Source organism: Macaca fascicularis, chromosome 2, assembly GCF_037993035.2.
Source record: "Macaca fascicularis isolate 582-1 chromosome 2, T2T-MFA8v1.1".
In the NCBI taxonomy this organism is placed as follows: domain Eukaryota; kingdom Metazoa; phylum Chordata; class Mammalia; order Primates; family Cercopithecidae; genus Macaca; species Macaca fascicularis.
In genome coordinates this window covers 24,364,775-24,417,500 of record NC_088376.1, presented here as the reverse complement: position 1 = coordinate 24,417,500, position 52,726 = coordinate 24,364,775, and the positions used below count along the sequence as shown (strand labels likewise).

At 41.8% G+C, this 52,726-nt stretch overlaps 1 protein-coding gene across 3 annotated transcripts; it reads left to right on the top strand.

The window, feature by feature from the left end:
- The first annotated feature begins 14,974 nt into the window (after positions 1–14,974).
- NR1D2 (nuclear receptor subfamily 1 group D member 2) lies at positions 14,975–51,292 on the top strand. Of its 3 annotated transcripts, XM_045387032.3 has the most exons (9): positions 14,975–15,280; positions 21,627–21,869; positions 24,438–24,704; positions 25,905–25,993; positions 29,551–29,695; positions 32,725–33,353; positions 35,709–35,894; positions 38,532–38,742; positions 47,891–51,292. In XM_045387032.3, exons 3-9 carry the CDS (start codon positions 24,647–24,649, stop codon positions 48,085–48,087), a joined length of 1,515 nt encoding a protein of 504 aa, XP_045242967.1. In that variant the 5' UTR covers positions 14,975–15,280; positions 21,627–21,869; positions 24,438–24,646; the 3' UTR covers positions 48,088–51,292. The 3 variants fall into 3 exon arrangements, with proteins under 3 accessions (XP_045242967.1, XP_005545699.1, XP_073886996.1); XM_005545642.4 differs by lacking the exon at positions 21,627–21,869; XM_074030895.1 differs by lacking the exons at positions 21,627–21,869; positions 25,905–25,993.
- Positions 51,293–52,726: the final 1,434 nt, after the last annotated feature.

The window sequence follows — 52,726 nt, the reverse complement described above, 5'->3', positions numbered from 1 at the left end:
CATTTCTCAGTAAAATATTCCTGGATTCTTTAAATTTTAAAATTCCTCGTCCTCGCTCTTGGCACTTCCTTGTCTCTCTTCCCTGCTTTATTTGTCACCTTAGCATCACCATCTGACATGCTCTTGTGTTTTCTTACTGTTTATCTAGCCACCTTCCCACCCCCAGAGGTTTTAAGTTTAATGCATCCCTTTTCTTGTTTGTTTTGTCCACCAATACGCTCAATAGGTATTAGTGGAAGGGAGGAAAAAGAAATGGAAAGGAAGGAGAGAGAGAGAGAGAGAGAGAGAGAAAGAGAGAGAGAGAGAGAGAGAGAAAAGAAAGATGGAGAAGAAGGGCAGGTTTCAGGAAGTAGCAAAGGGTCATGAGACCCAAATTTGGTTTCTTGCCTTCAACCACCCAGTGACTTCAGAAACTTGGCATTGGTTGTCGGCTCCTTGCCCCAAGGGCTGTCCCCTTTCTATGGGCACTGGGCAGAGACAGGGTGTTCTATCGAGTCTCTGTCTGGAGCAATGATGCTTATTATTAGTCAGCAGGGCCTGCTGCTGGTTTTTAAAATGGAGAGGTTAATTTTGAGGGGAGAGATGGGGAAGAACTGTAAGCTATACTACCCCAAAGCCAACTGACTACCGGTGATTAGAAAGGAGTGTGACTTGAAGTGTTTGATTCTCTTTCCAATGAGATGTATGTAATTATGGAACTGAAAACTCACAACTAAATGGAAGTCAGAAGTGATTATAGATGTGACAGAGTTTGCCAGGGGTGTTTAGAGTTAGTCCCAGGAAGCAACCTTTAAACGTCTGTTATTGCGAGATTGCCTAGAAAACAGGGCTCAATCAAAGGAGACTCAACAAAGAAAGAAATCACATAATGAAATTCTAGTGATTTGCATAAATTGCTATACTAAATGATATGCAGAGGTCCCTTACTTAACCTGTGGTGTAATGACCTGAAGTGTACCTCTGTAACAAATTAATCTTGCATAACGACTATTTACTATTGTTTGCTACAAAATAACTTCTAGGCTGGGCTCTGTGGCTCAGGCCTGTAATCCCAGCACTTTGGGAGGCTGACACAGGCAGGTCACCTGAGGTCAGGAGTTCAAGACCAGCCTGACCAACATGGAGAAACCCCGTCTCTAATAAAAATACAAAATTAGCCGGGTGTGGTGGTGCATGCCTGTAATCCCAGCTACTAGAGAGGCTGAGGCAGAAGAATCACTTGAACCCAGGAGGCGGAGGTTGCGGTGAGCTGAGATGGCACCATTGCACTCCAGCCTGGGCAACAAGAGCGAAATTCCGTCTCAAAACAAAAACAAAAACAAAAAATTAACTTCTATAGTTTCAGAAAGAAAACTGGCAGAGATCGCTGGTGCCTCTCATAGGAAAGAGCAGAAACTAGCAGTGTGTTCCACTTTTACTTCTTCCTCTTCCTCCAAAATCTGGGTGATTTCTCTATGCTGGGAGTCAACAATGTTAACATTAATAGAATCACTCCATATGTATTTGTGGGATGCAGAATAATGGCCCTTCCGATGATGTCCACTCCTAATACTGGAAATCTGTCAATATGTTACATTATAAAACAAAGAAGAATTAAGGTTGCAAATCAGCTGACTTTGAGATGGGGAGACTTCAGGCCTAATGTAATCACAAGGCTCCTTGAGTATGGAAGAGGGAGGCAGAAGAACATGAGAGCCAGAGAGAGATGACTTTACTGACATTACTTTCAAGATGAGAGGCAAATACAAGCCAAGAAATGTGGGCAGCCTCTAGATGCTCCAAAGAGTATGAAAACAGCTTCTCCCCTAGAGCCTCAAGGAAGAAATGTAGCCCTGCTCGTACCTTGATTTTAGTTTGTTAGACTCTGACCTACGGGAACTGTTAAGATCATACTCTGTATTGTGTTAAGTGCCAAGTTTGTGGTAATTTGTTAGAGCAGTAATAGAAAACAAATACAATATTGTTTTGCTGTCTGCATTTGTCATTTAATCTCACACACAGAAGTTATTTTCTCTTCTGCCTCCTGCCTCCAGAATTCTTCCTCACTGTTGCTGGTTTCCTGTAAATTACTCTATCCTATCCCAGTGGTTCTCAATGGTGTAGGGGAACAATTTTGTCCCCTAGGGACATTTGATAATGTCCAGAGACATTTTTGGTTGTCACAACTGGGAAGTAGGTGGTATTGCTACTGGCATCCAGTGGATAGAGGCCAGGATGCTGCTAAACATCCTACAATGCACAGGACAGCAAAGAATTGTCCAGCCCCCAATGTCAATAGCACCACTGTTGAGAAAACCCTGTTGTACCCATATATCAGCTTATATAACACATGGAGTTTGGGGATAAGTGTCTACATGAAAAGAATTTCTGTGCCTATCTCCCCAACTCCCACTCCTCCACTTTTTTTTTTTTTTTTTGGTCCTGCTTTTTTATACATGCATTCTCAAGGGGGTAACATCACCCCTCAGGGGGTAAAAATTGGTTTTTGAGGGATGTCTTCGTCACTTTGTGCTGCAATAACAAATTACTGTAGACCAGGTGGCTTAAAGAACATTTATTTAGGCCGGGCGCGGAGGCTCACGGCTGTAATCCCAGCACTTTGGGAGGCTGAGGCGGGCGGATCACGAGGTCAGGAGATCGAAACCACCCTGGCTAACACGGTGAAACCCCGTCTCTACTGAAAATACAAAAAATTAGCCGGGCGTGGTGGCAGGCACCTGTTGTCCCAGCTACTCGGCAGGCCGAGGCAGGAAAGTGGTGTGAACCTGGGAGGTGGAGCTTGCACTGAGCCGAGATCACACCAATGCACTCCAGCCTGGGCGACAGAGTGAGACTCCGCCTCTAAATAAATAAATAAATAAAATTTTAAAAATAACATTTATTTATCACACTTTTGGAGCTGGACAGTTCAAGACACCAGCAAGTTGGGTGTCTGGTGAGGGGCCCGGTCTCTGCTTCCAATATGGCGCCTTGATCACTGCATTCTCACGTGGCAGAAGAGCAAAAAGCGCCTGGACACTTCAACATCTTTTACAAATATATCATTCATGACTTAATCAACTCCTAACGACCCACCTCTTAATACTATCACATAGTGATTAACTTTCAACATATTAATTTGGAGGAACACATTCAAATCATAGCAAGAGGTTTCTAAATTTAACTCAAAGAATGGCAAAGTAATGAACTGAACTTTACATTAGTTCAAAAGAAATAGGGGAAGGTTTCTCTGTATGTGTTTATCATTCATCCCTCCCTTCCTTTGTTCCTTCACATGTATGTGGAAACTTTTTTTTCCATAAAGAAAAACTAAACGTCATCTCACCTTTCCTCACCCCCAGACAAACCACTCCAATAAACCAAAACCAAAAGCCAAAAATAATTGTATCCTTATGCTTTGCCATGGGTATAAAGTAAGAAAGCACACATTTTAGGCAGCTGTGGGCCATGCTGTCATAATGATATGTCTCTTGTGATATTGGGAATTTGAATGATTAAACTGATTATTCAGTTATTTGAATGATGTCATTCTGTTGCAGTTCCTCTGGCTATTTTGCTTTCATACTGCAAATGTGTTAAAAATTTAAGTCCCAGCTTGAACTTTTCTTTATGCTGAGATCAGCCTTGTGGATTGTCTCATTATACAGTGCCTGCCGGGGTGGCACTTCTGGGCGTGCTGGCAGCACTCTCGGGTCAGCAGGAACTATTTCAACTCAATTAATAAAGCAAAAGAAAGGGATCTGGTTGACCTACAAGGTCCAACTCTGCAAGAATTAACTCTAACTACAATGGTGATTATTCACAACTTGCCCATCTTCTGAGAAAGTAAAGCCTTTTTCAGAGGTATTTTTCCCTCCTTTAAATGAAAGCATCCATTCTTGCTCTCTTGAAAAAAAAAACTTTCAGAGAATATCAGAAGACTTATTATCTCTGAGTTTTTTTTTTAATCTATAGAAGATTGCCTAAGAGATCCATGCAATAAATGATTTCTAAATCCCGAAAGAATGGCAAAATAAGGCTGTGACGTTTGCTCAGCAGGACCTGCTCCAATCCAATCCACCCTCTCTTTCCCTTTTTACCTTGAAGGTGATCTTAATGCTTTTTCAGTTTTTATTTTTATTTTTGAGACAGGACCTTGCTATGCTGCCCAGGCTGGTCTCAAACTCCTGGGCTCAATGGATCCTCCCGCTTCATGAATTGGATAAAAAAGCAGCAGAAACCATCAGGCTTTAAAAGAATATCAAATTCATAATGAATATTATTGTTAAAAAACCCCTGACAATGGCTAAAACTAAACATGGTAAGATTTATTGCCAACTCAAAAATAATAAATTAAATCTTAGCACAAGGGAAAATCTGCAAAATTTGATAAGGCAGATGGAAGAAATTAGTTCATGAAAGAAAGGTGTTAATGGCTGAGGCTCTGACTGGCAAAAAAAAAAAAAAAAAAAAAAGAAATCAATGAATCAACTCTTTTTTCTTTTTCTTTTTTTGTTGAGATGGGGTCTTGTTCTGTCTCCCAGGCCAGAGTGCAGTGGTGTGATCAGGGCTCACTGGAGCCTCTACCACTAACACCTAGGCTCAAGTAATCCTCCAACCTCAGCCTCCCAAGTACCTGGCACTATAGGGACGTGTCACCATGTCCAGCTAATTTTTTAAACATTATTTGCAGAGATGAGGTCTCGCTAATGTTACCCAGATTGGTCTGGAACTTCTGGGCTGCAGTGATCCTCTCCCACCTTGGCTTCCCAAAGTGCTGGGATTACAGGTGTGAGCCATCACACCTAGGAAGTAAATTTGTTTTCTAGAATGTACATAAATACATCTATAGATAGATAATTAGTAAAGGCTCACGGTCAGGCACAATGGCTCACGCCTGTAATCCCAGCACTTTGGGAGGCCAAGGCAAGAGGATCGCTTGAGCTCGGGAGTTCAAGACGAGCCCAGGCAACACAGTGAAACCTCCTCTTTACAAATAATTTTTAAAAAATTAGCCTGGTATGGTGGTGTACACCTGTAGTTCTAGCTTTTGGAGAGGTTCAAGTGGGAGAATTGCTTGAGCCCAGGAATTTGAGGCCGCAGTGAGCTATAATCACACCACTGCACTCTAGCCTGGGCGACAGAGAGACCCTGTATAAAAGAAAAAAAAAAAAAAAAAACCTGTGGGGTTGGGGAGCGTAATAGGAGTATTTATTATGAGACTAGCAGGTTTGTCCTAGAGTCTATAGGCAGAAATCCATCCAGGCCTGGAAGAAGATCTGAAATCACAAACCCAAGCAATGTGCTCTTTGCATTCAAAATTCTATCCTGTCATATTACGGGACAGAAATACCGGTTGCTTGAATGTGTGGCGCAGAAATTCTGAAGGGAGGCAGCCACTAATCTTATATACTTAGTCACATTGGCCTGTAAGCCCTGGAATACAGGGCTGATCAATTTTCTGGGTACTGGCTTTCTAAGCTGGTGGTCTCCCAAGCTTGAGCGTGCCTCAGAATCACCTGGAGGGCTTGTTAAATACCAGTTGCTGGCCTCGCCCTTAGAGTTTCTGACGCATTAAATCTGAGGTAGAGCTCGAAAAATTGCTTTTTTTTTTTTTTTTTTTTTTTTTTTTTGAGACGGAGTATCACTCTGTCGCCCAGGCTGGAGTGCAGCGGCACGATATTGGCTCACTGCAACCTCTGCCTCCCGGGTTCAAGCGATTCTCCTGCCTCAGCCTCCTGAGTAGCTGGGACCACAGGTACGTGCCACCACACCCAGCTAATTTTCTGTATTTTTAGTAGAGACGGGGTTTCACCGTGTTAGCCAGGATGGTCTGGATCGCCTGACCTTGTGATCTGCCCCCCTTGGCCTCCCAAAGTGCTGGGATTACAGGGATGAGCCACTGCACCTGGCTGAAAAATTGCATTTCTAACAAGTTTTCAGGTGATGCTAATGGTGCTGATCCAGTGACCACACTTGGAGAATTTTTGGTCTAGGTGACTTTCCCAGTGAGGGAAGAATGCACTGCACTTGGAGAATTCACCAGTGGAGGAGAGTTGCTGATAAACTGAAGTTGAGTGAAGAGCTGATGGTTGAAAAGGGAACCACCTGGGTCTCTAAGTCTCCTCTGAGTATGGGTGACAAGGTAGGATAGAAAATTTAGGAGACGCCTGGGGCGGTGTAATCCCAGCACTTTGGGAGGCTGAGGTGGACAGATCACTTGAGGCTAGAGTTTGAGACCAGCCTGGCCAACGTGGCGAAAACCTGTCTCTACAAAAAATACAAAAATTTGCCAGGCGTGTGCCTGTAGTCCCAGCTACTCAGGAGACTGAGGCACGACAGTCGCATGAACTCGGGAGTAGGAGGTTGCAGTGAATGGAGGGCCATAGACTCTGTCTGGAAAAAAAAGAAAAAGAAAAAAAGAAAAGAAAAATAAATAAAAGAAAACTTAGGAGAATGGTCAGTTAATGAACTCATACTAGGAGAGATTGCACAGCTGAGAGGAATTCTCATTGAAGTGGGTTTTCAACAGAATAAACAGGAAGATTGAATGGGAAAATCTGTGAGTCAGCAATATATATTGTTCCTTTAGATAGCATGCCCTGTTGTTAGGGAAAGTTTTGTGTTTGATGGTTTTTTTTTTTTCCCTCACCCCAGTGAAAAAGTAGGATTTCTTTTTTAACTGTGACCAATAGAGTACTGAAAATAATCAGGCATTTCATATAGCATTTTTTATTTATTGAACTGTCATGCAACTTTTCTTTATTTTCTTTCTTTTTAAAAAAATATCTGTTTAGTATGTTATTAAATCAATGCAGCACTTAAAAAAATTCAACTGGGGTTTCCAGATGGCATTATTTTTTCCACTCTATTCAATGAAGCATCTTGGCCAGATGGTTTCTGTTGTTGATTGTTTTGGATTTTTATATATACATTATTGTGTAGACTGTACTCATTACATTTAGACATAACCCTTTTTCCTACTAGATTCTTCTCCAAACGAATGAAAAGATACTAGATAGTATTAAGATTAGACAATAAGAGACTCAGAATAGGCAAGAGATTGGGTCTATATCTGAAATATAAGTTTGCTGACCTTCAGCTCCACAGAGAATAAGCTCCTCAAAAATAGAGTGGAACCATTATGTGGAGTGAGGCCTTTTCTGTACCTACTTCTTATCTCACTTTCATTCCTTTCTCTGGAGCATCCATTCTCCTTATCCTAACACTTAGAAAAATACTTCCAGGTACCTCTCATTGAGAAGTACAGTATTTTTTTTTTTTTTTTTTTTGAGACAGGGTCTCATATTGTTGCCCAGGATGGAGTACAGCAGTACAATCACCAATCACTGTAGCCTCTAACTCCCAGGCTCAAAGGATCCTCCCATCTCAGTTGCCTGGGTAGCTGGTACCTCAGGCGAGAGCCACCACACTCAACAATTTTTTTAAGTTTTTATAGAGACGGAGGTCTCACTATGTTCCCCAGCCTGGTCTTGAACTCTTGGGCTTAAGCCATTCTCCAGCCTCAGCCTCTCAAAGTGCTATGATTACAGGTGTCAGCCACCGTGCCCAGCCATCTTAAAATTTTAACAAAGTAATGTGGTCCTCAAGTCAGGGTGCACTGTATATGTGTGTGATTCTTTAAAACTGTTCCCTTTTGAAAATGATAGTTGCAAGAATATATTCCATCTCTCATGCTATTCAAGATATGACCTTGATGCTCCTGTTATAAAGAGATGAGGTCGGCCGGGCTCGGTGGCTCAAGCCTGTAATCCCAGCACTTTGGGAGGCCGAGGCGGGTGGATCACGAGGTCAGGAGATCGAGACTATCCTGGCTAACATGGTGAAACCCCGTCTCTACTAAAAATACAAAAAACTAGCCGGGCGTGGTGGCGGGCGCCTGTAGTCTCAGCTACTTGGGAGGCTGAGGCGGGAGAATGGCGTGAACCCGGGAGGCGGAGCTTGCAGTGAGCCGAGATCACGCCACTGCACTCCAGCCTGGGAGACACAGCGAGACTCCGTCTCAAAAAAAAAAAAAAGAGATGAGGTCCATGTCCCCTACCCTTGGATCTGGGTGTGCTTGTGACTACCTTTTAACCAATAATGCAGCAAAATTCATGCTACATGACTTCTGAGGCATGATCAGAAAACGTGATGCAACTTCTCCTTTATCCCATGAAACACTTGCATTGGAGCCCTAAGCAGCTCTGTAAGCAGTCTGACTGCCCTGAGGCTGCCATGTTGTGAGGAAGTCCAAAGTAGCCCACATGTAGAGAGCCTGTGGCCAAGCCCTGTAACTACCTAAAGAGGGAAATGCCCAGCTAGCCCCTAGCAGCTCCATCCCCCTGCTGTTCCAGCTCCACCCACTGTCTGATGGCCAAGAGACCCTGAGCCAGAAATGCCCAGCCAAGAGCTTCCTAGCTTCCTGACCAACAGATGTCATCAGAGATAACAAAATAATGCTGTTATCATATGCCACTAAGTTATGAGGTGATTTGTTATACTGCAGTAGTTGACTGGAATGTTCCCTAAACCGGGTGAGAATGATTCAAAACAATTATTATCAGTGAGGTTTCCTTAGTTACACACAGAAGAAACTGACTCTGTCTAATTGAACAAATGTATACGATAAATGTCCAAATCAAGAAATGAGAAAAATAAGATGAAAATAAAATGGAAGGGCCGGGCGCGGTGGCTCAAGCCTGTAATCCCAGCACTTTGGGAGGCCGAGACGGGTGGATCACGAGGTCAGGAGATCGAGACCATCCTGGCTAACACGGTGAAACCCCGTCTCTACTAAAAAGTACAAAAAACTAGCCGGGCGAGGTGGCGAGCGCCTGTAGTCCCAGCTACTCGGGAGGCTGAGCCAAGAGAATGGCGTAAACCCGGGAGGCGGAGCTTGCAGTGAGCAGAGATCCGGCCACCGCACTCCAGCCTGGGTGACAGAGCGAGACTCCATCTCAAAAAAAAAAAAAAAAAAAAAAAAAAAAAGGAAGGATAGAGATCAAGATAAAGAGCAGAAATCAATGAAACAAAACAAATTTAGTCAATCAATAGAGCAAAACATTGGGCCACTGAAAAAGTTAATAAAGTAGATAAAAGTTTAGTAGGACTGATCAAGAAAGAAAAAGCACAAATAAATAAAACTAAGAATGGGAAACTAGACCGGGCACAGTGGCTCATGACTTGTAATCCCAGCACTTTGGGAGGCCAAGGTGGGTAGATCATGAGGCCAGGAGTTCAAGACCAGCCTGACCAACATGGTAGAACCCCGTCTCTATTAAAATACAAAAATTAGCTGGGCATGGTGGCTTGTGCCTGTAATCCCAGCTACTCAGGAGCCTGAGGCAGGAGAATGGCTTGAACCGGAGGGAGGTGGAGGTTGCAGTGAGCCGAGATCGTGCCACTGCACTCCAGCCTGGGCGACAGAGCGAGTCTCCGTCTCAAAAAAAAAAAAAAAAAAAAAAGGAAACTACAGAGTTGATATCAATCAAAGACATAAGAGGATATATACAACTTTATTCCATTAAATGTGAAAGTTCATACAACATGGACAAAATCCTAGAATAATAATTTAGCAAACTGATTCAGGAAGACAAAGAAAGCCTCTAAAATCTTTAATGACGAATTTGGTTGCCACTAGTCACATGTGGCTATTGACACTTGAAATGTGACTACAGCAACTAAGGAATTAAATTTTGAATTTGATTTCATTTTAACTAATTTAAATTTAAATTTAAAAACCGACAGGGTGCGTAGGCTCACACCTGTAATCCTGGCACTTTGGGAGGCTGAGGTGGGAGGACTGCTTGAGGCCATGAATTCAAGACTAGCCTGGGCAACATAGGGAGACTCCCATCTCTACAAAAAAAAAAAAAATTGCTGGGGTGTGGTGGCAAACACCTGTGGTCCTAGCTAATTGAGAGGCTGAGGTGGGAGCATCTCTTGAGCCCATGAGTTTGAAGCTGTAATGAGTTATATGATTACGCCACTGTACTGCAACAGCTTGGGCGACAAAGCCAGACCTGTTTCTAAAAAAAAAAAAAAAAAAACTGCAACAGCGTGCAATTGTTTTTTTCATTAAACACCACTTGACAGTTTTGGTTGGGCTGTATTGAACTTTAAGCACTGCATCTTATAACCTATTATTACTGCATTGTAGTGTGTGTGCTGGAGTTGTGCACTGTTTTCACTATTACCCATAAACACATCACTGGTCTTGTTGGTGTCAATGGATTGATTCAGTTTGAATGAGTTTTTTCTATGCACAGATGAAATAGTGGAGTATGTTTATTTGAATATTTTATGAAGACATCAAATAAAACATAATTTACATAGTGATACATAAATCATAAATAGAAATTTGTATTATTTCGTTATAACAAAATCACTTTTCTAGTTAAAAATTAAGTATAGACAAAGTTTTAAATTTAAAATAAGACATATTATGCAGCATTGTGGAGCAATATAGAAACTAATACCATGAATGGAAAGGTAAAGAAAAAAATAGCCTGGAAGAAGGTATGCACAAATGTCATGATGAATGGCAACTGCAATTTGCTGTGGCAGAGCAAACTGCCAGAGCTATTTGTTGCTATGTGATGACGTCACTGTTCTGACACAAACATGCTTGGAAATTTTTGTATTTTAAATGTCTCTGTTTTCATTTCTAATAAGTAGATCTTGATATAGTCCACAAAAAAAGCACTTTGTGGTCTTCAATAATTTTAAGAGTGGAGAGGAGTTCTGAGATCAAAAGTTCGAGAACTGCTGCTCTAGGGCACAGAAAAGGCAGTTTAAGCGGCATGATGTTTCGGTATTAGCAACTAGCAGGACTCACTGGAACACTTTAAAATGAGGAATGACCTTAAATGTTTTTAATTGGCCTTATCTTTAATAGACTCCGTCTTTCTCTCTTTTTCCTAATGCCCCTCCTTCATCTAGGTCCTCATACTCCAGTGCGCCACTTGGCCTATCTTAATTGAGTTTGGGATAAGAAGACTCTAATATTTAGGCTCTTCTTCCTTTTGTTCACATCTAGATGGACCTATCTTGTGTTGTTTTGCAGGCTCTGTTAATCGTATGTAAGGGCTAATGAGGTAGCTTTCCCAGGAAGTAATTTGCATTTTTAACAGATAATTTTTGAAGACACAGTCACTTCATTCAACGTTATTTTGGTCAGAATGAGGAAGGTGGAGTAGGCAGAAATCTACTATGAATATTCTGAGAATCCCAACAGACTGAGCCATAGACACCACAGGATTAATAAATGAGGCTCCTTGGAATGACAGCAACACAATGCAATTTCCACTGCAGCTACAGCACGCTGGGTACAGCCCAACCAGAGGATGCTGCTGAGCATCCTCCTCTGTCACTAGGGGGCCCAGCGAATTTCCAGTGGCCAGTGGTGTGGCTGGTGACTGACTTGGGTTATAGCTCTATAGCCTCTGCTAGTTACTTGCAAAGTCTCATAGGAAGAAGACAGCCTCTAAAAAACGCTCATAGACACTGATATTATTTTACAGGCATTATCATCGAAGAGAGGGTCTTGTATCCTTTGCAATGGCTGTTTTTCACTTACATTCTTCTTTTCAAATTTAAATAGTGGTAACCTCTTACACATTTTTAAATAGTCTTATTTATTTATTTACTTATTTTTGAGACAGAGTCTCACTCTGTTGCCTAGGCTGGAGTGCAGTGGCATGATCTCAGCTTACAATAAACTCTGCCTCCTGCGTTCAAGGGATTTTTGTGACTCAGCCTCCCTAGTGGCTGGGATTACAGGTGTGCGCTACCACGTCCGGCTAATTTTTGTATTTTTAGTAGAGACGGGGTTTTGCCATGTTGGCCGGGCTGGTCTTGAACTCCTGGCCTCAAGAGATCCGTCTGCCTTGACCTCTCAAAGTGCTGGGATTACAAGCGTGAGCCACCGCGCCGGGCCTAGAGCAGTTCATGGCAAAACTGTGAACTTCAGAGTTCTCAAGCACCTCCTACCTCCACAAACGCACAGCTTCTCCCACTATCAAACATCCTGTACCACAGTGGTACATTTGTCATCACTAATGAACCTACACTGATATATCATTCAAAGCCATGGTTTATTATTTTATTTTACTTTTTTGAGACGGAGTTTCGCTCTTGTTGCCCAGGCTGGAGTGCAATGGCGCGATCTCGGCTCACCGCAACCTCGGCCTCCCAGGTTCAAGCGATTCTCCTGCCTCATCCTCCCTGGTAGGTGGGATTACAGGCATGTGCCACCACACCCGGCTAATTTAGTATTTTTAGTAGAGACAGAGTTTTTTCGATGTTGGTCAGGCTGTCTCGAACTCCTGACCTTAGGTGATCCGCCCTCCTCGGCCTCCCAAAGTGCTGGAATTACAGGCGTGAGCCACCGCGCCCGGCCTCAAAGCCATAGCTTACATTTTTTTTTTTTTTTTTTAGACGGGGTCTCCTCGCTCTGTCACCCAGGTTGGAATGCACTGGGGAGAGCATGACTCACTGCAGCCTCAACCTCCCATCTCAAGAGATCCTCCTGCATCAGCCTCTTGGGTAGCTGGGACTACAGGTGCACACCACCAAACCCAGCTAATTTTTGTATTTTTTGTAGAGACGGAGTTTTGCCATATTGCTTAGGCTAGTCTCCAATACCTGGGCTCAATGATCCTCCCACATCAGTCTCCCAAAGTGCTGGGATTACAGGTGTGAGCCACTGTGCCCAGCTAGGGCTCACTCTTGACACTGTAGGTTCTACAGGTTTGGAGAAATGTATAAAAACACGTATTCAGCATTATAGTATCATACAGAATACTTTCCCCGCCCTAAAAATCCTCTGTGCTCTATTCATCCCTCCTTCCCCTCTAGCCTTTAGTAACCACTGATCTTTTTACTGTCTCCAGTTTTGCCCTTTCTTCTTTTCCTTCTTCTTTTTCTTCGAGACGGAGTTTCACCCTTTTTGCCCAGCCTGGAATGCAATGGCGCGATCTCGGCTCATCATAACCTCCGCCTTCCAGGTTCAAGCGATTCTCCTGCCTCAGCCACCGGAGTAGCTGAGATCACAGGCATGCGCCACCACCCCGGCTAATTTTGTATTTTCAGTAGAGACGGGGTTTCCCCATGTTGGTCAGGCTGGTCTTGAAGTCCCGACCTCAGGTGATCCACCCGCCTCGACCTCCCCAAGTGCCGGGATTACAGGCCTGAGCCACCGCGCCCGGCCCAGTTGCCTTTTCTAGAATGTCGTATAGTTACAATCACACACTATATAGCCTTTTTAGAGTGGTATCCTCTTTTATGATTTCTTTTCTGCCTTCTAGACTGTTCATATTAACCTCATTTTACCTGTGTAGAAGTAGATGATGGTTGATACATGAAAATGAAAATGCAAGCAAGCTACGAAGTGTGGCCTTGGGGAACTCCTTCATCAGCATCACATGAGGGTGATAAATTCCAGAGGCAGGGAAGAATAGAGGGCTACGTGGTTAGGGAACTGTGTTTAGAAGGGTTTGGGTATCAAGAAAGCCTTGGAAAGAGAAGCAGGACCCACATCTGTGCAGGGCGAAGCAGGTCAGGGTAAGAGGCTGAATTTTTTCAAAGTGTAACACGAAGCCATTGGAGGCTTTTGAGCAGAGTAATCAGATCTTATTTACATTTTAAAAATAACACGCTGACTGTAGGAGGACCCAAGGAGCACTCTCCTAGTTAGGGAACCAGAGCAGTAGCTGAGGGAAGAGACAATGGTTTGCTCTCGCAATCCCAACGGTGAGAAACACGGATTGAACATATTTTGAAGGTAGAAGAGCTCAGATTTGCTAATGGATTGAACGGAGAATAAAAGGCAGTGAGAGAGAATGTTAGGAGAGAAACATAATTTTGCTGTCTTCAGGAACTTGCAGATTTACCAACATAGTAAATATTGATACGGTGAAGAAACCTGGGGGTGGCGAAATAGGGTGTTGCACATGTAATTACGTCTTCCACGTGACATTTCCCCCACATTCTATACTGAAAAATTTCAGAGAAAACGAAAGAATTTTACAAGGAACATCCATATCCCCATTGCCTAAGTTTAACATCTTACTATATCATCTACTCAAGCTTCTATTAGCCCATCTTACTTTAGTAATGCGTTTAAATTGCGGGCATCAATGCACTTTCCTCAGAATTCACCTCAGCACGCATACAATTTGTTTCTAGCTTTTTTCTTTTGATCTGAAATTTACATTCAAGGTGAAATGCCCAGATCTTGACTGCACATTAGCTGAGTTCGGACACACGCGTACACCCGTCTAAAATCTGAGATGCAAAAAAGGGGCATCATCAAACGGGCTGCTGGATGTAAGAATCTGGAGATTAGGAGAGGTCTCGCCTTGAAATATAAATCTGGGAATCACCAGAACATAGGTCTACTTAAGCTATGAGATTGGATAAAATCACGTACAGGGTGGAGAGAGAAAGGGAAGGGTCTGTGCCCTCAAAGACCACCGTTTGGAGGTCGGTAGGGTGGGAGCGGGGCCGGGGGGCGCAGGGGTTGAGCAAGCCCGAGTCAGCCGGGTTCCTGGGAAGCACCTCTGCTCGGCGCCAAGCCACCGCTCTGACCTGGGAGCCACCAGGTTGGGGGGCAGGGCTGGGGAGCAGGTCGTGGAGGGGGCCGCGGCCAGAGGCGGGAAGAGCAGCCGGGAGGAGGGGGGAGATGAGGAGGAGGAGGGGAGGAATATGCGGCTGAGGGAAACGGATAAGAGGTTTACGGCGCGGAGGGGAAAAACGAAGGAAGAGGAGGGGCTAAGCAAGTAAAAGGGGAGAAAGGGGAAGCGCAGGAGAAAAAGGGAGCCGGGAAGCGGGAGAGAGGGAGAGAGGGAGAGCGGGAGGGAAAGAGGGAGAGAGGGAGGGAGAGAGGAAGGGAGGGGAGCGGCGGGGCGGAGTCGCCGCAGCGGCCGGCCGAGGGCGGGCGGAGGGAGGGGGTGTGTGCGCGGGTCACATGGTCGCTGCTGCCCTCCCCGTCAGCCGCCCTCGCCGCCGCGGTGCGCTGGCTGCAGGAAGCCGCCGCGCCGCCGCTTTTGTTGTCAGGGACCCCGGGAGGAGCGCCGCTCGCCGACCGCCGCCACCCTCTCTGGCTGCAGCCTGCTGTGCGCTGCGCGACCTGGGGCCCGGGAGCCCCACCCGCTCTGCCCATGAAGGGGCCCCGCGACCACCGTTGCTTCCAGCCCGGGGCGGCGCGGCGCTGAGGCGGCGGCGGCGGCGCTGCCCCCTCTGCGGGAAGCGGGAGGCCCCGGCCCCCTCCGCGAGGACACCATGGAGGTGAATGCGGGTAAGAGCCGGACTGCGGCGGGTGGGGGATGGCCGGAGGGAGCGCTCGGAGCCCGCGGGGCACTTCTGGGGGCGGCGGCAGGGGGTGTCCCCAGGGTCGGTGGGGCGGCGTGGGCTGCTGCGCGCCGCGTGTCCGCCTCTGGCTCAGTTTCCATCGCCCCTTTGGCCGCCCCGCGCCCGCCCTCCCGTCTCCCTGCAAAGCCGCAGCGCGGCCCGGCGGCGCCCGACCCGGCCCCCCCCTCACATGGCCCGGCCTCGCGAGCCACGTGCGCGCTGTGTTTACGTTCGGCGGCGCCCGGGCGCCGGTTGGCTGGGCGGGCGCGTGACGCGGCATTACATAATGGGCGCTGAGGCGGCGGCGGCGGGCGGGGACACGTGAGGCCGGTCGGCTCCCTGACCCACATTCCCCGGGGCCGCAGGGACACGTGGGGGCGGGCGCGCGCGCGCGCGCGCTGCCTGGGAGCGCCGCAGCCTCCCGGGAGGCTCCGCCCCTTTGGAAGCCTCGGGGTAGTGACGTCGCCGCGATTCCCTCCTCCCCCGCGGGGTTGCACACTGCGGAGGAGGCCGCGCGTGCGCACCCGCTGAGCCCCGCGGCGAGGGGGCCCCGACGCGGGCGCTGACACCGCAGTGCGCCGGGCGCTGCAAGCTTTTTTCGCGAGGTGACCCCCAAGGCGCGGACCCCGCGCGAAACAAACGAACCGGCGCCTGACGAGCTGGTAGCTGTACACTTTGCAGATTCTGAGGAGGAAGTGCGGGGCGAGGGCGTGCTGCAGGCCGGAGGAGGCGCCTCGGGGAAGGCTTGGGGTTTTCCCGAAGGGATACGCTCGAAGGAGCTGCGAGGTGCTTCGATCCCAAGCGATGCCCCGCAGACTGGGTAGCACCGCCCTTGTTAGGATGCCGCCTCACTGTTTACCAAAAAAACCCGTTTCCTCTAGGCCTGTCTCACACACCCACAGTCTTAAAAACTGCTTCCACATCCCCTTGGGCTGAAATTTTCCTGTAAACGGGTCATACCCGGAGCTGAGCGTGCAGCTCACGTATGGTCAGGATGACTCAGGTGATCGTAGGTGACTCCAACACTATATGTAAAACTGGCCAGTTTTCATTTAAGAAAAACAAAACAAAACAATCTGTGGGTCGCTGAATTTTCCTGAATCTGATCAAGAGAATTTGGCTTTATAAATGTTTTTCTTGTCACATTTTGTTACATTGCAACAGAACAATAGGGTGCCCTTTCTTCCTTTTGTGTGCCCCAAATGATGGAGCAGAGCTGAAGTAAGTGAGGTTATGGAAACAGCCAGCTTTTGTTTTATTTTTTGAGTTATAATGCGCCTCTAAGAATCTTGCCTCGGTAACAAGTGTATTGTGAACTTTTCACCAAGAGTAAAAATAGTCATTTTCAAATTGTTTAATTATTTTTAAATTTACTTATTTTTTTTACCTGCCTCACAAAAATCTGGATCTAATTGTGTTTTAATTACCTAACGGACCTACTTAGTCTTTGAGGGCATTTTTAAAAATTTTACGAGTTTATCATAGAACTAAACTTATACGTGTTAGAATTTAGAGGTGATCAGGGTGAACCTCTTCTACCCTTTAGCATGAATTCTAGTAGCTTTAGTAGCCTCATGAGGGCTGGCTCAATTAGGAATTTTTTTCTGGTTTGAGCCCTTTTCCAGTACTTCGCTGTTCAAAATCTTGCCTTGTGGAGCTACACATTATAAAAATTCCTCCGGATGGGTGTTGACCATCCCCTTCCCCCTTCAGTTCTTGGATTTGCAGTTCTCATCTCTTGGTCCTTGCCCAGCGTTGTTTTTTCAGATCACTCATCATCCTTGTTGCCCTTTGGGATGGAGCACCCAGAAGTGAACAGGCTCTTGTGGAAGTGGCTGGATAATTATCAAGTTCCAAGTTGCCCTCTTTGTCTTGGATCGTGCTGCAAATGAATTCCCTGGCAGGCTTAGTTTTTTTGGCCTATTGCTTTGCTGACTCACAGTAACCTTGCAATCAACTAGGACCTTTCATGTGAACTGTTATGAAGTTAGATTTCATTCATTGTGCAGATAATTGCATGACCTGAAGTGTAGGAATTTACAGTGATCGTTCTTAAAATTACTCTTGTTCATTTGGTCTTAAGTTCAAAGCTGTTACAAGCTGCTACCCACCATATTTACAGTTTCTACCATCTGTCTGTAAGTGGGAGGTCTAATAAGAATTCACTTTAACTGGCCGGGCGCAGTGGCTCACGCCTGTAAGCCCAGCACTTTGGGAGGCTGAGCCAGGCGGATCTCCTGAGGTAAGGAGTTCGAGACCAGCGTGACCAACATTTGTCCTCTACTAAACGGACAAAAATTAGCCGGGCATGGTGGTGGGCTCCTGTAATCCCAGCTACTCAATGAGACTGAGGCAGGAGAATAGCTTGAACCTGGGAGGTGGAGGTTGCGGTTGAGTCGAGATCGCACTACTGCACTCCAGCCTGGGCAAGAGTGAGACTCCGTCTCAAAAAAAAAAAAAAAGCCTTTTAACTTTTGAATTTTTGTAAACATTGACCAAGGTGGGGCCAGATTCAGTGCTGTGTGGCACACCTCTACCCTTCCGTCTAGTTTGGTGTCATTTGACAAACATTCAACCAGTGATCATGTAATCTTACTGTCCTTCATGACATCTCTATGTCTGCTCGCCCCATGAGTAATGTGTGAAAATAATGGAGCGAAAAACTTGGAAAACAATTGTAGAGGTGGGGCAAAGAAATCTTTCCTTGGAGTGAGGAAAAGCCAGAATTGAAGTAAGAAGTTGCTTGACTGGTCAGTACGGTTAAGAGATTCAAAAAGGAGTGTGGAAATAACCAAAAAGAAACTACTGAATCCTTAAGACACATTAAAAAATGAGGTGAAGAATGTGTAGGGAGGGTTAGTTTGGTTTGAACCGTTTTTATGGACCTCTTCTAGTATAATGATGACAAAAAAAAATCATCAGCTTCTTCTTATGTGCCAGGCCCTTTACATGTGTTCCTCACGTTAATTCCATGAAGGAAGATGCTGTTCCCACCATCTTAATGATGAGGAGCTAAGTAAATTGAAGCTAAATAACTTACCTAGGCAAGTAGTAGAGCCAGAATTTGAATCCACGAAGTTTACTTGGGAACACAAACTGTTAACTACTGTGCTATAATATATTTTAGCCTGCATAATATTTGAAGATTTATGTACAACTTAGTGTCCTGTCTTCTTGAGGGTGAAGGAGATACTGCATGTGTATGGATCCCCACTCAATTTGCAGTGATATATGTAGGTTATAGCTGGTGGAAAAGGATAGTCATCTGCAGGGCCTTCATCAGTCCTTTCTTTAGTCATGCTGACTTATTTCCAGACATCAGATTACACCTTGACCTCCTTCTCCAGTAATTTACATGGAGATTAAAATAACTCTGTTTTATAAAATAAGACCCATTTGGCTGGGCGCGGTAGCTCACACCTGTAATCCCAGCACTGTGGGAGGCTGAGGTGGGCGGATCACTTGAGGTCAGGAGTTCGAGACCAGCCTGGTCAACATGTGAAACCCTGTCTCTACTAAAATACAAAAATTAGCCGGGTGTGGTGGGTACCCATAATCCCAGCTACTTGGGAGACCGAGGCAGGAGAATCGCTTGAACCCAGGAGGCGGAGGTTGCGGTGAGCTGAGACCATACCATTGCACTCCAGCCTAGGCAACAGAGTGAAACTCTGTCTCAAAAAATAAAAAACAAAAAACACCCACACCATTTATTTTTGTGTCACCCCATTTAAAAAAATGTCTCTTATGTGATAACATCATTTGGTAATTTACACACCCTTCAATTCCCCACTTAGATATTGCCACCTTGGATGTGTTTACCCCTGTTGATCTCTGCCCTCTTTAGTATGATCTTCAGCAGTTCACAATCGTTTGTATAAATTGTTTGTATGAAACATTGCTCCTGATAACATGGGTGTTTCCCCAGTTGGTTTGTAAGGCATTTTAGGGAAAGGACCGTGCTGCTCTCTGGAGCCCTGACACCCAGGACACAATTGTAATTTTAATGCCTCAATTAGATCTACTCTACCACCCTTTGAGTAGGAATTATTTGTAACACTTTTAAAGTGAGGAAACTAAAGCTTCTTGGTGATAAAATGTTTTGTTCTAAGCCACAGGGCAAAAAAGTACAGTCATGACTTGAAGTCAAACATACTCTCCAGGTTGGTGGACAGTGGGAGTGGGAGGGTTTAGATGATGGACAAGTCTAGAAAATGAGTAAAAAGACTCGAATATTTGCTGGAATATCAGTGCTTCCTAGAAGTACAAAATTGGATATTGACTTTTGGCTTGTCTGAAGTTGACCACTGGGTAAGCCCTAGCCTGGGAACCTGGCCCAGGTCCAGGGTCCCTTTCAACTGAAAATAGAGAAGATTGCCTCAGCTAATTTTAGCTCAAGGTTTCAAAGAGGTACATACATTCTGCCTGTTTCTTGGAGGTGTTGGGACTTGCTAGTTCAGGGATTTTTACTATTCTTACTTTATCATCAAAAACAGTATATGAAAAAAGCACTTTAATAATCCTTATGAACACCATTTCATTTCAGTCTTGTAGTAAGTGGCAGATGTTCCAATTTTATAGAAGATGACTCAGGTTTAGAAAGATTGAAAGTGACTTGCTTGCTCAGTTCTTCTGACCAAATAAGTTTGTACTCTGGAATTGGACAACCTTGACTTTAAACTCTGGCCTGCCACTTAGTGGCTGACTTATCCTCTCTGAGCTCCTTGTTTACAAAAATGAGTTAATGACAGTTAATTCACAGAGTTCTTGTGAGGATGAAATTGTGTCGTTTATTCCTGACATCCAGCAGGTACTTGGTAACTTATAGTTTCACTTTCCTTTCTTCATTAGGTTGAGGAACTACTAGATGTACTCCTTATCTTCTAAGAAATTAAAATTTAACCCATTTGGTTTGCTATCAGTCAGGTTCATAGATGGGTGTCTAGTAGCAAGAATAGATGCTAAGACAACTAAATCAATATTGAAGGTCTTGTGAGGAGAATGCAGCTGTTTCTAGATGGATCCTCTTTGATTTTCTGGTGCCTGGCACAAATGCTTGTTTTCTTAAGACAGGAATTGGATCTTAACTGGATTGATAATAGCCCAGTAATTTCTTTTAGGTTGGATATTGAAGCTTTTGCAAAGGAAATTGTTTTTTAGTTAATTAATTACCATCAATGCTTGCAACCAATTTTTGAGCCATCTGCATAGCTCTAATTTCTTTTCTTTTCCTTTTTTTTTTTTTTTTTTTGAAGAGTTTTGCTCTTGTTGCTCAGGCTGGAGTGCAGTGGTGCCATCTTGGCTCACCGCAACCTCCACTTCCCAGGTTCAAGCGATTCTCCTGCCTCAGCCTCCTCAGTAGCTGGGATGACAGGCATGTGCCACCATGCCTTGCTGTTTTTGTATTTTTAGTAGAGATGGGGTTTCTCCATGTTGGTCAGGCTGGTCTCTAACTTCTGACCTCAGGCGATCCGCCTGCCTCGGCCTCCCAAAGTGCTGGGGTTAAAGGCGTGAGCCGCTGTGCCCTGCCAGGTCTAATTTCTAAAAGTGAATTTCTTAGCTAAGGTAGTCAGCAGATCTTGTGAACATAAATGACTGAAAATGCGGGCCCAGGAAAGTCTTACTTCCAAGCAAAAACATCACTTTCTTATCTTTTATTTTCCTGAGATGTTAGGTGTGAATTTAGTACCTAAGACATTATTTTAGAGAAGACAAATAGCTGTGAGATCTTTTGGAATTTCATTGAGGACTAAGAATATTTGTAAAGTGTCCTATTGTGAGTGGAGACAACTGTGAAAAAAGTAGCCGTGTGCTAATACCTGGAATTGTTAATGTGGACTTAAGATCTCTAAAGTTTTATAAAGACAGCACAATGGTTTTCCCCAATAACATGACACTGGCTAGGTTTCCAGGTTAAATTGGTTTCTCTTTGGATTCACAGGGTATTAATGATACTCTGGCGGTTGTGTCAATGAAAATATCAGTCTTTAAAACTGGGCTAATTTGGTTTGAATTCACTGATTGTAGCCATTTTTAAACTTCAGTGTGCAAATAATTGCTTGGAGAGCTTGTTAAAAATGCGCATTCCTGAGGATGTGTTCTCCAGTCTGCGTAGGGCCTTGGAAACATGTATTCTGAAAAAGCACCAGCTAGTTTTGAGGATATGTATTTTACATAATTTCTCTGGGTGATGAAAATAAGTTGGGAATCTTTCTTCTTGTGTTGGTAGTTTTGGAGTTTTTAGATTTTAAAATGAACGGTAGGTGAAAACTGCCCTTGGTCACTTTGTCTTCCAGGGAGCACAGATGAAGTTGTTGGCTTGTGGCAGTGTTCTTCAAACTTGGATGTGCATCAGAATCACCAAGAGGGCTTATTAAAGTTTCTTATGCAGTAGATCTGGAGCTGAGCTTGATAATTTGCATTTCCAGCAGATTCTGGGTGATACCGATGCCCCTGGTCCAGGGCCCACACTTTGAGATCGTTGGTTTCTAGTTAGGGACCACGCTGCAGGAAAAATATTAATTGCAGGATTAATTAAGGTGAGATGCACATAGCAAGAGAGCATATGGACAGCGAGTCTAACTGTGGGAAGAGCGGATTTGCACCTCTCACCTCATGATTGATTCCAGGCATAGGCTTCATGAATAAAACAATGGATGGAATTGTCTACATTAGTGATATTTTTGTCTTTACAAATCAAGTGCATATCGTTGAATTTATGCATGTTAAATTTGTGTCTAGGCTGGGCATGGTGGCTCACACCTGTAATCTCAGCACTTTGGGAGGTGGAGGCGGGCGGATCACCTGAGGTCAGAAGTTCGTGACCAGCCTGGGCAACATGGTGAAACCGTGTCTCTACTTAAAAAAAAAAAGAAAAAAAATTAACCAAGCGAGGTGGTGGGTGCCTGTAGTCCCAGCTACTCAGGAGGCTGAGGGAGGAGAGTTGTGTGAACCAGGAGGTGGAGGTTGCAATGAGCTGAAGTTGCACCACTGCACTCCCATCCTGGGTGACAGAGTGAAACTCCGTCTCAAAAAAAAAAAAAAAAAAAAAATTGTGTCTGATGAAAAACATGGTATGTTTTTTGGCATAGTAGGCAACTGTTTCATCTTCCCTTCTGGGTTGCATTCAAACCCCTTGAGAGCTGTGATTGTGTTTTCCTTTAGCCTCAGTATATATAATTTGTGCTTAAATACATATGTGATATCTAATACATAACAAACTGAAAATGATTTTAAATTTTTTTTTTTAATTGCCTGAAAATGGAAATGTCTTATCTTTTTGGGATTGTTTTGGCCTCAACATTTTGCTATGTGGATTTTTTGTTTAAAAATGATTGATAGGCCGGACATGGTGGCTGACGCCTGTAATCCCAGCACTGGGGAGGCCAAGGTGGGTGGATCACCTGAGGTCAGGAGTTCGAGACCAGTCTGACCAACATGGTGAAACCCTGTCTCTACTAAAAAAAACAAAAAAACAAAAATTGACTGAGAGTGGTGGCATGTGACTATAGTCCCAGCTACTCAGGAGGCTGAGATAGGAAAATTGCTTGCACCCAGGAGGTGGAGGTTGCTGTAAGCCGAGATTGTGACACTGCACTCCAGCCTGGGTGACAGAGTGAGACTTGGTCTCAAAAAAAAAAAAAAAAGGAAGGTCAAGGCCAGTTTTCAGAGGGGTTGTAGAGGTTATATAAAATTGCAAATCACATTTTGAGAATAAGTCTGTGTGGAGGGAATTAGCTTCAGCCTTACTGTTATTCTGGTATAGCATACATTCTTCCAGCATCTTTATTAACACCTTTATAAAGAGCGAGTCAGAAGAACAAGGAGTGAGTCTGGATTTCTTAAGAGCTGCTTAGAGATGAATGGCAGAATGGGGTAGAGAAGGGAGACTATTTAACTGGGGATTGGTTAGTGTAGAGCCACTTATGTCTTCTGGGAATACCGAAACAGAAAGGTGTGGGAGCAAGGGCTATGAAAGGATCCCTTATCTACCATTCTAAATGTTACATCTGTTCTGGATTAACCTGTGCTTTTAGCCAAGTGTTGGGGGAGGCAAATGATAAATTCATTGTTTCTAGGATTGTGTCAGATCAGAGGATGCAAAGAAGAGACCAGAACCAGATTTCTTTGTGACCAGTTTGTTTAAGCAATGAAGTTGCTTAGGAGCGTGTTTTAGTCCTTTTAGGAAAAGATTGGAAAATGAAAAGCTTTAGGTGTGAGGGGTCTGCATGTGCTCAGAATATCCAAGCCAGTGAAATCCTTCTCACTTTTAATTTTTTCTTTCTTTTTTTTTTTTTTTTTCTGAGACGGAGTCTCGCTCTGTCTCCCAGGCTGGAGTGCAGTGGCGCCATCTCGGCTCACTGCAAGCTCCGCCTCTCGGGTTCACGCCATTCTCCTGCCTCAGCCTCCCGAGTAGCTGGGACTACAGGCGCCCGCCACCTCGCCTGGCTAAGTTTTTGTATTTTTAGTAGAGACGGGGTTTCACCGTGGTCTCGATCTCCTGACCTTGTGATCCGCCTGCCTCGGCCTCCCAAAGTGCTGGGATTACAGGCGTGAGCCACCGCGCCCAGCAATTTTTTCTTTCTTTGAGACAGGGTCTTGCCCTGTCTCCAGGCTAGAGTGCAGTGGCATGATCATGGCTCACTGCAGCCTCGAACTCCTGGGCTCAAGTGATCCTCTTGCCTTAGCCTTCTGAATAACTGGGACTACTAGAGGTGCTGGGTGCAAACCACACGCAGCAAGTTTTTAAATTTTTTTGTAGAAACAGCATTACCTTATGTTGCCCAGGCTGGTCTCAAATTCCTGGGCTCAAGCGACAATCCTCCCGCCTCAGCCCCCAAAGTGGTATGATTACAGGCATGAGCAAGTGTGCTGGGCCCATCTCCCTTTTTAAATCAGTGGGAGTCACACATGCTTTGAACTTTGTGGAAGCAGGACGAATAATGGGAAATAAGGAAATACTTTACTTTTTGCTTTTGGTGTAAGCAAACATTTCATATCATCAGTATCCTATTTCTAAAGTTAATGGCTTTGCTGTTGAGATTTGCAAAAATAAAAAATACATATTATCTTGTATCTAATTATGTGATTTTCCTCCTATTTTCTAGGAGGTGTGATTGCCTATATCAGTTCTTCCAGCTCAGCCTCAAGCCCTGCCTCTTGTCACAGTGAGGGTTCTGAGAATAGTTTCCAGTCCTCCTCCTCTTCTGTTCCATCTTCTCCAAATAGCTCTAATTCTGATACCAATGGTAATCCCAAGAATGGTGATCTCTCCAATATTGAAGGCATCCTGAAGAATGATCGAATAGATTGTTCTATGAAAACAAGCAAATCGAGTGCACCTGGCATGACAAAAAGTCATAGTGGTGTGACAAGTAAGTTACTTTAGTTTTCTAAAGCTCGCTGCCATAAGTTGCAAATGGGGCTTATTTTATCTGCTTTTCATATAGGGGGCCATTATATTTCTGGGTACAGTTTTCGCTCCCTGCTGGGTGATCATACATCTGTAGTTAGGGAAGAAATCAGCGATGATTTTAGAAGTTATAACCTAGGGGCTGTCAAATTCTTGCCTCAGAGCAAGATATGTGGTTATGTACTCTGCCTGGCCCTGCTCCCTCTAGGGTACCCTCTTTTACTACATTTCACAGTTACTTTTCTTCTGGACTACTAGAACTAAGTCTTGTTTCTAGAACAGAGTACTTGCTCATTGTGGGAAGGGGTTACATTAGTGAAACTGGAGTTGGGAACATTTGGGATTAGGAAATGTTGGATTGGGATAACCAAATGAGTAGTGGGATTTGGACCTATCTGGCCCCTGTAGGTGAAGTAAACTGACACGGCTGCCTGTGGAGAGACATCCCTTTCCACCTTTTATTGATTGACTTCTCTGCCTGAATTCTTAATTGTTATCCAGAGAATTAGTTTCTTAGTTCTGGTTGCATGTCTGATGTAAAGTAACTCTAAATTTACAAAATTTCTTATATCATGCTGACAGGTCTGGAAAAAAATAAATTTACAAAATTTCAGTGTAATTCTAAAATCAGGAAAGGAAAAATCCAGGTCTGTGAGGTGTTTTTGTCAGTGCCATAAGCTGTGTTTAAAAGAAAATTATGGCCGGGTGTGGTGGCTCACACCTGTAATCCCAGCATTTTTGGAGGCTGAGTGGGGCAGAGCCCAGGAATTCAAGACCAGCCTGGGCAACATGGCAGAACCCCATCTCTACTAAAAATACAAAAAAAGCTTGGTATGGTGGTGTGTGCCTGTAGTCCCAGCTACTTGGGGGGCTGAGGCATGAGAATTGCTTGAACCTGGGAAGTGTGGAGGTTGCAGTGAGCCGAGATCACGCCACTACACTCCAGCTTGGGCGACAGCGGGAGACTCTATCTTAAAAAAAAAAAAAAGAAAAGAAAATTATGATTACTTTTGATTTGAAAATATTTTTCTTTTACATTATGAAAGTAGATACATATCTTTTAAAAGCTCTTACAAGTTGAATGAAATAAAATATCTAATTGGAAAGAAAACAGACTCAGTGTTTCTTCTTGCTTTTTACTTCATGTCCTTTTGTGTCCTAGAATTTAGTGGCATGGTTCTACTGTGTAAAGTCTGTGGGGATGTGGCGTCAGGATTCCACTATGGAGTTCATGCTTGCGAAGGCTGTAAGGTAAAGCATGCTTTTATTTCTTTAAGCAACTGATTCTGGGATAAGAAGTTGGGTTTAGATTTACCAATTTCCACAATTGATAATCTGAGAGAGAATGAGAAGTCAGCTGCTCTTTTTAAGTTCTAAGCATTTTATGTAGTGTATAAGCATAACTTGTTTTGAAAAATATTTGTGTGTGTGTGTGTGTGTGTGTGTGTTTTGAGATGGAGTCTCTGTAGCCCAGTGAGGTGGCACGGTCTCGGCTCTCTGTAGCCTCCACCTCCCAGGTTCAAGTGATTCTCCTGCCTCAGCCTCCTGAGTAGCTGGGACTACAGGCACCTGCCACCATGCCCGGCTAATTTTTTGTGTTTTTAGTAGAGACGGGGTTTCACCGTGTTAGCCAGGATGGTCTCGATCTCCTGACCTTGTGATCCGCCTGCCTCGGCCTCCCAAAGTGCTGGGATTGTACAGGTGTGAGCCACCGCACCTGGCCTAAAAAATAGTCTTAATTCAGTCAAAGTATTTCTTTTTTCTTTAAGATTTTGAACAAAGTAAATTTGCTGTCTCAATTAAACATACTTACTGTGTTAAACCAAGTGCACCAAATGCTCATTCATTAATGTGTCAAGCACAGTTCTAGGTGGTAGTGAAATAACAAGGAACAAAACAGACCAGGCACTACTCCTGCCTTGTTGGAACTTAGTTTAAACCAAACTTTGAATTAGGTTTCATCACATACTTTGACTTAATGACACATCAGGTACTGGGAGCTGGGAACAATTCCTAGATACTTGAAAAAAATGTGATATCTTAAGAAATAATGCCAAGTGAGTAAAATAATCCTGAATATAAGTTGAGCCCTTGGGAAAGCTAGTTTATTTGTAAGTTTAGTTGACTCTTTTCTAGTTATTGCTATTAGAGTATTGGTCAAATAATTCCAAGTGAGATGGTCTCTACCTCCCTACCTGTATACAGGGAGTCTTTCTCTCTTTTTAAAAAACTTGGCACAATCTTTTCTCCTGAGTATCAAAAATTAACGTGAAAAAGACACATGTTCTTGCTGTTCTCTGACTTGAGGCCACAAGCAGGAATCTAGTTTGGCAAGACATGATGAGTAAACAAGATAATGAATATACATGATGGGAGAGGAAATATTTTCAAGTGTGGCTCTGAATGAATTGTGAGTTTGCCAGTTTTTCTTTTTTTTGAAAGGGAGTTTAGCTCTTATTGCCCAGGCTGGAGTGCAGTGGCACCATCTCGGTTCACTACAACCTCTGCCTCCTGGGTTCAAACGATTCTCCTGTCTCAGTCTCCCGAGTAGCTGGGATTGCAGGCACATGCCACCACTCAAGGCTAATTTTTGTATTTTTAGTAGAGTTGGGGTTTCATCATATTAGGCTGGTCTCGGACTCCTGACCTCAGGTGATATGCCTGACTCGGCTTCCCAAAGTATTGGGATTACAGGCGTGAGCCACGCGCCCTGCCAAGTTTGCTAACTTTTAATGGCTGGGTAACTTTGTAAGACGAGTCAGTATTTTTTATAGATGTAGCATTTTTTTTCATTGTTTAAAAAAAATTCTCTCTTTCTCTCTCTCTCTCTCTCTCTCTCTCTATATATATATATATATATATATTTTTTTTTTTTTAACAAAAATGTGAAGTAATATTGGGGCAGGCATTATTATTCTTATTTTATAGCTAGAAAATAAAAGCACAAACTGAATGAGCTGATTGTGTATTCTTGATAAATACACATCTGTGCAGTACTCTTAAATGTGTCTAGTTCAGCTCTTGTATCTAAATCAAGTGTATAGTACACAATAATAAAATATAAAAATGTTGTGTCCCATGATTACGTAGCATAGATTCAGGAAATGTGTTTAGTTGTCATATAACAGGAAAATGCAGTTTAAAATAATTTTGGTAATTGCATTCTTGAGTTTTCTGTCCTCCCTGGTACCATGAAACTGGAGATCTTTGAAGACCTATCACAGAATATGTACTTGAATTGTTTGTGGAGTAAAGGCAGCTGTTTGTAGCCATCTAGTTGGGAACTGTCTTTCCTTGGATAGTTAGCTACTCTGTTGGTGTGTGGTATAACACTTACCTGTTGCTGACATGTAGTCAGTGACTTCTGACATGTATAACAGGCCTTGCCAGTGTCAGCAGGTAATGATTGAGGAAGACCAACTTCTATGAATGTAATCCACAATTCTAGTGAGGGGATTGTAGTTATCAAACATATTTCTCAGTCAACTTTTAAGCAGTCATTCAGGCTGAGTGCAGCGGCTCAGGCCTGTAATTCTACCTCTTTGGGAGGCCGAAGCTGGAGGATTGCTTGAGGTGGAGTGTGAGACCCACCTGGGCAACGTAGGGAGACCCCATCTCTACAAAAAGTGAAAAAGCTGGATGTGGTAGCACATGTCTGTAGTCCCAGCTCTTGGGAGGCTGAGGCAGGAGGATTGCTTGAGCCCGGGAGTTCGAAGTTGCAGTGAACTATTACTGCATCATTGTACTCCAGTCTGGGTGACAGAGTGAGACCCTGTCTCTTTAAAAAAAAAAAAAAAAAATGACTGGGCGCGGTGGCTCATACCTGTAATCCTAGCACTTTGAGAGGCCAAGGTGGGTGGATCAGTTGAGGTCAGGGGTTCAAGACCAGCCTGGCCAACATGACGAAATCCTGTCTCTACTAAAAATACAAAAAATTAGCCAGACATGGTGGCAGGTGCCTGTAATCCCAGCTACTGGGGAGGCCGAGGCAGGAGAATCCCTTGAACCTGGGAGATGGAGGTTTCAGTGAGCTGAGATTGTGCCACTGCACTCCAGCCTGGGCTACAGAGCAAGAGTCTGTCTCAAGAAAGCAAACAAACCAACAAAAAATCAGATTGGGAGTGGTGGTGGCTTATGCCCTGTAATTCTAACACTTTGGGAGGCCAAGGCCGGCAGATCACTTGAGCCCTGGAGTTCAAGACCGGCCTCGGCAACATGGCAAAGCCCCATTTCTACAAAAAATACAAAAATTAGCTGGGTGTGGTGACGCATGCCTGTAGTCCCAGCTGTTTGGCAGGCTGTGGTTGGAGAATTGATTGAGCCAGGGAGGTCAGGGTTGCAGGGAGCTATGATCATGCCACTGCACTCTAGCCTGGGCAACAGAACGAGATCTTATCTCAAAAAAAAAAAAAAAAAAAAAAAAGTCATTCATACTTCAAGAGTTTTGGAATTTGTAGTGAATAAAAGTATGAGATGGAAAATGTGCAGACTGCAGACAGGGTCTGTTAACAGGGTAGTGTGGTTGTTGCAAGGGGTGCTTTGGGTAAGGCAAAGAATCTCTAAAGGGAAGAAGAATTTTGTTTGGTTGGTAGGTGTTAGGTTACTCATGCCAATCAGAATGGAATTGAATTCTGTGTGTCAACATTGTATTTCCCTCTATCCTAAGACATAGTGTTTCCCAGATAGCGAGTCATACACTGGTATGGACTGTAGTTCGTCATGTATATTAGATAGATATGGGAACAGTGTTTATAAGAAGTTCATTTGGGTGTTTTTAAATGGGTAAGTAAATCTTCCTTTGTTCTTAGGGTTTCTTTCGGAGAAGTATTCAACAAAACATCCAGTACAAGAAGTGCCTGAAGAATGAAAACTGTTCTATAATGAGAATGAATAGGAACAGATGTCAGCAGTGTCGCTTTAAAAAGTGTCTGTCTGTTGGAATGTCGAGAGATGGTATGTACCTAGTTTAAAGAGTGTTCCTAAAGTGTGTGGAGCTTGGCTTTTATTCCTCAGCATGAACCAGAGCTATAAGCCGGTTACCAAGAACCCTCTTTTAAGGTGAAGCAGAAAACACATTTTCATGCTTTACAAGACACCAAATTGATTAAAGTCATATCATCCCAGAAACAGGTTTTGGCTAAACTTTGGTGGTTGTTACTACCTCTAAAAAGAGCCATTTTTTTTTTCTATGCAATTTGATTACTTTTTATTTTTTTCCTAGAAACAATGGAGTTTAAAAACATTTTTTGTATGGCCGGGCGTGGTGGCTCATGCCTGTAATCCCAACACTTCGGGAAGCTGAGGCGTGTGGGTCACTTTAGGTCAGGAGTTCCAGACCAGCCCTGGTGAAACCCCATACCTACTAAAAATACAAAAAAAAATTAGCTGAGCATGATGGCATATACCTGTAATCCCAGTTACTCAGGAGGCTAAGGCAGGAGAATAGCTTGAGCCCAGGAGGTGGAGGTTGCACTGAGGTGAGATCATGCCACTGCACTCTAACCTGGGTGACACAGTGAGACTCTGTCTCACTGCAGCCTCCATCTCCCGGGTTCAAGTGATTCTCCTGCCCCAGCCTTCTGAGTAACTGGGATTACAGGTGCCCGCCACCACACCTGGCTAATTTTTTTGAATTTTTAGGAGAGACGGGATTTCACCATGTTGGTTAGGCTGGTCTCAAACTCCTGACCTCGTGATCGGCCCGCCTTGGCCTCTGAAAGTGCTGGGATTACAGGCATGAGCCACTCACTGCGCTGGGCCAAAAAGAAATTGTTTTTTAACTTGTATTTTGTTTTTAACCAGAAGCCCAAACCTCACCATAGCTTTTCTCGATATAGCAATCCTTTCCTCTTTGTTTTTGATTTCTTAACATTACTGAGGATCTCATTTCTTCTTACATGAATTCTCTCTCTTTCTTAGCTCTGAGATGGTAAGGTGCTTTTGGGGCACAGATTCTGAACACATGGAAAAGAGATGCAAAATTGAAAGAAGCATTAGGGTCTGGAGTGGAGGTAGTTGCTCACTTCTGGCATGATCTATTCTCATGCAAAATAAAATTTGGAGTAATTTGTGGGACTATAAGTATTATCTGTGGATGACATTATTGTAAGATTGGACTCTTCTATTATGCTTATTCATTTTTTGGATAATTTTTTTTTTTGTGTGTGTGTGTGGTTTTAAGTAACAACAGGTATGAGGTTTTCAGAGGGACCAGTAGGGTTATTTAAGAATTGTTAAAAATGAACTTCGTATTTATCTAGGGAAGGCCCACTTAAGCAATTCCTTAGGTTACTCTAGTATCTTACTGATACAGACATAGAATATTGCAATAAGGAGTTTCGTGTTTTTTTTTGAGATGGAGTATTGCTCTGTTGCCCAGGCTGGAGTGCAGTGGTGCCTACTCAGCTCACTGCTACCTCCTCTGCCTACCTGGTTCAAGCGATTCTCCTGCCTCAGCCTCCCGAATAGCTGGGACTACAGGCATGCACCACCACACCCGGCTAATTTTTGTGTTTTTAGTAGAGACGGGGTTTCACTATGTTGTCCAGGCTGGTCTTGAACTCCTAACCTCAAGTGATCCACCTGCCTCGGCTTCCCAAAGTGCTGGGATTACAGGTGTGAGCCATCACTCCTGGCCAAGGGTTTCTTGAGTAACAAGTTTCAGCAATTGATGTTTTTTCAATTGCCTGAAAATTTTTTTTTAATGCTAAAAGTACTAGTGCTATAAAAATAGTCGATGGATATTGTGATTGTCCTAAAAGAATAAAACTGACAATCATTTGCGAAGGGAGGAGTAGAGGTAAAGTATCAAACATGATTAAGTTGTTTGTTTTTGAAAGCAGTAATGTCAGAGGCTACGATTAGATTAACAAGGCTTTCTGGGCAAGTATACTGAATTTTTATTGTCTCTGTATAAATACTAGACTAGAAGGAAGCTTTTGTTTCTCCTAGTCTCCAATAGGATTATTGGAGACAAGACACCTAAGACTAGCTTCTAAAAGAGTAGAGGATGACTTATCTCATTTTTAGTTATTTCACTGGTTTTAATTAAAATCTACCAAGTTTATTTTTCAGTAAGTACATTTCTACTGGTTGCGGAATTTTTTTTAAGGATTTTTTTTTAAAGAGGCTGGAAAAGAAGACAGCAGATAATTTAATAGTTAAATCTTGAGAGTAAAGTTACAAAAAATGAATTGACAAGGGCCAGGTGTTCAGGGAATGTTTGTACCTACCAGATTCCATTAATGGTAATGGATGTATGTAGCTGAATCACATGCCTTCCTGGGAACAGTCCTCAGCTTTGTTAGTAAGGAGCTGTGTAGTAATACTGGTCTGCTTCAAACTGGTTTTCATTAGCTAATTTCCTATTTCTTTTTTCTTTTTCTTTCTTTCTTTTTTTTTTTTTTTTTTTTTTGAGGTGGAGATGGAGTATTGCTCTGTCGCCTAGGCTGGAGTGCTTTGGCACCATCTCAGCTCACTGCAACCTCTGCCTCCTGGGTTCAAGCAGTTCTCCTGCCTCAGCCTCCAGAGTAGCCGGGACTATAGGCGACCGCCATCACACCTGGCTACTTTTTGTATTTTTAGTAGAGACGGGGTTTCACCATGTTGGCTAGACTGGTCTCAAATTCCTGACCTCAGGCAGTCCACCCACCTCAGCCTCCCAAAGTACTGAGATTACAGGCATGAGCTACTGTGCCCGTCCAAATTTCCTATTTCTTTTCTTAGACTTTGCTTATAAAATACGTAGGAGATACATTTCCTTAACTTTGTTTTGGGGGAAACTGGAAAATTTTCTCTCCCTCTCCTACTTCCTTTGGTGTATCAAGACCAGCAAGTTTAGAAAAATGTGAACCAGAAATGTGTAGACTCATTCTTTATATGTATGACTAGAGGCCATAGCTATTGGATAATTTTGTGTTATTCTTTTATACAAAACAGGTCTTATTTAGAATATAGATGTTAAATATCTTTTTCTTCAATAGCTGTTCGGTTTGGTCGTATTCCTAAGCGTGAAAAACAGAGGATGCTAATTGAAATGCAAAGTGCGATGAAGACCATGATGAACAGCCAATTCAGTGGTCACTTGCAAAATGACACATTAGTAGAACATCATGAACAGACAGCCTTACCAGCTCAGGATCAGCTGCGACCCAAGCCCCAACTGGAACAAGAAAACATCAAAAGCTCTTCTCCTCCCTCTTCTGATTTCGCAAAGGAAGAAGTGATTGGCATGGTGACCAGAGCTCACAAGGATACCTTTATGTATAATCAAGAGCAGCGAGAAAACTCAGCTGAGAGCATGCAGCCCCAGAGAGGAGAACGGATTCCCAAGAACATGGAGCAATATAATTTAAATCATGATCATTGTGGCAATGGGCTTAGCAGCCATTTTCCCTGTAGTGAGAGCCAGCAGCATCTCAATGGACAGTTTAAAGGGAGGAACATAATGCATTACCCAAATGGGCATGCCATTTGTATTGCAAATGGACATTGTATGAACTTCTCCAATGCTTATACTCAAAGAGTATGTGATAGAGTTCCGATAGATGGATTTTCTCAGAATGAGAACAAGAATAGTTACCTGTGCAACACTGGAGGGAGAATGCATCTGGTATAGTGAAATCAATTTTTTGCTTACATTGTATCAGGGAAAGCTTTGAAAATTTTATTTGGGAGATATGCTAACCTGGGGGGATGGTGTCAGAAAACCTAAGGAATTTACAGACTTAATTTTGTACAGTATTTTAGGTCAAATAATTTTAATAAACATCATTTGATGAATGACCTAATTTCACACCCAGCTAGGTACAAAGCATGTGATTTGATTGATCTGGGATTGGGATTAGGATTTTATGTAAAATATTATTCATGCACAATTGGTCCTTTAATTCTTGGAAATCCCTTTGAAAATTTAAGCATTCTGATTAATTAGTACCTTACTAGCTTTGGAATTTTCTCAAAGGGCTGAACTTTTCGCTTGCCATAGTTAAAAATTCTTTGATTTCTATAGAAAGAGGTTTTTTTTTTTTTTTTTAAAACCATTTTTATGCCAAAAGATCTTTGGGTATAGAACATAGATGTTTTATTGTTTGATAAATTTAGGAGTATTTTAATTTCATAGGCTAGTTTCTAAGGATTTTCTCAGACTTCATCTTATGAGATGACTTAATGTTGGTCATATCATTCAAGCTTTTCTATTTTTCCATCAAATACGACATTCTACATGAAAGTACAGTGTTCATATTCAGCCAGAATTCCATCAAAAACAACAGTACCACACCATTTCCAGTTTAAACCATGAGGTCCTTTGATAGTACTTGGTATTTTCTACTGACAGGTAATTAAAGTCGTCTTTTTCATTTTCAAAATAGTTGACTCTACCTCAATCTTCATTAAATTTTTTGTTGTCACTTGCAGTTATTTGATTCTGTGGACCTTTTGTTAGGCTAAGTAGTTGCTTTTTTATTTTTTGTTTTGTTTTGTTTTGTTTTTTTAGACAGTCTTGCTCTGTTGCCCAGGCTGGAGTGCAGTGGTGCGACCTCAGCTCATTGCAAGCTCTACCTCTTGGGTTCAAGCACTTCTCATGCCCGGAGTAGTTGGGATTGCAGGCGTGTGTCACCATGCCTGGCTAATTCTTGTATTTTCAGTAGAGACAGGTTTCACCATGTTGGCCAGGCTGGTCTTGAATTCCTGGCCTCAAGTGATTCGCCCATCTCAGCCTCCAGAAGTGCTGGGATTACAGGCTTGAGCCACCATGCCTAGCCAAGTGGCTGCCTTAATGAAGGAAAAATCTGTAGACATTTGGGTTCTGATTTCATGATATTCTCCATGGTTTTGTAATCATCCCATTCCTAGATTTTGTGTGGATTTAGTGAAAATTTAAAGGCTGATTTTACTAATAGAATATACAGAATGTGTTTCATCATCTTTTTGGTGTTTTTGAAATAACTTCTTGGCTTCCTGTTTTCCCTCACCTAATCCTCATTTAGAAGGCACACCTGTATGTGCAGTCTTTGTTTCCTAATTGAACAAGTAGAAGTCAGTGATCACACCATTGTTTTTGAAACAAATGGGCAGTGACTTTTTTTTTTTTGAGTCTCATTCTGTCACCTAGGCTGGAGTGCAGTGGTATGAACTTGGCTCACTGCAACCTCCGTCTCCTGGTTCAAGCGATTTTTCTGCCTCAGTCTCCCGAGTAGCTGGGACTACAGGTGCACGCCACCATGTCTGGCTAATTTTTTTAATTGTTGGTAGAGACGGGGTTTCACCATGTTGGCCAGACTGGTCTTGAACTCCTGACTTTGTGATCCGCCTGCCTCGGCCTCCCAAAGTGCTGGGATTACAGGCGTGAGCCACTTCGCCCGGCCAGGCAGTGAGTGACCTTTTTAACAAAACGAGACACCTTGCTGTTTTTTCCTCTTGGAAATTACAACATTGTAATTCTGCCTATTTAGAAATAAGGGATTTTTGAAATGTTAACTAAATGTGAATTTGGGCCTAGACCTGTGACTTCTAGCTGTGTTGGACAAATCACTAAACCTCTCGGAGTCTCATTTCTCCACCTAAGAAATGGAAATTACAGTCTGCCATAAAAGATTGAGAATCAAACAAGTGAATTTGTTTGCGAAATTATAAAACACCATATACTAGCATAAGGTGGCAGCAGTGTTACAAAATAAACTCTTAAACCTGTGCAACAGGTGTTTGAAATAGCTTGATATAGATGGTATTTTTGCTTAGGCTATGTTTTTTTAATGATAAGTTAATTGCTATTTATATTAGGTTGCCAAGAGGCTTTCTACAGTGTGGTGGGCAGCAAATGGATAAAGTGCTAATATTTCAGTAGATTTTACTTGTGTTTTGGGGGTTAAATTCATGTTGGGGTTTCTGATAATTGAGATGCTGCTTTTGACATTTCTTTACCACCTCTTAGTATTTAAGAGTTTTTCCGCTTTGTGTATACCAGGTTTGTCCAATGAGTAAGTCTCCTTATGTGGATCCTCATAAATCGGGACATGAAATCTGGGAAGAATTTTCGATGAGCTTCACTCCAGCGGTGAAAGAAGTGGTGGAATTTGCAAAGCGTATTCCTGGGTTCAGAGATCTCTCTCAGCATGACCAGGTCAACCTTTTAAAGGCTGGGACTTTTGAGGTAGGTTTTATTTATCCTGAATATTGATGCAGGCAGGGCATGTAGTATTTTATTTTCATGGATGTTTTAATTCTTTTTTTTTTTTTTTTTGAGAGAGAATCTTGCTCTGTCACCCAGGCTGGAGTGCAGTAGCGCGATCACAGCTCACTGCAACCTCTGCTTCCTGGGTTCAAGCATTCTCCAGCTTCAGCCTCCTGAGTAGCTGGGACTACAGGTGTGAACCACCACGCCTGGCTAATTTTTTTTTGTATTTTTTTTTTTTGTAGAAACAGGGTTTTGCCATGTTGCCCAGGCTGGTCTCAAATTCCTGAGCTCAAAGCGATCTGTGCACTTTGGCCTCCTAAAGTGCTGGGATTCCGGGTGTGAGCCACTGTGCCCGGCAGATGTTTTCATTCTTTTCTAAGTCAGTATTTATAGTCCAGAGTCTGAAGCTATCAACAAAATAATCATCATCTCAGGGTTTTGGGAAGAGACTTGGTAAATCCAGAATTGTTTAGGATTTTGTGTTTATTTTTTACTTATTTAGGATTTGAAATATAGGTATTCTGTATCTCCAGCACATGAACTCCTAAGTTCTAGTATTCCTTTCAGATGTGGACTTAACAAGTTTCTGCAGTGTTAGACACCTCCTGAAAGCCTAGCCTAGCCTAGCATTTATTGTATTCGATACAGAATAAGAAGGGCAAATAGAATGTGGTTTTTGTTTTTTGAGAGACTGTAGAATATTTTGGGGGATATGTCAGACTTTTCTTGTGTGCCACCGTAGCTCCTCCTGGCTTCACCTTGCTTCAGGATCCTTGGCTACTTTTCTGTCCTGCTTCTCTTGCAACACTGTATCCTGCCTGATCTTGGGGTAGTCTCTACTGTTTAACTTACAGAAGTGCCTCTCCTGGTTCTTAATTAGGTGTCTTTCACTTTCTGTCTGCCCCAGGGCATCCCTTTTGCTGCCAAGGTGTGAGATGCCTTGGGACCTAATTAAGGATAACTCTGAGATTGGGTTGGTGAGAGGAAGTTGATGTTCGGTGGGCCAAATCTTTGAACCTTTGATGGATGGGAGAAGTGAGCCAGGGCTGTATTTTCACTTCTTCTCCCTGCATCTAGTATAACGGAGGGAGTGAGATAACTAAGTAATATAATTGTTAGCTGATTTAACTTGGATGTCAATTATAACATGGCGCTTAGAACACTTACTGTGATAGCTTTCTTTGTGGATAGTCTCTTTGGGTTATGGTTTCTTGAAGCAGTTCAGTTAGACTTCGTCTGCTTCCTTTGCCTTGGCTGCATTTGATGTGTTGATGTTTCGAAGTGTTGCTGCATTGGAATTTTGCTCTTTTTACTTAAGGCATAGAGGCCATGTGGTATACTTGGCAGCCTAAAGAGTTTCTTTAATGCCTTTGGCCAGGGCCCAGTTTTAAATTTACTGGCACTATTTCTTGCTCTAATTTTATATTGCATTTCAGAATCTTTGTTAATAGAGTGGCAGAGTATCTTTGCCATCAGTGGCTATAATTTCTTTTGATGTTCTTCTTGGAGTATTTATTGCTTTGGTAGAGAATTTGTCTTAAGAAAGTGGATTTGGGACCGGGTGCGGTGGCTCATCCTTGTAATCCCAGCACTTTGGGAGGCCAAGGCAGGCCAATCACATGAGTCCAGGAGTTTGAGACCAGCCTGGGCAACATGGTGAAACCCTATCTCTCCAAAAAATACAAAAATTAGCTGGGTGTGGTGGTGTTTATCTGTATTCAGCTATTCAGGAGGCTGAGGTGGGAAGGATCACTTGAGCCTGGGAGGTTGAGGTTGCAGTGAGCTGTGTTGGCACCTCCAACCTGGTAAACAGAGCAAGACCCTGTCTCAATAAATAAATAAATAAATAAATAAATAAATAAATAGGCCGGGCGTGGTGGCACATGCCTGTAATTCCAGCACTTTGGGAGGCTGAGGCAGGCGGATCACCTAAGGTCACGAGTTTGAGACCAGCCTGGTCAACATGATGAAACCCCATCTCTATTAAAAACATAAATTAGCTGGAGTGGTGGTGCGTGCCTGTAATCCCAGCTAGTTGGGAGACTGAGGCAGGAGAATCCTTGAACCCAGGAGGCAGAGGTTGCAGTGAGCCGAGATTGCACCACTGCACTCCAGCCTGGGCGACAAGAAGAAAACTCCGTCTCAAAAAATAAAATCACTGGGCGTGGTGGCTCACGCCTGTAATCCCAGCACTTTGGGAGGCCGAGGCCGGTGGATCACCTGAGGTCAGGAGTTTGAGACCAGCCTTGCTGACATGGTGATACCCTGTTTCTACTAAAAATACCAAAAATTAGCTGGATGTGGTGGCACGCACCTGTAATCCCAGCTACTTGGGAGGCTGAGGCAGGAGAATTGCATGAACCTGGGAGGTGGAGGTTGCAGTGAGCCGAGATCACGCCATTGCACTCCTGCTCGGTCCACAAGAGTGAAACTCTGTCTAAAAATAAAATAAAATAAAACAAAAAAATAAAATGGCTTTGAGTAAAAGTAAACCCTGTTTTTCTTTGATAACTTTCTTTTATATGTGTGGGATGATTCATAACTGACTTGAATACTAAGTTATTTATTATTGCTGTTAGACTTCTCCAAATACATTTCTTTTTCCTTTTACAGGTTTTAATGGTACGGTTTGCATCATTATTTGATGCAAAGGAACGTACTGTCACCTTTTTAAGTGGAAAGAAATATAGTGTGGATGATTTACACTCAATGGGAGCAGGGGATCTGCTAAACTCTATGTTTGAATTTAGTGAGAAGCTAAATGCCCTCCAACTTAGTGATGAAGAGATGAGTTTGTTTACAGCTGTTGTCCTGGTGTCTGCAGGTAAGCAAGCTGGTTCAAAATTGTGCCACACCTAGCATATAGTGACCAACTCAGGAGAAGGTGGCATTTAACAGGTTCCAGAAAGTTATATGGAGGGAATAAGGCCTTAAGGAAGATGCTAAGTTGTATGACCCTGTTATTTTTATGTAACTAATTTTTTCATTATAACAATACATGTCAAAGTGCTATAGGAATAAAGTAGTACTTATATCTAGACCTTGTATTTACCACTGTTAGTCTTTAGCTTTTTGTTCATAATTTTTTTTTATGAGTCTAAATCTTTATTTCATGGATTTGTTAGAACAGTATGTATCTCCAGGTAGGTGGTTCTAATATGAATTCCAGTTTTTATTCAAATACAATGTGGGATACTTGAAAACATTAAAAGTATCAAGAGGTATTAGTATGGTTTGTTGCAGAGAAATGTGAATTAGTTTTAGGCTTTAGTCCAGCTCTGCCATTGAATTTTGTGGGTAACTTGGGTAAGTAACTTTACTCTTTTGGGTCTTGGATTCCTTCCTCATCCTGTCAAAGGAATGGGTTGTACCATGTGAGCCTAGTATGGTGTCTGGCATAGAAGAGCTACTCAGTCACTATTTGAATGAGTGAGCAAGATTTTTGAGTTTTTAATGTTTATTTATATGAGTCATTTATGATGTTTCCCAATGTCCCTGCCATCTTGCATTAACATTACAGTTATTTCTGACCTAAAGTGTTTTGATTCAGACAGTACCCATTAAGGCAGAGATTGTTACTCCCAATAACAAATTGGAAATTGAGACACTTTCCTGGGTATATCTAAGTAAGTGCCAGCTATTTTTAGGTATCGTTTTATTTCCAACATTTGTTGGAAATTTTTTAGTATTTGATTATGACTTTGTTTCCCATTTGCTTCCTACTGTGTAAAGGGCACGGTGCTAGGCATTGTGAGAGTTATAAGTTATGGCCTCTGATTATGTGACAAAACCATAAATTAGTAGCTCTTTAAAGAGAACAAGTTCGTGGCTGAGCGTGGGTGCTCACGCCTGTAATCCCAGCACTTTGGGAGGCTGAGGCGGGTAGATCACCTGAGGTCAAGAATTTGAGACCAGCCTGGCCTACATGGTGAAACCCCATCTCTACTAAAAATACAAAAATTAGCTGGGCATGGTGGAACATGCCTGTAATCCCAGCTACTCAGGAGGAGAATCGCTTGAACCCGGCAGGCGGAGGTTGCAGTGAGCTGAGATCACGCCTCTGCACTCCAGTTTGGGCGACAGAACGAGACTCCGTCTTAAAAAAAAAAAAAAAAAGAGAGAACAAGTTATTTGTGTAATTTTAAGGACCTTACCTCAGCAGAATAAAGACATGCCATTTGGTAACATAATTTGGCTACCTTTTCTGACCAGCTCTACCTGGATAACTGAAAATGTGTGTATAACATGGGAGTAGTATGAAAGAATATGTCAATAAGGGATATCTGTTTTATTGCTAACTTAAAATGCTTCTTGCATTTTACCTATCATTTGCAGAATCTCTTGATAAGTCATTAGTATTGGTTTGAGTTGACATCAGATTAATAAATCGATTATTTTGAAACCAAAGATAATCAATACTTGTTAAATTATCTGATGAATATGCCTTACCTACTAGGTGCTCAGGGAGAGACAAAAAGCTTTAAGGCACAAGCTTGCTAAGTGTTTTCATTCTATTTGGAGAGATGGAACTACACAAAGAGCTTTATGCTACTAAACTGTGTAGTTCTGACTGAGGTAAGTTGGAGTTGTAGAAAGGAAGATGAAATCATCTTGAAAGGCTCTGTGGGGAAAGATAGAAGTGCAGCTGGAATTTGAAGGTTGAATTATTAGGCTTTCCCAATGAAGAAGAGATGGAAATGCATGGGAGAGTACGAGATAGGGCCAGGGAAAGGTTAGGTGGCCAAAGCCTGGAGTGTACATCAAGGAGGAAGGGGGACAAAAGCCTTCAGAGTTAGGGGAGCACCAGTTTATGGACTAACAGCTATGAGAACTAAGCAGAGAGGTTTTAAGCAAAATATGGAGCAGAAGAAAGTCTGTGTACCTTCTTAAGTAGGAGAGTGATCCGGTTGAACAAAGTGACATTTAGCATTAATTCTGCATTATTATTGTGGTGGGTGGATTAGATAGGTAAGTTATTAGTGCTAGAGAGTTAGGTTGAGAAGCTTTTGAAAAGACACCAGGTATGAGGCAGTGGGGTGAGCTCTTCTCAAATAAATTAAGGCAGGTGAGATGAAGTAGCAGGGCCAACATCCCAGAGGTAGTTCAGAGAAAGAAATGACAGCAGAGGGGTAGAGGGAAACTCTCTATGCCAGGAACCTTGTTATTTCATTTATATTTTCTCTAGGAGCATGATATTTAGTTTGATTTAATCTGTTTTTGAAAAAGCCTTTTTTTTCTGATTATAAATTTAATATGGGTTCTTTGAAAGTGTAGAAAATATTAAAATGGAAAAAAAAAGGTTATAATATCACTACCAGAAAAGATCACTATTAATATTGGGCGTCTTTATCCATTTACCTATCCATCTATCCATTCACCTATTTGTTTATGTAGGATATATTTTAAAAATGGAAATATTAAGTGCAAAAGAGTGATTGTAAAAGAATACAGTGCATTCTCTTTTTTGTTAGGTCACTATATGAACATATACAAGTACACATTTTTGAAGTTTCATGTAAAATTTTAATCCTTACCACTTAAAAATTACTAGCTTTTTTTGTTGTTGTTTGTTTGTTTGTTTGTTTTGGAGATGGAGTTTCACTCTTGTAACCCAGACTGGAGTGCAATGGCTTGATCTCTGCTCACCACAACCTCCCACTCCCAGGTTCAAGCAGTTCCCATGCCTCAGCCTCCAGAGTAGCTGGGATTACAGGCATGTGCCACCACGCCTGGCTAATTTTGTATTTTTAGTAGACACGGGGTTTCTCCATGTTGGTCAGGCTGGTCTCGAACTCCCAACCTCAGGTGATCTGCCCGCCTCGGCCTCCCAAAGTGCTGGGGTTACAGGCATGAGCCACTGTGCCCAGCCAAACAGCAGCATAAATTACTAGCTGTTTTTAAGCAGTTTCTAGGCAGGAAAATAAAATTCAAAAGCTACAGAAGAGTTTAAAATGAAAAGTCTCTGCTTCTTTCCTCTACTGCCAGCCTGATTCCTCAGAAAACTGGATTTCTTAACATCCTTCTTTTTAATTTCTGGTTGTTGACCACCCAACTCTGAATACAATGCTTATATCTGTATATCTTTCTTTTTTTGTTTTTGAGACGGAGTCTTACTCTTGTCGCCCAGGCTGGAGTGCAATGATCTCAGCTCACTGCAACCTCCGCGTCCCAGGTAGCTGGGATTACAGGTGCCCACCACCATGCTCAGCTAATTTTTGCATTTTTAGTAGAAACGGGGGTTTGCCATGTTGGCCAAGCTGGTCTTGAACTCCTGACCTCAGGTGATCCACCCTCCTTGTCCTTCCAAAGTATTGGATTACAGGTGTGAGCCACCATGCCCAGCCAATATGCCAATACCTCTTTTTATTTAGTAAGTATAACTTATAAATAAAAGTATCCTTTTCCCTCTCAATTTTCTTATGTTTTATTTTGTAATTTACTTTAAAGATTTTATTTGTAATTTTAATATACTCACAATTTTTGACCTTATATATAATCTTTTGGATAGTTTAGATAGAATCTCTTCATTGTTCAAAGACACTGTTTTTTCTCTGTACTCTGACTTTGCTGTAACATTTCTTTTATGTAGTCAATTAAAACATTTATATCTTGTTCTATAACTGTTTGTCGTGGTTTGATCAGTTGATTCCCAAAGTTGAAAAGTCAGAAGTCAGCATTTATAGTATTATGATTGTGTAAATACTACTTACAGTGTTCACACAGTGAGGTTGAAATGGTAAAGAATAATGGAAACCTCTTCTCCAAACCTCTGCACCTTGAAGGGTGATGTTCCTTGTATCAGGGAATGAATGGATAGTTTATTTCAGTTCTCTATTAATTGTTTAGAATTAAGTAACATAGTTTGCTTTAATCTTTAAAATAGCTTTTTCTTTTTGGGAATGTATAGTTGTCTTCTGTTGTTTTGGGGTTGTCAGACGAAATGCTAATTTCTATGTATCATTATATAATTTTATCCTCACAGTAGATCCCTGTGAGCTGGGACATGTTATTCACAGTTATACAGATAAGGGATTTGAGGAAGAGAGGGATTAAGTAATTTACCCAACGTCCATTTTTAATTACTGGCTAAGCAAGTATTTGAACTCCCATTAGTCTGGCTTCAAAGCCTTTCCATTATACTACTTGTTAACAGAATAGCTCTAGCTGCCAAGGGGGAGAAAAATCTCAAACATGATGTTTGCCTGTAAGATTGGAAGAATCCCGATATCATGGAAGGGGGATTATACCTGGAAGGTAAGTTTCTTTTCAGGTTGTTTAAAGTAACAGCAGTTACTTCCAGTTGAAGGTTAAGGACTGGCATGTAGGTGTGAGGTCAAGGCTCATTTACATACAGATTTTAGTTGTCTTCATAGAGATTTTTGTTGAAGGTTTGACTTTCATCGTGTAGGAAGTGAAAATAAATAGAATATTTGGTGAGGAGTACAAGCTTGGGAGTGTGATGAAGAACCAGCAAAGGAGAGAGAAGATAGATATGTAATAAGTTAAACTCTACAGTACTAGTGTAGCATTTAGTGCACCATTTAGAAGATGAATTTCCACTTCAACATGTGTACTCTTAACATTATAGTCTCCAGAAGATTATTTACCATCCAACCAGGTTTGTACCTTAGGTTCTTTGGCCTGGAAATCTTAAAAACCATGGTTTTAGAAATTGAGACTTTAGAAAAATTTAATACAGTCTATGGTTTTAGATGTAGGCATCGATTTCCCTGAAGTTGTGAGTTGTATAACAAAGCATAGGTCATGTAAACACAAAATAGCCACTGAAAGACCAACGACTTAAAAACATTTTTAAATTTTTTGTGTGACTTCCTACACCTGTCCAACTAACTACTAATAATACTAGTTCCCACTCAGGTATCTTCGCCACTTATCAGTTGTTTCTTTCTTTGCCCATCTAGATTATTTTGTTTGTGAGAATTACTGTCATTCTTTCTCAGTTTTCGGTATTATAAATTACTAATCATATGAGTGAAACCAGAGTTACGTGTCACTTAATGACGTAAATATGTTCTGAGAAACGCATTGTTAGGCAATTTTGTCATGGTGTGAACATCATAGAGTGTACTTATATAAACCTAGATGGTATTTCCTACTACACACCTAGGTTTTATGGTATAGCCTATTGTTACTAGGCTGCAAACCTGTACACCATGTTACTGTGCTGAGTACTGTAGGCAGTTTGTAACATAATAAGTATGTGTGTGTCTAAACATATCTAAACAAAGAAAAGGTACAGTAACAATAGATATGAAAGATAAAAGCTGGTATACTTGTGTAGGGCATTTACCATGAATGCAGCTTACAGGACTGAAAGTTGCTCTGGATGAATGAGTGAGTGAATGATGAGGGCATGTGAGGGCCTAGGATATTACCATACATGACTATAGACCTAATAAACACTGAACACTTAGGGTACACTACATTTATTGAAAGTTTTTTTCTTCAGTAATAAATTAACCCTAGCTTACTCCGTTTTAGTTTATAAACTTAAATTTTTAAAAGCTTTTTGAGTCTTGTAATAACACTTGGCTTAAAAACAATACATAGTACAGCTATACAAAAATATTTTCTTTATATCCTTATTCTATGTGCTTTTTTCTATTTATAATTTATTTTTTTACTTCTTAAACTTTATTGTTAAAAACTGTGACAGACACACACATTAGCTTAGCCCTACACAGGCTCAGCATCATCAATATCACGGTCTTCCACCTCTATGTGTTGTTCTACTGGAAGGTCTTCAGGAGCAGTAATATGCATGGAGCTGTCACCATCTATCACCTTCTATATTTCTATGATAACAGTGCATTCTTCAGGAATATCTCCTGAAGGACCTGCCTGAGGCTGCTCTACAGTTACCTTTTTTTTTTTTTTTGAGTAGAAGGGATGGGCGAGGTGGCTCATGTCTGTAATCCCAGCACTTGGGGAGGCCCAGGCTGGTGGATCATTTGAGGTCAGGAGTTCTCAAAAAATAACAAAAAATAAAGTAGAAGGACTATACTGTAAAATAATGATAAAAAGTATAGTATAGTAAATACTTAAATCAGTAATATAGTTGTTTACTATTATTAAGTGTAATAGGTTTGCTTACGCCAGCATCACTATAAACGTGTTATGTGTTGTGCTATGATGTTATGACAAAAGCTGCAATGTCACTAGGCGATAGGAATTTTTCAGCAACGTTATAATTTCATGGGACCACCCTTTTATATGTGGTCTGCCATTAACTGAAACGTTGTTATGTGGCACATGACTATTTTGTTCTGTCAGAATGTAAGCTCCTTAAAGGATTTCTGGTTTTGTTCACTGCTGATTTTCAAGCACCTTAGAACAGTAACCAGTACATATATTTAATAAATGTTTGGCAAACGATTTCATCAAGTGAAAGGAGGTTATTTAAAAAAAACAATTACTTGACTATCAAAGGCAAGAGAGACTCTTCAAAGCATTACTGAAGGCTTTATTTTTATAAAGATAACTTATGATTGGCCAAAGTTAAATGTCAAGAGAAAGAGATCTCTGCCAGTAGTTTTGTCTGAAACATTGTGACCCTCCCCCTCCCCCCACAAACCAATATGCAACGTTTTTTTTTTTTTTTTTGAGACAAGATCTTACTCCGTCACCCAGGCTGGAGTGCAGTGGCATGATCTTGACTCACTGCAACCTCTATCCCCTGGGTTCAAGCGATTCTCGTGCCTCAGCCTTCCAAGTAGCTGGGATTACAGATGCCAATCACCATGCCTGGCTAAATTTTGTATTTTTAGTAGAGACGAGGTTTCACCATGTTGGCCATGCTGGTCTCGAACTCCTGACTTCAGGTGATCTACCTGCCTTGGCCTCCCAAAGTGCTAGGATTACAGGAATGAGCCACCACGTCCTGCCCCAACATTCTTTTTGTTTTTTGAGTCACCCAGACTGGAGTGCAGTGGAATGATCATGGATCACTGCAACCTTGACCTGGGTTTAAGTGATCCTCCCACCTCAGCCACCCAAGTAGCTGGGACTATAGGCATGTGTCATCATGCACATTCAATTAACTTTTTTTTTAGTAGAGACTAAAGTCTCACTATGTTGCTCAGGCTGATCTCAAACTCCTAAGCTCAAGCCATTCTCCTGCCTCGGAGTTCCAGGTGGAAGCCACCATGCCTGGCCTTTTTTTCCAAGAAAGAATTAGCACATAGTTATAATATTCAAATTTTGTTAAATATAAGATAAACTGGCCAGGTGCAGTGGCTCATGCCTGTAATTCCAGCACTTTGGGAGGCCAAGGCGGGTGGCTCATGAGGTCAGGAGTTGAAGGCCAGCCTAGCCAAGATGGTGAAACTAAAAATATAAAAATGAGCCGGGTGTGGTGGTGGGCGCCTGTAATCCCAGCTACTCAGGAGGCTGAGGCAGAGAATTGCTTGAACTTGGGAGGTGGAGGTTGTGGTGAGCCGAGATCACGCCACTGCACTCTAGCCTGGGTAACAGAGCAAGACTCCATCTCAAAAAAAAAAAAAAAAAAAAGATAAACTTATTTTTTATCATTTTTCTGCATTTAATCAAACCTTTCTTTTTTTGCCCTTTACTATTAAATTTTAGTCCTTGTTTTAAGTGCTTGCATTGCAAATGACCTTTTTCAGCTACCACTTATAATGGAAGACCTCCTCAATATCCTTGTTAAAAAACGAAAGGGAATGAATGGCCAGAAGTTTTGCTTCCTTGTAGAAGTTAGAAGTCTTTTTCTTGTTAATTACAACCTCCCATCTGGGGGACCACTGAATATTTTTGTGTACTCCTGCCTCCTGTTAAAAAGGGAAAGAAATACTTTTGCTGATGAAAAAGTCTATGGGTGACTTATATAGGTTTGCCTAATTTTAAGATACTTTATTGCAGGCTTATGCCAAATGACTGGTTTATTAACATATTGTATGAGAAATTTAATAAACACAATATGCTAAATGAAAGTGAATGTAGGGTAACATAGCAATAAAGTTGCATAGTGTATTAGTTACCTATAACTGCATCACAAATTGTCCCAAAATTCGGGGGCTTGCAAATGCAAACATTTAATCTCACAGTTTTTGAGAGTTAAGATGATATGAGAGATAGGATATGATACGTGCCTCTGACTCAGGGTTTCTTAGGAGGTTAAGTTGAGGACAGGGCTGTGGTCTCATATGAAGGCTTGAGTAGGGAAGGATCTACTTTCACTTGTATGTAGTTATCGGCAAGATTCAGTTCCTTGCAAGCTGTTGGACTGAGCACCTCAGTTCCTTGCTGACTGTTGGCTAGAGCCCACTCTTAGTTCCTTGCCATGTGGGTGGGCCTCTCCACAGGGTGGCTCACAGCATGGCAGCGGTTTTTCTCAGAGTAAGTGAGCGAGAGTGTACCTAAGATGGAGGCCACAGTTTCTCATAAGCTAATCTCAGAACTGACATCCTATCACTCTTGCCATACTTTTTTTCATTAGAATTTAGTAAGTCTCGGTCCACTTAATAGGAGGAGATTGCACAAGGGTGTGAATACCAGGATGAGGGGATCATTGGAGGCCATTTTAGGGACTGCCTACCACACGTGGTGACATACAAATGGAAGTATATTCCATATGTATTGAAAATATGTTTATATACTACATTATTTTATTTTGCTAATTAGAAGCAGTTGAAATCAGATGACATCTAATTTTAAAAAGTCAGAACCTCTGTTTTTGTGAATAAAAATTCTTAAGCAGTAAAGAATTTTGATTTATCAATGTTTTTTGTGATATATATGCTTTATAATATATAGTAACTAGCTAACGACTTGTTACTGAGATTTTGAGAAATTTGTCAACTTTTGCCTTTATTCAAATGTATAAAACCTTGTTTTCTATTCATTAGTGACACTGATGAGCAAGAATTTTATTTATATTTAATGTTAATAATTTATCCTGTCTTTCATATTTCCCTATTCCTGATCTCTCTTAGATCGATCTGGAATAGAAAACGTCAACTCTGTGGAGGCTTTGCAGGAAACTCTCATTCGTGCACTAAGGACCTTAATAATGAAAAACCATCCAAATGAGGCCTCTATTTTTACAAAACTGCTTCTAAAGTTGCCAGATCTTCGATCTTTAAACAACATGCACTCTGAGGAGCTCTTGGCCTTTAAAGTTCACCCTTAAGGCCTTTGTTTATTTAAACATGAACTGATGGTAACTGTACATTTTGTGCTAAAATGCTTATTTATATGTGTATACCATATGTGGAGATAGAAAAGACCTTTAAGACAATAAAAGATTGTAGGCTATCTCTGTAATCATGCAATAGCTGTTTGGATTGAGAACTCTTCAGCCATGATTAGACGTTGACCGCATCTCCCTGACAGACCAATCAGCTGTGTCGCACTTAAACTGGAGAAGTTACACTGAAGTATAATCACACTGAATGTTAGACTTTTTCATCTGCCAAAACCAAAAACCATTTTGATCTCCCTGTGGTATAAATATGACGCACAATCACAAGTGTATGAGGACTTAGGAATTAATCCTTTGTGGTAGGAGTTCTGTTGAATGATGGAAATCTTATTACTACCACAAGACTATTTGATCTGGTAATTGGAGACTTTGGGATTTAGGAGATCTCCATGTCTGTATTTTACTCTACCACTGTTAAAGTGTGTGGTCCTGAGTAGTTTACTTGCTTGTGGAAAATGAGAATTGATAGTGTCCCCAATGCCCCACCTCATAGAGTTACTAAAAAATGTCTGTAAAGCATATTTACCTCTTGGGAGATAGGCACTATGTAAATAAGGTAAAATTTTTTGTTATTATAATTATTCATAACAACATTCTTTTCTTCTTTCTAAGCCTTTCTGGGAAATCATTTCACAGTCCACACCAACCATATTATTCAGGGTTCCTGCATATGTGTGGGGTATCCTACTGATACACACATACTCGAAGTTTATGGGTATAACAAAGACATAGTACATGTACATAATATGTATGTGAATATAGTTAAACATAAATATGTTTCTTCACAATATTTTAAACTGTGAAGAACTTTATCATACAGTAAACTTAAAACAAGAGGTGTCAAAAGACCCAAATTAGGTGCATTTTACCTGTTGATGATGGCATAACCATTGCTTTAAAATGTTTAGACAGTAGAACATTGAATTTATGCTCTATTTTTGTTTATTTAAGCAACACTTAATGTAAAAGTGCAACAGGCAATTGAGTCCAAATTTCCACGACAAAAAAAACCCATGTATTTTATTAGAGTTCATCTTTGGCAAAATCTTTGGTTCAGGGTACTAGTTGTTTAAAAGTTGATTCATATTCTTATCTTGTGCTGAAAAAGGTTGCATTGCTGCCCCTTATACACATGCTGCAGCTTGATGTTAAAGAATTTTTATTCTGTCAGAAGAACTATTTAATGTTTAAAGAAACTGTTTAATATGATGGCGTGTGTGTGTGCGCGCGTATGTATGTTCTGAGTCCACTTCTTTTTTCCTAAATAACACTACAGGGATTTTGTCATATTAGATTTAACTTATAATTTGAAAAATCATCTAGTGTGTGACCTACAGGCTTAGAAATGGTATAGTCAAAAACATTTTATCCACATTTCTAATAGTGGACTTGATTAAATAGATAAGATCAGCATCTGTTTATGGTAGTAGGAGAAATAGCCAAAGTTGAGGATTTTATGTATGTTTTTCTGTTTCCCTGGAAAACAGCAATTAATTGGATTTTTTAGTAAAGAATGCCTTCTATATAATGTTTGGATTATATAAAATTGTAAAAACGATAAGAGCCTGCTTTACTGTACTAAGCCTGTTACTTTCCTGACGTGTGAGCAGAATGCCTTATTTTGTAATCTTGTTTAACTTGTTGCTACTGGGACTTGATTTACTGTGGCACTAGTTAAGTAAGTTAAAAAAAAGTTAAACCCTCTCATTATTAAAGAGGAAAGGCAATGGTGATGTCTGTAATACAATATAAACCATAATTGTGATTTACCTTAAGTAGGTATAACTCTTATGGGATATACAGTATAGTTTTTGTGAATCTTTACATGATAGCATTATCTTTTTATAATTTTTTTTTCCTAAGATAAACAAATGCATAGTTTTCTTCTATGGGGGATAGAAACAGCTTTTTGAAGTAATATTGAAAACCTCAAAGATCATGTTGATTCTTAATTTTTGCCTTTTGCATAAGCCTCTTTATAACATGTATCTTTAAAACAATTAAGTCTTTAGGAATGTGTAACCAGAACTATGTTAGTATTGCTTATAAAACTTTAGTTAGGTTCAATATATACATATATACATCTCTATATAGGTATATAGATTTGCATTTTGTCTTGTAAAATTTTATTTGAATAAATTCCTCCTGTAGGTAATGGGAAACAAAATTAATAGTTCATATGTCACTCATAGCTTTTCTATATTTGAAAGTAGCCCAATATGAAACTTCTGATTCTAAAATTAAACCAGCAACCTATTACAAGCACATTCTTTGATTGAGTCATTGGTTATAAATGTACTAAATGCAGAGAAGACAGCCAATTTAGGAAACTTCCGAGTTGGTGGGACACTGTTGATTAATAATGTACTGTATGAATTAAGTGATGCTTTAACTTTGATTTTACATTTTAAAGTTAAAATGTGGGCATTATGTCAGCAAACTTAAGGGCATTATGTCAGCAAGCTAAAACATTTTTTTTCTTGTGCTTTTAATGTATCTCTTTACATGATCTGAGAGAGGATTCAAGTTGATAGAAATAGCTGAGGGGAAAAGGGGAAACATCTTGGGATGAAGCTTGTTCTTATGGTGATGGTTTAATTACAGATTTAAAAATTAGAAGGAAATTTCAGTGGATTAAGTGTATAGCTTTCATATCTACATTTCAAGAAATTACCATTGTAAACTTGATAAGAGATGATTTATTTTATGTAAACATCTTTGCAAAGCAAGGTGTAGCAGCTCAGCTAGATTTATTACTGTGCACGAAAGTAAATACCTATCTCAATTACTCTTTTTCTTTTCCAATATAAAGTTTGCTGAATGTACAAGAAGAGTTTATCACTTAGGATATAGAATTTTTTTAGGGGTTGGGGGGAGGGGATCTGTCAGGAAACTATTACCTATAAAAAAAGATTGACTTGATTCGATCCAAAAGATAAAACTTGAAGCTATTCTGGAACTAACATGGAAAAATGAAATGGCTATTGTTTAAAAAATGATAGAAATACATTGTTGATGGGATATGAGTTAAGTTTATTTTCTACAAACTGTAATTGATGAGGACATGGATAATATCTTCATGTTTCTGAGAATCTGTATGTGGGGGGAGGGGATAATAAATATTTCTAACCAACTGTGGTGTTTGGTGTCTAATCTACCTTGCCATTTTTGTAAAACTATAATTTAACTCACTACAAGTATCTTTCCCCTGAGCATAGCAGGATCTTTTATGTAAATCTCTGATTCAGCTTGGGGAAAAGTGTGTGTGTGTATATATAGATATATATGTGTGTGTATATATATGTGTATACACATATACATATATGTATATATATGTATATACACATATACATATATGTATATATATGTATGTGTATATACACACACAAAGGGCTTAAAAAAAGATTTTAGGGTTTAGAGATTCCGGCAAGGACTGTTGCTATTTTCTATAATGCCAACTGAGTAACAGTTCGTTGTGTGTAATAAGGTAGTCTTTCTAGGAAGGAGATGTGAGAGAGGAATGGGGTACTTGATAGAACCAGAAATCACCCTTGGCCATGAATGGGGTAGGGTGCCTCAGCAAGACTACTAACCTCTTTTTCCTTTCCTGTCTGTTCCCATGTTGGCAAAATTAAGATACTATTTAAATCTGCATTGTCTGCAGTAATATTGTTAGGCAATCTTGGGAGTGTTGCTTTTCTGGCTGGAAACCTGTGGCTGGTGGCACCTTTGCCTGAGATTTGCTCGGGCCCACTGGGCTTGTTTCACCCACTTGGCCTGGCAGGCTGTACTCAGCTAACGCTACTGGCCCGGATCCCACGCCTCCAAGGGAGACTGAGTCAGGCATGGAGCATCAAGGCGTGTGTGAGCCAGTGTGGCGTCCAGCTACTGTGCAGACAAGTCAGCTGCTGCCACGCGGTGGACATCTCCAGGTGCCAGCTCTCTGCGAGGCTGCAGCTGGACCAGGCACACCATAAGCAGCTTTCCCAGCTGGCACCAGGGAATGCAGTGGTGGCCGGAAGGCTGAAGATGCCAGGAACCACAGGGCCCCAAAGAGGGAATCACAGCCTTGGCTTGGGGAGCTCCCAGGTGTGAGATCCCTGAAGGGCTGGCTGCAGCTTTTCTGTCCTTGGCCCACAGCGTGGTGAGCAAGGGGCATGTTTCAACCCTGTTTGTGTTACAACTTTTAGCTTTGCCATTCAGTGGGTCCCAAGTTCTTGTCTTGCAACCAGGAAGGATGAGGGTACACAGACAAGTGGAGGGTAAGATGAAGAACAGCTTTGTTGAGTGATAGAATAACTCAGGGGACCTGCAGTGGGCAGCTCCTTTCTGTAGCCAGGGTATCCCAATGAGTGTTTAGGCCTAGCAGAGAGGAGACCCTGGAGTGGGAAGCACCTTGCTGTGGGCAGGTTGTCGTCCCACTCTGGAGCTCTCAGCAGAGGGAAGGTCCTAGAGTGGGTGGCTCCTCTCTGCTGGCAGGTCGTCCTGTCGTCTCTGCAGCTCTCAGCAGAGAAGGTAGTTCTTCTCTACAGCTGGCCATCCCTTGGTCTTCCCATCCTCTCAGCAG

Excerpts from the sequence above, each read along its gene's own strand:
- NR1D2 (XM_005545642.4), top strand. Across the intron at positions 24,705-25,904 it reads AAGTCATAGTGGTGTGACAA|AATTTAGTGGCATGGTTCTA; the intron begins GTAAGTTACTTT and ends TTTGTGTCCTAG. Across the intron at positions 29,696-32,724 it reads TGTTGGAATGTCGAGAGATG|CTGTTCGGTTTGGTCGTATT; the intron begins GTATGTACCTAG and ends TTTCTTCAATAG.